We start from the raw sequence: 65,722 nt of genomic DNA, 5'->3' as shown, positions 1-65,722 counted from the left end.
CTATACCTCCTATGTACATATCTAAATCATTTATATAATGTGAAAAGCAAAGGTCCCAGCATTGATCCTTGTGGCCCATCACTGATCACAAGCCTCCTGTCTGAAAAGCAACCCTCCACCTCCTTTGAGCCAGTACTGTATCCAAATGGCTGGTGTTCCCTGAATTCCATGAGATCTAACCTTGCTAACCAGTCCACCGTGAGGAACCTTGTTGAACGCCTTACTGAATTTCATGTAGATCCCACCCACTGCTCTGCCCTCATCAATCCTCTTCATACGCACAAAGCCATGCTGACTGTCCCTAAACAGTCCTTGCCTTTCCAAATACATGCAAATCCTGTCCCTCAGGATTCTCTCCAACAACCTGCCCACCATTGATCATGCTCACCGGGCTATAGTTCCCTGGCTTTTCCTTATTCCTTTCTTTAGGAGTGCCACTACATTAGCCCATCCTCAGCCTTCTGGCACCTCACCTGTGACTATCAATGATACAAATATCTCAGCACGGGGCCCAGCAATCACTTCACTAGCTTCCCACAGAGATCTCGGGTACACCTGATCGCATCCTGGGGATTTATCCACCTTTATGCATTTTAAGACGTCCAGTTCCTCCTCCTCTGTAACTGGAATCTTTTTCAAGATGACACCATCTCTTTCCCCACATTCTATACCTTCCATGTCCTTCTCCACAGTAAACACTGATGTAAAATATTTGTTTAGTATCTCCCCAATCTCCTGTGGGTGCACATAGGCTGCTTTGCTGATCTTTGAGGGGCCTGATTCTCCACCAGTTACTCTTTTGTCCTTAATGTATTTATAGAATCACTTTGGATTCTCCTTAACCTTATATGCCAATGCTGTCTCATGTTCCCTTTTGACCCTCCTGATGTCCCTCTTAAGTATATGCCTCCTGCATTTACTCACGATTCACTCACTCTCTGCTCTCCAAACCTGACATATGGTTCCTTTGTTTCCTTAACCAAAGCCTCAATGTCTCTGGTCATCCCCCATTCCCTCCACCTACCAGCCTTGCCTTTCACCCTAACAGGAACACATTCTCTCTGGACTCTCATCTCATGTTTGAAGGCTTCCCATTGTCCAGCCCTGTGTAGTTTTGAGTGTGAGTTCAGAGATAGAGACTTGATGGAGTGAAGGGCCATCTCTGTCCTGGATGATGCCATCATTCTATGATTCTGAACTGAAGGGTCTGATTATTTTGACGTTGTTTTGAGAAAATTTGACCGAGTGGAAGTTCCAGCTGTAGGTGTGGTCGGTATCAGCTTCAGGTTCTGTGTTAGAGTGCTCATTCACAGAGAGAATTTCCCAAATCTGTCGTATAACTGGATTAACAAGGAAAGCTGTGGGATAACAGTGTGCAGTGGAACAGCTCTCAAGGTGCTTGCCAACATGAGATATTGAACAACTGAACAACTCAGCCAAACGAAAGTCATCACTGAAAGGAATATCAAAGATATTTAGATATTGATGGGACTGGTCGTGGGTGAAATTTACAAGGACTGTTGCTTGAAGCCAAATTAAATCCCTGAGACTTAACAAGATCAGATTAATCCAGTCTTTGGGGAATTCAAATACAGACGTAAATCTCAATGCTATCACATCATTAAAATAAACCTGTTGTCATAATTTGTATGTTCAAAATGATATTAAAAAGTTTGAAGATGTAATCACGGTTTCCCAGTGGAGATACCACACAATATAAAACTCTGTCAGCTCCATCTCTGAGAGAATTCTCCAATTCCAACAGATTGCTAGCAGCAGGAAGGGAAAGGTTGTGTCACAAACAACGAAATGCATCTTCTCAGGGAAAGGATCGAGAGAGTACGAGACCATTCTGGCTGTTGTTGGTGTTCCTGGTAAAGATTTTAAGAAACTTAACTTATATAACCCTCTGCATTAGATTAGACTAGATTAGATTACTTTACAGTGTGGAAACAGGCCCTTCGGCCCAACAAGTCCACACCGCCCCGCTGAAGCGCAACCCACCCATACCCCTACATTTACCCCTTACCTAACACTACGGGCAATTTAGCATGGCCAATTCACTTGACCTGCACATCTTTGGAATGTGGGAGGAAACCGGAGCACCTGGAGGTAACCCACGCAGACACGGGGAGAATGTGCAAACTCCACACAGAGAGTCGCCTGAGGCAGGAATTGAACCCGGATCTCTGGCGCTGTGAGGCAGCAGTGCTAACCACTGTGCCACCATGCCGCCCATTGAATCATCCTTATTTCTACTGACAACTGATAATTATTATATTTCCATTTAGCAAGGCAAATCCCACTGTCAGATAATAGTGTCCTCACTGACTGAGTTTAAAGTGAATAGTTTGTCAGTTCGGAGGCTCCTCAGTAATGTACAGCATTGTGTGTTTCCCTATACTGTGCAGAATGGGTTGACACTGAGGCCACGTTGATGGAGTTTGGCTGAGCACTGGCCCTGGCTGGTTTAGAAATGGTTTCGGAAGACCACCCTCTCTCTGTGATAGTTCACAGCCTGTTATCGGTCAGATGGGTTTTGTAACAACCCACCTCGCAGTGACACCTGGTGTTTCCCATTCCTTGATGGAAAGGGATTTTGTTGGTGGATCTTGTTCAGGCAGCTCGCTCCAAATGGGAGCTCAGATACAACAGGGCAATGGGTGGGTTCAACAGGTCATTAGGAATGAGGAGATAATGGGGACTGCAGATAGAGCGTGGTGCTGGAAAAGACACAGCAGGTCAGGGAGCATCTCAGGAGGAAGGGAGTCAAGGTTTCAGGCAGGATTCTTCTTCAGGACAGTTACAGTGACCAATAGATGGATTCAGATTTTATTTACATGAAGGCTGTGCTGTACCATCGTGGACAGTTTGGGGGGGGGGGAGGCGTCGTGCCCAAAATATGGATTTTCTTGCTCCTGGGATGCTGCCTGACCTGCTGTACCTTTTCCAGCACCAAGCTCTGTCAACTCAGGTCATCAGGAGTGATAAGTGATGGTCAGCACGGATGAGTTAGACCATCAGTCTGTGAATGTGTGACAGCATCGTATTTGTGAGGACAGATCACTGAGAGGGGGTGTTAAGCACAGGGGTCGAATTATGATATGTATTGTTGAATTCTTTGATTGTCAAAAAGACGTGTGAGTGTACTATTTGTAAAATGATGCCCAGTGCCACGGTGCAGTGTCTAATAGGAAAAGCACTGAGATCTGGAGAGTTGTGGCAGCTGCTCTCCCACAGAGGTTTAAACAACTTTGTCCAACAGAATATTTCCCATGTTGCCCTTTGTTGCTCTTATCCTTTGATGTTCACCAAACAATAACGGTCTACGTGAAGGTGTTTTCATTTGGGATTGTTATTTTGTTTTCGGCTATCAATTTTGATAAATATTTATTCAGCTGTAATACCAAGCTGTGGTACAATTCTATTGATTTCCGTGAAGAATGCTGGGTAAACTGTGGGGTTTTCCAGCCCCAGTGCGAGCTACAAATCTGAGAGGGGGGGATCTCTATTCACAAGGAGAGGTGCTTGGGACCATGAGCCTGGACATCAGGCAGCAAGCTTTGCTTCATCCCAGATAAAGTGTCTGCTTTCTAAACCAAAGCGTTACCTTAACCAGTGTTGTGGGGATTCAGATTTTATTTGCATGAGGGCTGTGCTGTACTATCTTGGACAGATGAGGGAAGTCGGGTCAAATGTTGAAGTTTTTCTGATTAAAGTGGATATCCAATCTGGGCCATGGTGATTGGATTCATTGCTGAATATCTTCATGAGAAAGGGACTCAATGCCCGATCATTTGTTCATCCATATTGTGGAGGCCATCCATTCCTGGGCACTGTGGAGTGATTGAATACCCTGTACTGTAGTTCATACAGTGTGGGAAAAGAAGTCTGGAGACAAGCTGAACTGTGGAGACTCCAAATCCAAATACAGAAATTTTGCGATCAATGTCCATGTTTGGTGTGCCCTATTCTTTGTTTCCCTGATCCCAGGTGTCTTTGTGTGGATGCTGTGGGCTTATGGGTAATGCCAGCCAGTCAGAGTGACCTGGTGAAATCGACTGCTGTTGACCCAAAACCACCTTGAGTATATGACCGTGTTTCTGTGAGTAATCTGCTGCTCATGTTCTTCCCTATGTCCTTTAAATGTGCAAATGATTCATTTAGAGAGAGTTTGCCGACGTGGTTCAGATTCTTTAAACGTCATATAACATGGAACAACAATTATCTTTGTGTCATCACTGACAGTCTGGGCTCAGGCACAGAGAATGTTTGAGTAATAACTTCAAGTCTCTTTTTTTCCTTTCTCTTACAGTAAGTCTAGCAGTGATTACAATCTTAGCTCAGGGCAAATGTGGCCTTTCTCTATGCAGCACTCGCTATCTGGTGGCCATGACAGTCTCAGATCTACTGTTCATCGTTTTTTATATCTCATCCTTCATTGATTTCAACATTATCATCATCCACTGTGTTTCCTACAATCCCTCCTGTTTGTGGTGTTATCTATGCCCTCAGCCACTTGACCATTGATTGTTCTGTGTGGTTCACCATTGCTTTTTCCTTTGATTGATTTGTCGCCATTTGTTTACATGAGATGAAAACTAAGTATTGCACAGGGAAAACTGCAACCAGGGTTCTAGCAACAATCTGCATCTTCTTTTGTTTAAAGAACATTCCCAACTCCTTTGTGTATTACCCTGGAAAGATGATCAACAATGTTCCATGGTACTGTCATGTCACATATAGTTATCTTTATGACCCTCTTTATCAACATTCTGACTGTCAGACATATCTTCGAGGCCATTAAGGTGCGGAAGGAACTGAGAGGTCAGAGTAAAACAGAGAATGATCCAGAGGGAGAGAGCAGGAAGAATTCTGTGATTTTACTCTTTGCCATATCTGCCAGCTTCATACTTCTCTGGTTGTTCCATATTTTATATTTCTTTAATGCCGGTTATTCCTTGGATTCTGTTTCTTTTGGTCTCTTTGTTCTGATTGGATAGATGCTGAGGAACTTCAGTTGCTGCACAAATGCCCTTATTTATGTGGTGACACAGAAACATTTCAGAGACCAGTTAAAGTATGCCATGACATATCCAGTGAGAACAATAATTCAATTGGTGAATCAATCCAAGTAACTGAGAGCCAACATTAGGTGCAGCAGAGAACGGAACGAGGAGTCCACGTGAGGAATGGACTGAAAGGAGAAGGAGGAGCAGCAACATGATAACACTCCTTTCCTCATGGGCAAGGAATGGCTCCATCTGAGGGGCAAAATGAAAGAGCCTGGAGGTGGAAAGCCAGTGTAAAGTGCGGTTAGTCATCAGCAACAATTAGTAGGAAGTGGAGGAACAAAAGCAAAACCAAATATACAAAAAAGCTACATTTATTCCAAGTGATCTGTTCTCAGTGAGTGAAGTGGGTAGAAAAATAAATGATGTGGAGGAAGGTGTAATCGCTCCCTGCAGGCCAGAGAGGGAAATGCAACGACAGGCTCCTGTCCACTCTTCCTCACTGAATTCTCTGAGCCACACGTGTGGACAACTTTTTTAAAAAACGAGAAGTTTCCTGTTGAAAAAGGAAATAAAATATTGTAAAGATTCTGTGTCTTTATTTGCACCTTTACTTTCAACAATAATGTACTTTGTTTCCATTCAATTCCTCGTGTTGGTTCCTGGCAATCGCACTTTTAGGACAGGAAAACCCAAAGAGCAAAGGAATTTGATCAGTTTGTGAATACATGTGGCTTTCATTCTAAAAGAATAAAATGCAAAGCAGGAGGAGACAAAGGCAATCTGGACTGAACCAGTTCTCCGACATCATCCCGTTTCTTTATTTGTTCCTTTCCATGAACCAGCTGATGCATTGCCGGGGAATCCAAGCCCAACCAGAGGGATTTCTGGACTCCCTCTCTGCACCCACCCAATGACCCAACTCCCTCTCCGATTTCAGATGCTCCTTCAAATCTACCTCTTCATATAAGCTATCGTCACCTGACTGAATATCACTTTCAGTGAATCAACATGAACTCTGTTTAATTTGTCATGATAAAGGTCTTTTTAACTATGTTTGGGGACTGTGTTGTGTTAAAGTGCACAGTAATGGTGCTATCGTGGTTAGTGTCGCTGTCTTCCAAACAGGTGACCTGGGTTAGATTCCTGACAATTGCAAGTTGAGATTTGTCACATTGATCAATAGGAAATCACAAAGACAAAAGGAATTTGATCAATTTGAAAATACATTTGGTTTTTATTCCAAGACAATAAAACGCAAAGCAGGAGTAGACAAAGGCAGACTGGATGAAACTGTTTACCTGCTGCATTCTCTCACACCTCCTCGTTCCCTCACTCCCTCCCCCCTCTAATCCCACTGAGATGACTCTGGCTATACTCCATCCCTGAGGGAGGTATGCCCTGGGTAGAGGGAGCTGGGAACTGACTGAACATAGAACATAGAACATACAACTATACAGCACAGAACAGGCCCTTCGGCCCACAATGTTGTGCCGAACTTCTATCCTAGATTAAGCACCCATCCATGTACCTATCCAAATGCCGCTTAAAGGTCGCCAATGAATCTGACTCTACCACTCCCACGGGCAGCGCAATTCCATGCCCCCACCACTCTCTGGGTAAAGAACCCACCCCTGACATCTCCCCTATACCTTCCACCCTTCACCTTAAATTTATGTCCCCTTGTAACACTCTGTTGTACCCGGGGAAAAAGTTTCTGACTGTCTACTCTATCTATTCCTCTGATCATCTTATAAACCTCGATCAAGTCACCCCTCATCCTTCGCCGTTCCAACGAGAAAAGGCCGAGAACTCTCAACCTATCCTCGTACGACCTACTCTCCATTCCAGGCAACATCCTGGTAAATCTTCTCTGCACCCTCTCCAAAGCTTCCACATCTTTCCTAAAGTGAGGCGACCAGAACTGCACACAGTACTCCAAATGTGGCCTAACCAAAGTCCTGTACAGCTGCAACATCACCTCACGACTCTTGAATTCAACCCCTCTGCTAATGAATGATAATACTCCATAGGCCTTCTTACAAACTCTATCCACCTGAGTGGCAACCTTCAAAGATCTATGTACATAGACCCCAAGATCCCTCTGTTCCTCCACCTGACCAAGAACCCTACCATTAACCCTGTATTCCGCATTCTTATTTGTCCTTCCAAAATGGACAACCTCACACTTGGCAGGGTTGAACTCCATCTGCCACTCCTCAGCCCAGCTCTGCATCATATCTAAGTCCCTCTGGATGAGCTGGGACTTGGGCAGAGAGGGTGCTTTCAGTGAGAGACTTGGGGATATTTCAAACAGGTTCTGGCAGCCATTTTCCCTTCAAAGAACAAAGAACAAAAACATTTACAACCCAGGAACAGGCCCTTCGGCCCTCCAAGCTTGAACCAATCCAAAGCCTCTGTCTAAACCTGTCGCCCATTTCCTAAGCATCTCTCTCCCTCTACTCCCCACCTACTCATGTATCTGTCCAGACGCATCTTCAATGAATCTACCGTGCCTGCCTCTACTCCCTCTGTGTTCCAGACACCCACCACTCTCTGTGTGAAGTCCTTGCTGCGTGTATCCCCATTTAACTTTTCACCTCTCACCTTGAAAGCGTGACTTCTCGTTATTGAATCCTTCATTCTGGGAAAAAAGCTTATCTCTGTCTACCCTGTCTGTTCCCTTCATAATTTTGTAGACCTCAATCAGGTCCCCACTCAATCTCCTTTTTTCGAATGAAAACTATCCTAACCTACTCAACTTTCACTGTGTGCACTGAGCAGGGGGTGAGTATTTGTGGGTTTCTGTCTGTCACTGTGTGTGAGAGTGTGGGGAATGGTTGAATCTCAAAAACAAGCCCCTGGAGCAGAGTTTGTCTTAAATGGGAGAGAAAGAGTTTGAGAAACCATCGCGAGAGCTGAGACCAACCGGAATGGTGAATATCAATTGTTAAATCTCACCATATCTTTCCTTAGCACATGCTGATATCTGTCTGATTTTTCCTCTTTTCTCTCTCTGTCTCTCTCTTTGCCTCTGTCTCTCACCCTCTGTCTCTATCACACTACATCTCTCTCTCTCTCTCTCTCAACCTTTCTCTCTCTCTCTCTCTCTTACTGATAGCCTTTTCTTTTGTAGTTTTCTCTCCTGCCTCTTCTTCCCACCTTTATCTGTGTTCGTTCCCATTCTCTTGCTCTTTCTTCTTCTCTCATTTTTCTCTCTCTTTCCTTCTCTTCCTTTCCTTCCCTATTTCTGTTGTTCAATCCTGAGATGGAATCTGCATCCCCCCTTCAATATTGGACAACCTCCCACCCACTGCAAATTTACCCCCTGTCCCCCTCCATGTCCCCTGTCTAATTGCCCTCCCTTGTGCAGCTTCATCAATCCTGATCTGTCCCTCTGTAGTTCCTCCATTATACACCCACTGTATATAGAAGCCCCTCGGTATCTCCATCCATCAACAATACCCTTCCCCGTGCTGTGTCCCAGCCCCTGGGCTGGAGGGCAAAGTGAGCATGTGCAGAGACTATCATATCTTTTGACTGCGTACCATAATGTCATAGAGTCATAGAGTCATACAGCACCGAGACAGACCCTTCGGACCAACCAGACCACACCAACCATGTTCCAAAATGAAACTATTCCCACCTCCTGCACTTGGCCCATATCCCTCTAAACCTTTCCTATTCATGAACTTGTCCAAATGTATTTTAAACATTGTAACTGTACCTGCATCCACCACTTCCTCTGATAGTTTATTCCACATCCAAAATTCTAAAAACATTGCCCCTCATGTCCTTTTTCAATCTTTCTCCTCTCACCTTAAAAATATACCTCCAGGTTTGAACTCTCCACGCGAGGGAAAAGACCCTTATCATTCATCTTATCTGTGCCCCACATAATTGTTTAAACATCAATAAAGTCACACCTCACCCTCCAATGCAACAGCCCATTTTTATATCTCAAACCCTTTATTCCAGGCAACATCTCGGTAAATCTTTACTGAATCCTCTCCACTTTAATAATATCCTTCCTATAACAGGGCGATGAGAATTGCACACATTAATCCAGAAGAGGCCTCATCACTGTCCTGTACAAGTTCAATATGATGTCAGAACTCCTATACTCAAAGGCCTGAGCAATGAAGGCAAGCATGCTAAACACCTTCTTAAGTACCCTGTCTAACTGGGATGCAAATTTCAAAGGATTATATCCCTGAACCCTGAGGTCTCTCTCTGCTCTCCCACACTATCCAACACCCTATTGTTAACTCCTGACCTTGTTTGTATTACCACAATGCAATATCTCATGTTTATCCAAATTAAACTCCATCTGCCACTCCTCAGCCCATTGACCCAATTGATCAAGATCTCTTTGTAATCTTGGGTCACATTCTTCACTGTCTATTTACCATTTTGGTGTCATCCACAAACTTACTAAGCATGCCTCCTACATTCTCATCCAAATCCTTTGTATAAATGACAAACAGAAGTAGAGCCAGTCCCGATCCCTGTGGGACACCGCTGGTCACAGGCCTCCAGTCTGAAAAACAATGATCCACCATCATCTGCCAAAAAGCCAATTATGTATTCAGTTGGCAAGCCCACCCTGAATCCTATGTGATCTAACTTTACCCAATTAGTCGATCATGCAGAGCCTCATCAAAGGCTTTACTAAAGGCCAAGCAAACAACATCTACCACTCTGTCCTCATCAATCATTTTGGTTACTTCCAAAACCAAACCCAATCAAAGGTGAGATATGATTTTGCTCCCACTAAATCAGACTGACCATCTCTAATCAATCCTTTCCTCTCCAACCTCTGTAAATCCTATCTTTCAGGATCATCTCTAAAAACCTACCCACCACCGAGGACAGACTCACAGGTTGATTGTTCCCAGACTTCTCACATCCCTTCTTAAATGATCACTGGTCCAAAAGTGTTCCCTGACTAACACTTCAGTCACTTGCCATGCCTTATTTCCCAAGAGAAGGTCAAGTTTTGATCCGTCTCTCAGAGGAAGATTTATACATTTATAGCTAAATTTTTCTTGCAATTGAACAAGTTCTTCACCATCAAAAACTTTCACACCATGGCAGTCTGAGTCAATGTTTGGAAAATTAAAATCCCCTACTATTACAAACTTATTATTCTTCAATATATTTGAGAGATCTCTACGTATTTGCTTCTCAATTGCCCCCTGACTATTAGGGAGCCGATTAGGGAGCCCACCAAGGTGATCGTCCCTTTCTTATTTCTAACTTCCACCTATATGTTTTCACTAAATGATCCCTCAGAAATACCTTCTCTAATTACAGGAGTAATATTTTCCTTAATCAAAAATGCCAGCCCTTCTCCCACCTTGCCTCTTTCTGTCCTTCCTGTACCATCTAAAACCCAGAACACTGAGCTGCCAGTCTTTTCCAGTCCTCAGCCATGTTTCTGGAAGAGCAATGACATCCCAGGCCCATGTTCCCTTACATGCCCTGAGTTCATCAGCCTTATCCATGAGACCTCGTGTATTGAAATAAATGCAGTTTAAGTGTTCAGTGTCCCTTTGTTCTCTGACTTGTTCTTGTTTGTCTTTTCTCAATAACGTGCTGTTTTCTGATTCAGAATCATTGTCATCTTTCTTTCTATTTTCACTGTTGTTTAGAACGTCCCCGCCCCACCCCTCTCAAATCTTACAATCTCCTGAAATAGAACGAGCAAATCTCCCCACCAGGATATTGGTCTAGTTCAGGTGAAACTCATCCTTTTAAACAGGTCTTTTCTGTCCCAGAAGAGATCTCAATGCTCCAAGAAAGTGAATCCCTGCACAGTGCAGCACCTCGTCAACCATTGAGTTATCTGGGTAAAAACAATGACTGCAGATGCTGAAAACCAAATACTGGATTAGTGGTGCTGGAAGAGCACAGCAGTTCAGGCAGCATTCAACGAGCAGCGAAATCGATGTTTTGGGCAAAAGCCCTTCATCAGGAATAAAGGCAGTGAGCCTGAAGCGTGGAGAGATAAGCTAGAGGAGGGTGGGGGTAGGGAGAGAGTAGCATAGAGTGAGCAATGGGTGAGTGGGGGAGGGGATGAAGGTGATAGGTCAAGGAGGAGAGGGTGGAGTGGATAGGTGGAAAAGGAGATAGGCAGGTAGGAAAAGTCCGGACAGGTCAAGAGGACAGTGCTGAGCTGGAAGTTTGAAACTAGGATGAGGTGGGGGAAGGGAAATGAGGAAGCTGTTGAAGTCCCCACATTGATGCCCTGGGGTTGAAGTGTTCCGAGGCGGAAGATGAGGCGTTCTTCCTCCAGGCGTCTGGTGGTGAGGGAGCGGTGGTGAAGGAGGCCCAGGACCTCCATGTCCTCAGCAGAGTGGGAGGGGGAGTTGAAATGTTGGGCCACGGGGCGGTTTGGTTGATTGGTGCGGGTGTCTCGGAGATGTTCCCTAAAGCGCTCTGCTAGGAGGCGCCCAGTCTCCCCAATGTAGAGGAGACCACATCGGGAGCAACGGATACAATAAATGATATTAGTGCATATACAGGTGAAACTTTGATGGATGTGGAAGGCTCCTTTAGGGCCTTGGATACAGGTGAGGGAGGAGGAGTGGGCACAGGTTTTACAGTTCCTGTGGTGGCAGGGGAAAGTGCCAGAACGGGAGGGTGGGTCGTAGGGGGGTGTGGACCTGACCAGGTAGTCACGGAGGGAACGGTCTTTGCGGAAGGCGGAAAGGGGTGGGGAGGGAAATATATCCCTGGTGGTGGGGTCTTTTTGGAGGTGGCAGAAATGTCGTTGGATGATTTGGTTTATGCGAAGGTTTGTAGGGTGGAAGGTGAGCACCAGGGGCGTTCTGTCCTTATTACGGTTGGAGGGGTGGGGTCTGAGGGCGGAGGTGCGGGATGTGGACGAGATGCGTTGGAGGGCATCTTGAACCACGTGGGAAGGGAAATCTCTGATTAGAACTTGGCACCAGAAGTAAACCAGAGATTACTACTTTTCACATTCTCTACCGAACCTATTACATGCACTTTGTAAAGCTTTAACCTTTTCTCTAACTATGTCATTCCTATCGATGTGTACAATAATTTCCAGCTTCTCACTCTCCCCTTTGACAATCTGCTTCAAACATTTTGAGACGTCCTTCACCCTGGCACCAGAAAAGCAACGTACTCTCCTCGATTCACACTCACTACCACAGAATCTCCTGCCTGTGCCCCGACAGGAGAGTTCCCAAAAATAATTAGTTGTTTAAATCCTAACAAGTCCGTTTAACATAAAATTCATTGTTAGTGCCCAAGATCTGATGACCACTTACCCAAATTGGAGCATCTGTTTAAAAGAGGAATAGCCACAGGAGACTTCGAAACCACCTTCAAACCTTTTCCGACAGACAGTTATCGATCTGAATGACCTTGCTGTGTAATCACTTCAGTAAATCTATTTGTCATCGCACTTAATATCTCTTGCAGGCCATCAGTAACATTCATCCTACAAAGAAGAAACTTTCAATAGCACATTATATATTAAATTAAACAATCAGATTTATTATGAAGCCTGCAAAAAAATTTAACATAGATATTAAAAAGAAACCAAACACCTAACTGAACAAATGATAAAATAACAACTCCACCTCAAATGATCCAACATTCAGTTTTCACTGTCCAGATACAAAACCCTCTCCTGAGCCGTCCCTATACAGACCTCTCCTCAAGCTCCATATACAAACGATCGGTCCTTCTTCATCTACTTTTTCAATTTAATATTGTTTTCTCAAAACTCACCCACCACTGACCGCAGACTCACCAGTCTATAATTCCCTGGCTTTTCCTTACCACCTGTTTTAAATAATGGCACCGTGTCAGGAAGGGACCTTTCCCCTTTCTCCTTCCTTTCTCCTCCTCTCCATCTCCATTTCTGGTGACAGGGTCAACATGGGCATCTACTTCATACTGACTGACTCCCACAGTTACCTGGTCTACACCTCTTCCAACCTCCCACTCCTGTAAAAATGCCTTCCCTTATTCCCAATTCCTCTGCCTCCGCCACATCTGCTCCCAGGAGGACCAATTCCACCATCGAACATCCCAGATGGCCTCCTCTTCAAGGACTGCATGGTTCCCCTGCCACATGGTCGGTGATACCCTCCAGTGCATCTCCTCCACTTCCCGCACCTCCGCCCTTGAAGCCCACCTCTCCAATCGCAGCAAGGAGAGAACACCCCAGTCCTCACCTCCAACTCCACCACCGTTCGGATAAAACAAGTCATCCTCTGCCATTTCTGCCCCCTACAAACAGACCCCACTACCAGGGATATATTTCCCTCCCCATCCCTATCAGTGTTCTGCAGAGACCATTCCCTCTGCGAATCCCTTGTTAGGGCCACACCCACCCACCAAGCCACCCTCCACTCCTGGCACCTTCCCCTGCCATCGCAAGAGGTGCAAACCTGTCCCCACACCACCCTCTCACTTCCATCCAAGGCCCCAAAGGATCCTTGCACATCTGGCAGAGATTTACCTGTGCTTCCACACACACCATCTACTCTGTCCGTTGCTCTCGGTGTAGTCTCCTCTACATTGGGGACAAGACACCTATTTGCGGAATGTTGCAGAGAACATTTTTAGATTAGATTACTGACAGTGTGAAAACAGGCCCTTTGGCCCAACAAGTCCACACCAACCCTCCAAAGTGTAACCCACCCAGACCCCTTTTCTTCAAAGACTCTGTTTGTCTTCAGTTTCCTTCTGGGACACAGTCACTAAACAGCCCCACCACTCTGTGGCCGAACACTTTAACTCTCCCTCCCATTCCACCAAGGACATTCAAGTCCTGGGCCTCCTCCACCTCCAAACTCTAACCACCTGATGCCTGGAGGAAGAATGCCTCATTATCCACATTGGACCCTCCAACCACACGGGATCGATGTGGATTTCACGAGTTTCCTCATTTCCCTTCCCCCACCTGATCTCAGATCCAACCATCCAACTCAGCACAGCCCTCTTGAACTGCCCTACCTGTCCATCTTCCTTCCCACCTGTCTGCTTCACCCTCCTTTCTGACCTATCATCATCACCGCCACCTCCATCGACCTATTACATTCCCAGCTACCTCCCCCCCAGGCTGAGCCCCTCCCATTTATCTCTCAGCCCCCTTGGGCCCTCCCCCATTCCTGATGAAGAGCTTATGCTTGAAACATCGACTGTCCAGCCCCTCGGATGCTGCCTGACTGGCTGTGCTTTTCCAGCACCATGACTTTCAACTCTGATCTCCAGCATCTGCAATCCTCACTTTCTCCAAGAGCATGACCCTGCCCAGCAGCATGTCCAAATGGAAACATCATCACCACCATTGACAAGTGGAAGGGGGAAGGAGAGCACTGGGTCTCTGTCACTGACCCAGGGGAGAGCAGAGTGACCCCACTGTGTCTCTGTCACTGACCCAGGGGAGAGCAGACTGACCCCACTGTGTCTGTCACTGACCCAGGGGAGAGCAGACTGACCCCACTGTGTCTCTGTCACTGACCCAGGGGAGAGCAGACTGACCCCACTGTGTCTCTGTCACTGACCCAGGGGAGAGCAGACTGACCCCACTGTGTCTCTGTCACTGACCCAGGGGAGAGCAGACTGACCCCACTGTGTATCTGTCACTGACCCAGGGGAGAGCAGACTGACCCCACTGTGTCTCTGTCACTGACCCAGGAGAGAGCAGCCTGACCCCACTGTGTATCTGTCACTGACCCAGGGGAGAGCAGACTGACCCCACTGTGTATCTGTCACTGACCCAGCGGAGAGCAGATTGACCCCACTGTGTCTCTGTCACTGACCCAGGGGAGAGCAGACTGACCCCACTGTGTATCTGTCACTGACCCAGCGGAGAGCAGATTGACCCCACTGTGTCTCTGTCACTGACCCAGGGGAGAGCAGACTGACCCCACTGTGTATCTGTCACTGACCCAGGGGAGAGCAGACTGACCCCACTGGGTCTCTGTCACTGACCCAGCGGAGAGCAGATTGACTTCACTGTGTCTCTGTCACTGACCCAGGGGAGAGCAGACTGACCTCACTGTGTCATGTCCAGTGCACATGTAGGAGACACGTCACGTGCACAAAGATTGCTCGTCATTGACAGACTCTTTGTTTCATGCATAGTTGTCAGGATCTGAGAGGAAAGGTCCATCACACCAACAGCCAGAGGACATTTCCCTGTGTCTTCCCACTGAAACTGAGTTGGAACAGAATTTCTGTAAATCCAATGAATTGGTTGCTTGACTCCAGGTCCATTTGCTGAAACAAGGTCCTTTAAAACTGGCAATGTGAGAGTTAATAATGAGAAAACAGACAGAATTCATTCAGAATCTGAGAGTAAATGTGCATCCTGTAAACAGTGAAGGGGGACATGACAGAGTACCTCACTTTCTTATCTCTGTCACCATTTTCTTTTGTTTTGTTTGTTTTTAGATGACAGTTAGTGAGGATCATTTACACCCCAATCTTTTGTTTCTTCTCTTCTCCCATTCTCCCGCCTCGCCTCCACCAAGTTCCTTGCACCATTTTGGTCAATATTGTTACTCTGTCATTTCAGCCTGTCCTGCCCTCCAGCCCATCACAGCCTTTCCCTTCTGCTCTTCTTCCCACCTTCCAGCTGAGACACAAGTAACAATGCAGGTAGGTCCCTCTCACACACACTCACATTATCACTGACAGAGATACAGAGACACAGAAGGGTCATCACTCCCACAGGCTCAGACAGAGACACTGTTCAGTCCCACTCTGATCCCACCTTCCAGTGACATTTTTATTCGAACACTCAAACAGAACAAGAGAGAAAGAAATGATTTATATTTCTCTCCAAACTCGTCTATAAACAAATCCCAGTCTCCAAATGACATTGACTATCAGATTGCAAAAGACTGTGTTAATCTCTCAATAGTAACCCACAGCAATCAACTGAATAGTACGTTATGGAGATTTATAATTTGAAAATCTGTATACTCCAGATACTGTGAACATTAAATAAATACAGAGACTGCTGGAAATATTCAGTCACTTTCTCTGATGAAAGGTCATTGACCAGAAACGCTCATTCTGTTTCTCTCTCTACAAATGCTCTCTGACCTACAGAGTATTTGCAGCACTTTCTGTTTTACATCATGTAGGTTCACTCCATGCTCAGAAGGCACACAAGTTATTTAACTCAAATGGATATTCCCATTAGAGGCCAGGTTCTTTATAATTGATATACCACATCGAAAATTATTTGTACACTGCAATATTAGAGATACAATTACAATCACAAATAGGGATAAGCATTAAATATATGAACATAATCCATCAGGCTTGTAAAGAATAACAGAGACCTGAATGCAGAGTGAATCTCACTCTCATTTACAATATCAAAGACTCAGAAAAAGATTCTACACATCACACTTACAGATTGTAATGTCCAAAGACCCCGCTGTCAGCTCCATACACTTTAACTTGTCTATTTTAAAACTAATCGAATAGCAGTTCGTGTTCCCCCACTAATACCTCAGTCACTTGCCCTGCCTTATTTTCTGAGAGAAGATTGGGTTTTGCCCCTTGTCATGGAGGGCCATCTTCATATTAATTGAGAAAGTTTTCCTGAATATACCTAGTAAGTTCTCCAATTCATTCCCAGTCTATATTTGGAAGGTTAAAATCCCCTTTTCTTGTAACCCTATCATTCTTACTGCCTTTGGCGAGCTCCCTACATATTTTCCCCCCAATTTCCAGCTGATTATTGGGGGATGCAGAGCGTGGCGGGAGTATAATCCCAACAATGTGATCACACCCTTCATTTTTCTCAGTTCCATCCATGCAACTTCACTGGATGATCCATCAGGAATATCCTCTCTAAGTGCTGCCATGACGTTTTCCCTTATCAAAAACACCACTTCCCTCTTCTCTTGCCTCTACTTCCTATAAACACACCTTCAGTGCAGGTTTGCATTTAAACACAGACCTTGTGGTTCAGAGGTAGGGACACTGCCACTGCCACTACACCACAAAAGCCCTCACAAATCAGAATTAAACTACAGAGAACCTTCATACCCCCTGACATCGATGTTCGAGTGTCTGTATAATGGCGATCACTGGACCACAACGTAACATCTTCCATCACAAAGTGCAGGGAGCAACTCTCACCCAGATTTACAAAGCTTCAATAGTTTGAATCACTTATCAGGAATACTAACATGGCAAGAATCATTTTGAATAATTTATTGATAATTCCAAATGTTTTCAGCATTGAGGTAATCTGTGTTTTCATGCTGCAGTCAATCTCTCTCCATCAAACACTGATGTCCCCCATTTCCCAGCCATGGAGGGTCCCCAGGGGATTGTGAGGTGCCCCCACGCTTCACATTAGTGTTTCATTCAAATGTGAACAAACAGATCATGACAAGACGCATTAAGTGCTCACATAAATCTACATGTATTTCTAAAATTAAGTTTTAAAGACTGGACAATTCTGATCAGATTAATTAATGAAATGAGAACTTTCATTCTGTGAGCAATATTGTTTTCCAATCAAACACTCCCATCTCTAAATCTCATTGTGTTCCAAAGGAATCCTTCTCTCAAGAATGCCCACTCAGTAACTCGTTCCCTCAGTGAGCTGGCTAGCTGGTTTACAATGGAGAGGCACACCAACTGCATTGGCCCTATTCCCACATTAGCTGATGTTACCATGAAGGACTCTTCTTCTTACCCTGGCCTGAGCCATGGTGACCCCGAGGTTACACTCAGCACCAGTTGCCCCTCTCCGATGAGGGAGTGGTGTGTGACCATGGCCTTGGAGAAAAAGAGATGATACCAGAGAGTGGTGTGAGTATGACTGGGTTTAATGTTAAAGCTGTGTTTGACTGAGTGTGACATCAAGGAGCCTGAGCAAATCTGGAGCCAATGGAAATTGAGGAAAACTCTCTGCTGGTTGGAGTTGGACCTGGCACAAAGGAAGAAGGTTGTGATTGTTGGTGGTAAGTCATCACAACGAAAGAACATTTCTTTTGGAGTTCCTCAGGAGAATGTCCTCAGCCCAACAATCTTCAATAGTTTATAAATGTACATCCCTCCATCTTAAGGATGTTAGCCAATGTTTACACAATGTTCAACAGCATGTGTGACTACTCAGATACTGAAGCAGCCCTTGGCAAGTGCAGTAAAACCTGGATAATATCCAGGACTAGGAAGAAAAGTGACAAAGAATATTTGTGCCACATAAATTCCAGACACTGATCATCTCCAACAACAGAGAATCAAACCACCATCCTTTGATATTCAATGGGGTTACCGTTGCTGAATCCTCTCCTGTCAACATCTTGGGGTTACCATTGACCAGAAGCTGAATTGTACCAGTGATATCAATACAGTAACAACAGAGCAGGTCAGAGGCTCGGAATACTGCAGTGAATGACTCACCTCCTGATCCCCCACAGACCGTCCACCATCTACAATACACCAGTCAGGATTATGATGGAATACTCCCCACAGGCCTGGACGGGGGCAGCTCCAACAGTATTTCAGAAGCTTGGCACCAGCCGGGATAAAAGACCCCACTTGATTGCCACGACATCCACAAACATCCATGTTATTTTCCCCACTGACCCACAGGAGCAGCAATGTGCACCAGCGACAAGGTGCCCTGCAGAAATTCACAGAAGCTCCTTAGACAGCACTTTCCAAACCCACAACACATTCTCAACAACCACTAGGGATGAGCAATAATTGCCGGCCCAACCAGCGATGCCCAGGAATGGATTAGAACTCATTTAAAATGTTACCCAATCACAACCAATGAGGGGCACTGGGTTTGAGGTTTTGTGAGTGTCAGCTGGTTGGGTCCAGGCAGTAACCTGTTTGTTGTGAAGACCTGAAGAGAAATGCTGTTTAGAACAATCTATCAGTCTTTCAGAGACATGGCCTACATACATAGTACCACACAGACACTGACATTCATATACCAGATTACTCACACGGGAGAGAGGTGGAAGCAATTTAAAATATATTTGTATATGGACTGAAGAATATTTGGAAACACAATTAAAAATATTATCATGAAAATAATTTGGTAAGGAAGTTATTTCCAAATTGGATATTTTCAAAGTGCTTGAACTTCATGATAATTTGATCTGGGTGTGATAACCAGGCACGTTTGTGCACTTTGTGTTCAACAGATTTCAGTCTGAAAATTAAACCAAACAAATGGATGGACCTGTGTTTATTGGACAATTAAAGTGGACACCGTTAGTATTGAACCACAATCACTGGACACGAAAGGTTAACTCTGATTTCTCTTCACAGATGCTGCTGAGCTTTTCCAGCAAGTTTTGCTTTTGTTTCTGTTTTAAAGCATCTGCAGTTTTTTTTAGATATGGTCAAATGATTTATGACTTTCAATAATTAGATTTTGCTGTTGAATTTCAGGACAATCTTGAAATCAGTGACATTCTGACTTGAGTCACACACAACGATGTTGGTTGGGATTCGGCCGGATATCAATGTCGATGCACAATTCTGTTTGATTTGGAGATGCCGGTGTTGGACTGGGGTGTACAAAGTTAAAAATCACACAACACCAGGTTATAGTCCAACAGGTTTAATTGGAAGCACACTAGCTTTCGGAGTGATGCTCCTTCATCAGGTGATTGTGGAGGGCTCGATCGTAACACAGAATTTATAGCAAAAATTTGCAGTGTGATGTAACTGAAATTATACATTGAAAAATTGATTGTCTGTTAAGCCTTTCATCTGTTAGAATACAGTGAACTATCACTAGTGTGCTAGTGTGCTTCCAATTAAACCTGTTGGACTATAACCTGGTGTTGTGTGATTTTTAACTCAATTCTGTTTGGTCACTGAAATTGTGGAGCTGACATACACTGGATATGGTTAATGAGGGATTCAATGTAAGCCCCATGTGCTGCAGGATTCCATCACCTTTGTTATACCTTCATTAAGGAGCTGGTCCAGGGGGCAGAATTACAAAGGCTTTATTGGTCAGTACATTGAGTGTAGGAGTGTGGCTGTACATGACATTAGTTAGACCACTTTGGGAATACTATATTCAATTCTGGTCTCCCTGCTATAGGAAAGATGTTGTTAAATTTGAAATGTTGCGGATGAAATGTATAAGCATGTCACTGGGGCTCAAAGGTTTGAGCTATTGGAGGTTGAGAAGTGACCTGTTGCTGAACAAAGAGACCTTGGAGTGCAGGTTCATCACCCTCTGAAAGTGGAGTCCACAGGTAGATAGGATAGTGAGGAAAGCTTTCCTTTATTGGTCAGAGTGTTGAGTACATGAGTTGGGAGGTCAATTTGCAGCTGTACAGGACATTGGTGAGGCCACTGTTGGAATACTATGTGCAGTTCTGGTCTCCTTCCTATCGGAAAGATGTTGTGAAACTTGAAAGGGTTCAGAAAAAATTTACAAGGATATTGCCAGCTTTGGAAGATTGGAGCTATAGGGAAAGGCTGAACAGGCTGGGGCTGTTTTCCCTGGAGTATTGGAGGCTGAGGTGTGAGCTTCTAGAGACTTATAAAATCATGAGAGGCATGGATAGGATAAATAGACAAAGTTTTTTCCCTGAGGTGGGGGAGTCCAGAACTAGAGGTTATAGGTTTAGGGTGAGAGGGGAAAGATATAAAAGAGACCGAAGGGGCAATGTTTTCATGCAGAGCTGGATTGAGCTGCCAGGGAAAATGGTGGAGACTAGCACAATTGCAACTTTTAAGAGGCATCTGGATGGGTACATGTAAGTGAAGGGTTTTGAAGGATATGGGCTGGGTGCTGGCAGGTGGGTCGAGATTGGGTTGGGATATCTGGTCGGCATGGACAAGTTGGACCGAAGGGTCTGTTTCCGTGCTGTACAGCTTTATGACTCTCTGACTCTATGACCTCAGAGAGGTTTGCTAAATCATGAAGAGCATGGATAGGGTGAAGAGCCAAGATCTTTTCTACGGGGAAGAGGTGTTCATACTGGTGCACATAGGGTTAAGTTGAGATGGGAAAATTTAAGATGGACCCAAGGGGCAACTTTTCTCAAATAGAAGTCAGTGCATGCATGGAGTGAGCTGCCAGAGGAAGTGGTGGAAGCTGGTACAATGACAGCATTTGAAAGGCATCCGGATGGTTATATGAATAGGAAGGGTTCAGAGGGATTGGGGCCATGTGCTGGCAAATGAGAATGGATCTGTTCAGGGTGAATGGGTCTAACGGAGCGGTCTGTGTCCATGCTATGACAATTTAACTCTCAGTCATCAGCATAGAGAAAACTGTGAGACATGGCTGTTGGTAGATCATTTGTCTAAATGTTGAAAAGTGTTTAGATCAACCCTGTGCCAATGCTTGGACAGTCTGCACCATGCACATTCTACCTTTAATAGAGTCATAGCATCATAGAGATGGACAACACAGAAACAGACCGTTGGTTCAACCCTTCCATGTTGGCCAGATACCCAAAATTAATCTAATCCCATTCACCAGCACTTGCCCCACATCCCTCTGAACTCTTCCTATTATTTATATGTTGTAAGTGTACCAGTCTCCACCACTTCCTCTGGCAGTTCATTCCATACACACATCGATCTCTGCAAGAAATAAACTTCCCTAAACTCCCTTTTAAGTCTTTCCCCTCTCACCTTGTACCCACAACTTCTCGTCTTGGAAATGGATATTTCCCCTATCCATGTCCCTCATGGTTTTATAAATCTCTGCAAGGTCACCCCTCAACCTCCAACGTTCCAGAGAAAATAGCCCCAGCCTATTCAGTCTCTTCCTATAGCTCAAATCCTTCAATCCAACAACATCATTGTAAAGCTCTTCTGAACCCTTTCAAGTTTTATAACCTTCATCCTATAGCAGGAAGTGAATACAGTATGTCACTAGTGACCTAACCAATGTCCTTGACAGCCACAACATGATCTCCTATATTCAATGCACTGATTAAAAATCAAGCAACCCCAGCATTGCAAAGTAGAGAGAGTGGAAACCGGCAGTGTGAGGGAGAGAGAGAGTGGGATCAGGCAGTGTGAGGGAGAGAGAGTGGGATCAGGCAGTGTGAGGGAGAGAGAGAGTGGGATCAGGCAGTGTGAGGGAGAGAGAAAGTGGGATCAGGCAGTGTGAGGGAGAGAGAAAGTGGGATCAGGCAGGGTGAGGGAGAGAGAAAGTGGGAGAAGGCAGTGTGAGGAAGAGAGAAAGTGGGATCAGGCAGTGTGAGGGAGAGAGAGTGGGAGCAGGCAGTGTGAGGGAGAGAGAAAGTGGGATCAGGCAGTGTGAGGGAGAGAGAGAGTGGGATCAGGCAGTGTGAGGGAGAGAGAAAGTGGGATCAGGCAGTGTGAGGGAGAGAGAAAGTGGGATCAGGCAGTGTGAGGGAGAGAGAAAGTGGGATCAGGCAGTGTGAGGGAGAGGGAGAGTGGGAGCAGGCAGTGTGAGGGAGAGAGGGAGTGGGAGCGGGCAGTGTGAGGGAGGGAGAGAGTGGGAGCGGGCAGTGTGAGGGAGAGAGAAAGAGGGAGCGGGCAGTGTGAGGGAGAGAGAGAGTGGGAGCGGGCAGTGTGAGGGAGGGAGAGAGAGGGAGCAGGCAGTGTGAGGGAGAGAGAAAGTGGGAGCGGGCAGTGTGAGGGAGAGAGAGTGGGAGCGGGCAGTGTGAGGGAGAGAGAGAGAGTGGGAGCGGGCAGTGTGAGGGAGAGAGAAAGTGGGAGCGGGCAGTGTGAGGGAGAGAGAGTGGGAGCGGGCAGTGTGAGGGAGAGAGAAAGTGGGAGCGGGCAGTGTGAGGGAGAGAGAGTGGGAGCGGGCAGTGTGAGGGAGAGAGAGAGAGTGGGAGCGGGCAGTGTGAGGGAGAGAGAGTGGGAGCGGGCAGTGTGAGGGAGAGAGAGAGAGTGGGAGCGGGCAGTGTGAGGGAGAGAGAGAGAGTGGGAGCGGGCAGTGTGAGGGAGAGAGAGAGAGTGGGAGCGGGCAGTGTTAGGGGGAGAGAAAGTGGGAGCAGGCAGTGTGAGGGAGAGAGAAAGTGGGAGCGGGCAGTGTGTGTGTGAGAGAGAGAGAGAGGGAGTCGGCAGTGTGAGGGGGAGATTGAGCAAGACTGTGGAACAGGCACATTCGGCCCATCTGGTCCAGGTTGGCCATATTCCTTTCCTTCTCTCTCCTTCTAGTTTATATTCTCCTTCCCTTCTGGAGTTCTGTCGAGAGGCAGCAGTGGTGATGCATTGTGGGAAGTGTGCTGTTGGATGACCATTTGGGGCGTGGATGTGGGCCCGAGCCTAACATAGTCAGAGCAAGCCCAAAGTGTCGATGAGGGAGCTACATAAATGATGAGAAGAGGTGGACCAAGCACCAATCAACGTGTCACACCGCTGGTCACAGGTCTCACAGGTTTCCATCACCACCCTCTGTCTCCAACCTTCTGTATCCAAATGGCTAGTATTCTACTTGCATTCCACGTGACCTCATGTTTCTAAACAACGACCATGCAGAGCTTTGTTTTATGCCTTACTGAAGTCCACATAGATCACATTCACCACTCTGCCTTCATCAATCCTCTTCATTACATCTTTAAAAAACTCAATTCAGTTAATGAGACACGATTTCCCACCATGTTGACAAACTCTAATCCATCCTTGCCTTTCCAAATTTATGTAAATCCTCAGGATCCCTCAGGATCTCCCCTCAACATATTGCCCACCACCAATGTCAGGCTCACCGATCTGTAGTTCCCTGGCTTCTCCTTCCCACATTTCCTAAACAATAGCACCACGTTCCCCAACCTCCAGCCTTCTGGCACCTTATCAGTGACTATTGATGATATAAATATCTCAGTAAGGGGCCCAATAATCATTCCCCAAGTTTCTCACAGAGTTCTCGGGTACACATGGACAGGTCCTGGGGATATATCAACCTTTATGTGTTTAAAGATGTCCAGCACCTCTTCCTCTGTAATATGGACATTTCGAAGATGTCCTTATTACAAATATTTACTTCCCCAAGTTCTCTAGCTTCCATATCCTTCTTCACAATAAACACCATTGCAAGATGCGCGTTTAGTATCTCCCACATCTGCTGCAGTTCCACAGGTGGGCTTGTTGATCTTTCAGGGGCCATATTCTCTCCATAATTACCCTTTTGTCTTTAATGTATTTATAAAAATTCCTTTGGATTCCCCTTAGCCCTATTTGCCAAAGCCATCTCATGTCCAATTTTTACCGTCCTGATTTCCCTCTTATGTATACTTCTCCTGACTTTATTCTCTTCTTGAGATTCTCCCAATCCCTGCTGTCTATACCTGACATATGCTTCCTTCTTCTTCTTGAACAAAGCCCCATTTTCTCTGGTCATCTATCATTCCCTACACCTACCAGCCTTGCCCTTCACCCTAACAGGAACATACTGTCTCTGGATTCTCATTATCTCATTGTTGAAGGCTTCCAACTTTCCAGCCGGCCTTTACCTGTGAATACCCACCTCCAATCAACTTTTGAAAGTTCTTGCCTAATATCATCAAAATTGGCCTTCCAATAAATTAAAATCTTTAACTTTTAGACCTGCTCTGTCCTTTTCAATCACTATTTTAAATCTAATAGGATTAGGGTCACTAGCCCTGGAGCGCTGCCCCACTGATATCTCACGAGGTAAAAACAATGACTGCAGATGTTGGAAACCAGATTCTGGATTAGTGGTGCTAGAAGAGCACAACAGTTCCGGCAGCATCCAAGGGGCTTCAAAATCAATGTTTCGGACAAAAGCCCTTCTTCAGTAATAAAGGCAGTGAGCCTGAAGCGTGGAGAGATAAGCTAGAGGAGGGTGGGGGTGGGGAGAAAGTGCATAGAGTACAATGGGTGAGTGGGGGGGGGATGAAGGTGATCGGTCAGGGAGGAGAGGGTGGAGTGGATAGGTGGAAAAGGAGATAGGCGGGTAGGACAAGTCCAGACAAGTCATGGGGACAGTGCTGAGCTGGAAGTTTGGAACTAGGGTGAGGTGGGGGAAGGGGAAATGAGGAAACTGTTGAAGTCCACATTGATGCCCTGGGGTTGAAGTGTTCCGAGGCGAAAGATGAGGCGTTCTTCCTCCAGGCGTCTGGTGGTGAGGGAGCGGCGGTGAAGGAGGCCCAGGACCTCCATGTCCTCGGCAGAGTGGGAGGGGGAGTTGAAATGTTGGGCCACGGGGCGGTTTGGTTGATTGGTGCGGGTGTCTCGGAGATGTTCCCTAAAGCGCTCTGCTAGGAGGCGCCCAGTCTCCCCAATGTAGAGGAGACTGCATCGGGAGCAATGGATACAATAAACGATATTGGTGGATGTGCAGGTAAAACTTTGATTGATGTGGAAGGCTCCTTTAGGGCCTTGGATAGAGGTGAGGGAGGAGGTGTGGGCGCAGGTTTTACAGTTCCTGCGGTGGCAGGGGAAAGTGCCAGGATGGGTGGGTGGGTTGTAGGGGGGCGTGGACCTGACCAGGTAGTCACGGAGGGAACGGTTGATGTGGTCTCCTCTAAACTGGGGAGACTGGGCACCTCCTCGCAGAGCGCTTTCGGGAACATCTCTGGGACACCCGCACCAATCAACCACACCGCCCCATGGCTCAACATCTCAACTCCCCCTCCCACTCTGCCGAGGACATGAAGGTCCTGGGCCTCCTTCACCACCGCTCCCTCACCACCAGACGCCTGGAGGAAGAGCGCCTCATCTTCCGCCTCGGAACACTTCAACCCCAGGGCATTAATGTGGACTTCAACAGTTTCCTCATTTCCCCTTCCCCCACCTCACCCTAGTTCCAAACTTCCAGCTCAGCACTGTCCCCATCACTTGTCCGGACTTGTCCTACCTGCCTATCTCCTTTTCCACTCCACCCTCTCCTCCCTGACCTATCATCTTCATCCCCTCCCCCATTCACCCATTGTACTCTATGCTACTTTCTCCCCACCCCCACCCTCCTCTTGCTTATCTAGAACATAGAACATAGAAAAATACAGCGCAGTACAGGCCCTTCGGCCCTTGATGTTGCGCCGACCGAAGCCTACCTAACCTACACTAGCCCACTATCCTCCGTATGCTTGTCCAATGCCCGCTTAAATTACCATAAAGAGGGAGAGTCCACCACTGCTACTGGCAGGGCATTCCATGAACTCACAACCCGCTGAGTAAAAAATCTACTCCTTTTCGCAGCAGAGAGCGGCGGGAGCTGGGCGGAAGTTCAGACGGAGCGCAAAGCCGGTCGGGAAGGTAAGTGATTGTTATTAGAGTGGGTGTGTTCTAAACCCCAGGTCCTACAAAGTAGGGTCTCCCTCCCTCCCTCCTCCTCTAACCTTAATTAAGAGTCCACAGACTTGCCATAGGAAGAGGGTCTAAGGAAGTTTAGATCGAAGAGTGAGGCTTCAGCTCAGGAATCTTGATAAGGAGGTTGAGTAAAGAGATTACGCCACAGTTGAAGAGGGTGAAGACATGACTGCTCAGCTGGTTCAGTGCGCTACGTGTTTGATGTGGCAGGTCAACGACTCTGGTGTGTCTGGCTCGTATATGTGTGGAAAGTGTGTGCACATTCAGCAATTGACCGAGCATATTGCAGCACTGACGAAAGAACTCGAAGACCTTAGGCTCATCCGAGAGAACGAGATCTTTCTGGACAAGACCTTCAGTGATGTTATTACACCAATCATGCCAGAAGAGAGCAGAAGAGTGCAGACGATGAGGAAGGCAGAGAGGAGACAGGTGCAAGAGACGCCGGGAGAAGTACCTGTCAGGAACAAGTTGAAGCTTTTGGAAACAGTAGAGTCTGATGACACTGCCAGTTCGCAAGGCGGCCATGTTTGTCAATCAAAAGTTGCCGCAGAAGCAGAGCGGAAGAGTCGGACATCGCACAGAGCCGTGGTAATAGGGGACTCCATCGTGAGAGAAACTGACTGGGGGTTTTGTGGCAGCAGACGGGATTTAAGGATGGTGTGTTGCCTTCCTGGTGCTAGAGTGAAAGACATCGCGGACAGAGTGCAGGACATCCTCAAGGACGAGGGTGAAGAGTCCGAGGTGGTGGTACACGTTGGCACAAATGATGTCGGGAAGAAGAGGAGGAACATACTACAGCGAGACTTCGGAGAACTAGGAAGAAGGCTAAAAAGCAGGACGTCCAAGGTGGTTATCTCCAGTTTGCTTCCAGTTCCTCGGGCTAGTGTGGCCAGAAACCGGGAGATAATGGACTTGAACGTGTGGTTGGGGAACTGGTGCAGGAAGCAAGGTTTCAAGTTCTTGGATCACTGGGGTATATTTTATGGTAACCATAAATTCTACAAGAGAGACGGCTTGCACCTTAATAGATCAGGGATCAGCATTCTGGCAGGCAGGTTTTCTGCTGCAACACCGCTACATTTAAACTAAGTAGCGGGGGGGAGGGGACAAGCTGGATGTTTAAAAAGGAAATTGAAGGGGTAGTTAGAACAAGAGAAGTCAAGAAAGACAACTGTATCAAGGAGGCAGAAAACTGGAAAAGGCATCATGCTGTAAAGTTGAGTGAAATAAGGGTTGAGGGGAAGGGTGAGAGCAGTAACAAATTAAAAATTCTATATATGAATGCACGAAGCATTAGATATAAGATGGATGAGCTTAAGACTCTTTTGGAAATTGGCAGATACGATATTGTGGGGATAACTGAGACGTGGCTTCAAGTGGACAGGGCCTGGGAAATGAATATTCAAGGCTACACGTGCTATCGTAAGGACAGACTGACGGGCAGAGGGGGTGGGGTGGCCTTGTTGGTAAGGGAGGATATTCAGTCCCTTGCGCGGGGGGACCTTGAGTCAGGGGATGTAGAGTCAGTGTGGATAGAGCTTCGAAACACTAAGGGTAAAAAGACCCTCATGGGAGTCATCTACAGGCCCCCAAACAGTAGTCTGGATGTCGGATGTAAGTTGAATCAGGAGCTGAAATTGGCTTGTCGCAAAGATGTTACTACAGTTGTTATGGGGGATTTTAACATGCAGGTAGACTGGGAGAATCAGGATGGTATCGGGCCTCAAGAAAGAGACTTTGTGGAGTGCCTCAGAGATGGATTTTTAGAGCAGCTGGTGCTGGAGCCGACCAGGGATAAGGCGATTCTGGATCTGGTATTGTGTAACGAACCAGAATTGGTCAGTGACCTCGAAATGAAGGAGCCATTGGGAAGTAGTGACCATAATACAATAAGCTTCAATCTGCAATTTGAGAGGGAGTGGGTACAATCGGAAGTGACAATATTTCAGTTGAATAAAGGGAAATATGGAGCTATGAGGGAGCAACTGGCCAAAGTTCAATGGTGCAATACCTTAACAGGGAAGACCGTGGAGGAACAATGGCGGATATTTCTGTGTATAATGCAGAAGTTGCAGGATCAGTTCATTCCTAAAAGGAAGAAAGATCCCAGGAGGAGACATGGGCGGCCGTGGCTGACGAGGGAAGTAAAGAAACATATAAAGTTAAAAGAGAAAAAGTATAACTTAGCGAAGATAAGTGGGAAAACTGAGAACTGGGAAGCTTTTAAAGAACAACAGAGGATTAGTAAGAAGGAAATACGCAGAGAAAAAATGAGGTACGAAGGTAAACTGGCCAAGAATATAAAGGAGGATAGTAAAAGCTTTTTTAGGTATGTTCAAGGCAAAAAAATGGTTAGGACAAAAATTGGGCCCTTGAAGACAGAAACAGGGGAATATATTACTGGGAACAAAGAAATGGCAGAGGAATTAAATGGGTACTTCAGATCTGTGTTCACTGGGGAAGACACAAGCAATCTCCCTGAGGTAACAGTGGCTGAAGGACCTGAACTTAAGGGAATTTATATTTGCCAGGATTTGGTGTTGGAGAGACTGTTAGGTCTGAAGGTTGATAAGTCTCCGGGACCTGATGGCCTGCATCCCAGGGTACTGAAGGAGGTGGCTCGGGAAATCGTGGATGCGCTGGTGATTATTTTCCAGAGTTCAATAGAATTGGGGTCAGTTCCTGAGGATTGGAGGGCGGCTAATGTTGTGCCACTTTTTAAGAAGGGTGGGCGGGAGAAAGCAGGAAATTATAGACCAGTTAGTCTGACCTCAGTGGTGGGAAAGATGCTGGAGTCTATTATAAAGGATGAAATTACGGCACATCTCGATAATAGTAACAGGATAGGACAGAGTCAGCATAGATTTATGAAGGGGAAATCATGCTTGACTAATCTTCTTGAATTTTTTGAGGATGTAACTCAGAAGATGGACGAGGGAGATCCAGTGGATGTAGTGTACCTGGACTTTCAGAAAGCTTTTGATAAAGTCCCACACAAGAGGTTAGTGAGTAAAATTAGGGCGCACGGTATTGGGGGCAAAGTACTAGATTGGATAGAGAATTGGTTGGCTAATAGGAAACAAAGGGTAGTGATTAATGGCTCCATTTCGGAATGGCAGGCAGTGACCAGTGGGGTACCACAGGGATCCGTGCTGGGACCGCAGCTTTTTACAATATATGTAAATGATATAGAAGATGGTATTAGGTAATAATAGAGGTTCATTAAATGGTGAAAGGCATAGATAGGGTGAATAGCAAGGGTATTTTCCCAGGGGTGGGTGAGTTCAAAACTAGGGGGCATACTTTAAAGGTGAGAAGAGAAAAATTTGAAAAGGACGAGGGGCAACCTTTTTGTGGGCGGCACGGTGGCACAGTGGTTAGCACTGCTGCCTCACAGCGCCGGAGACCCGGGTTCAATTCCCGCCTCAGGCGACTGACTGCGTGGAGTTTGCACGTTCTCCCCGTGTCTGCCTGGGTTTCCTCCGGGTGCTCCGGTTTCCTCCCACAGTCCAAAGATGTGCAGGTCAGGTGAATTGGCCATGCTAAATTGCCCGTAGTGTTAGGTAAGTGGTCGATGTAGATGTAGGGGTATGGGTGGGTATGCTTCGGCGGGGCGGTGTGGACTTGTTGGGCCGAAGGGCCTGTTTTCACACTGTAAGTAATCTAATCTCATCTAATTAGTAAATTTGCTGATGATACAAAGCTGGGTGGTAGGGCGAAATGTGATGAGGATGTTAGGAGATTACAGGATGACCTGGACAAGTTAGGTGAGTGGGCAGATGCATGGCAGATGCAGTTTAATGTGGATAAATGTCTGGTTATCCACTTTGGTGGCAAGACCAGGAAGGCAGATTACTACCTCAATGGTATCAAATTAGGTAAAGGGGCTGTTCAGAGAGATCTGGGTGTTCTTGTCCACCAGTCAATGAAGGCAAGCATGCAGGTACAGCAGGTCGTGAAGAAGGCTAATAGCATGCTGGCCTTCATAACAAGAGGAATTGAGTATAGAAGCAAAGAGGTGCTTCTGCAGCTGTACAGGGCCCTGGTGAGACCACACCTGGAGTACTGTGTACAGTTCTGGTCTCCAAATTTGAGGAAAGACATTCTGGCTATTGAGGGAGTGCAGCGTAGGTTCACGAGGTCAATTCCTGGAATGGCAGGATTGCCTTACACGGAAAGACTGAAGCAACTGGGCTTGTATACCCTTGAGTTTAGAAGACTGAGAGGGGATCTGATTGAAACGTATAGGATTATGAAAGGACTGGACACTCTGGCAGGAGGAAACATATTTCCGCTGATGGGGGAGTGCCGAACCAGGGGACACAACTTAAAAATACGGGGTAGACCATTTAGGGCAGAGATGAGGAGAAACTACTTCACCCAGAGAGCGGTGGCTGTATGGAATGCTCTGCCCCAGAGGGCAGTGGAGGCCCAGTCTCTGGATTCATTTAAGAAAGAATTGGATAGAGCTCTTAAAGATAGTGGAGTCAAGGGTTATGGAGATAAGGCTGGAACAGGATACTGGTTGGGAATGATCAGCCATGATCATATTGAATGGCGGTGCAGGCTCGAAGGGCTGAATGGCCTACTCCTGCATCTATTGTCTATTGTCTATTGTCTATTGTCTAACATCTGTCCTATACCTACTAGCCCTTAATTTAAAGCTGTGTCCCCTAGTAACAGCTGACTCCATACGTGGAAAAAGGTTCTCACTGTCAATCCTATCTAAACCCCTAATCGTCTTGTACACCTCTATCAAGTCACCCCTAAACCTTCTTTTCTCCAATGAAAACAACCCCAAGTGCCTCAGCCTTTCCTCATACGATCTTCCTACCATACCAGGCAACATCCTGGTAAACCTCCTCTGCACTCGTTCCAGTGCCTCCACATCCTTCCTATAGTATGGCGACCAAAACTGCACACAATATTCCAGATGAGGCCGCACCAGAATCTTATACAACTGCAACATGACCTCACGACTCCGGAACTCAATTCCTCTACCAATAAAGCCCAGTTCACCATATGCCTTCTTCACAGCACTATTTACCTGGGTGGCAACTTTCAAAGATCTGTGTACATGGACACCAAGATCCCTCTGCTCATCCACACTACCAAGTAGTCTACCATTAGCCCAGTAATCCATCTTCTTGTTACTCCTACCAAAGTGAATGACTTCACACTTAGCTACATTGAATTCCATTTGCCACCTTACTGCCCAGCTCTGCAACTTATCTATATCCCGCTGTAACCTGCCACATCCTTCTTCGCTATCCACAACTCCACCGACTTTCGTGTCATCCGCAAACTTGCTCACCCAGCCTTCAAGCCCCTCCTCCAGGTCATTTATAAAAATGACAAACAGCAATGGTCCCAAAACAGATCCTTGTGGAATACTGCTAGTAACTGCGCTCCAAGATGAACCTATACCATCAACTACTACCCTCTGTCTCCTTCCAGCCAGCCAATTCCTAATCCAAACCTCTAATGCACCCTCAATGCCATACCTCCGTAGTTTTTGCATTAGCCTGCCATGGGGTACCTTATCGAACGCCTTGCTAAAATCCATATACACCACATCTACTGCTTTACCCTCGTCCACTTCCTTGGTCACCTTCTCAAAGAATTCAATAAGGTTTGTGAGGCACGACCTGCCCTTCACAAAACCATGCTAACTATCCTTGATCACATTATTCCTATCCAGATGTTCATAAATCCTATCCCTTACAATTCTCTCTAAGACTTTGCCCACAACAGAAGTGAGACTCACCGGCCTATAGTTACTCGGGCTATCCCTGCTCCCCTTCTTGAACAAGGGACCACATTCGCTATCCTCCAGTCTTCTGGCACTATTCCCGTAGACAACGACGACATAAAAATCAAGGCCAATGGCTCCGCTATCTCCTCCCTAGCTTCCCAGAGGATCCTGGGATAAATGCCATCAGGCCCAGGGGACTTATCTATTTTCATCCTTTCCAGTATTCCCCAAACCTCTTCCCTACGTACCTCAAGGTCATCCATTCTAATCACTTGTGACTCAATATTCACATCAGCAACAGTGTCCTGTTCCTGAGTGAATACTGACTAAAAGTATTGATTTAGTGTCTCACCAATCTCCTCCGCCTCCACACACAACTTCCCACAACTATCCTTAACTGGACCGATACCTACCCTAGTCATCTCTCCACGCTTCAGGCTCACTGCCTTTATTCCTGATTGAGGGCTTTTGCCCGAAACGTTGATTTCGAAGCTCCTTGGATGCTGCCTGAACTGTTATGCTCTTCCAGCACCACTAACCCAGAATCCACTGATATCTCAGTCACCTGTCCTGCTTTATTTCCCAAGGGCAGGTCAAGTTTTGCTCCTTCTTTCGTAAGTGCATCCACACACTGAATCAGAACATTTGCTTGTGCACAGTGGTGGGCGGCACGGTGGCACAGCGGTTAGCACTGCTGCCTCACAGCACCAGAGACTCGCGTTCAATTCCCACCTCAGGCGACTGACCGTGTCTGCGTGGGTTTCCTCCGGGTGTTCCGGTTTCCTCCCACAGTCCAAAGATGGGCAGGTCAGGTGAATTGGTCACGTTAAATTGCCGATAGTCTTAGGTAAGAGGTAAATGTAAATGTAGGGGTAGGGGTATGGGTCGGGTTGCGCTTCGGCGGGTCGGTGTGGACTTGTTGGGCCGAAGGGCCTGTTTTCACACTGTAAGTAATCTAACTTCACAAATTCTTCTCCATCCAAACCCTTAACAATATGGCAGTCCCAAGTCTCTGCTTTGGAAGAGATTCCAATGAGCCAAAAATATGAATCCTTTTCCCCTCCACCAGCTCCTCAGCGACACATTCATCTGCTCCACCCTCCTGTTCCTACTCCCACTGGGACACGGCACCGGGAGTTATCCAGATATTACTGCTGTAGGAGTGACCGCTGTCTCTGAGGCAAGAAGACTCTGAAGGCCTGGGCAATTCAGCAGGAACAGCAGTTTATTCCAGCGGGAATCGATTACAGCCAGGAGAGGAACTCAAGACCGTCACACAGGACAATCGAGCTCTCTCTGTCAGACACCCGCACAATACCAATCTTACACTTTCTGACATCAAAGTTATGTCAGGCTGTAAATTAACTGTTCGTGTGCAGTTGGTCACATCAAGTCCACAAGTCAATCAACTGGGCGATGATTCCATCAGGTCTGTAAATCAGTTGACGAGGCAGTTAATTCCATCAGGTCTGTAAATTCATTACATCAAATTTACAATCCAATTAACTCGGCATTTTGATTACATCAGGTCATTGTGAGTTCCATATCTCCCAGTCAGATTCAAACACACGGGGCCTGTTCGCTGATGTGGTCACTTGTTTATCTTGTAACCTTTGTCCCTGAATACCCTGTGATCTGCTGAGGTTCTGCCCTGCTCACCCATATCAGTTAATCATTACCAATGTCTCCCTGGGCTAGCTGGCGTGTCTTTACTGATGCAGAAAGTCAATCACCTTCAAACATCTTATTCTATGGGTTTGTGAGATATTGTACGATATGTTTCTTTATTTTTATATTAAGGCCCTTTATTTGCCAACCCACTCACAATCGCTCGGTATTTCCTCCTTCCGCATTTCATCAAACTGTGGTCTCCCCACTCCCCAGCGCACTATCTCACCCGAAACTATGAAAAGATGAGAATACTAATCCCCCTCAGAACCATCTACCGGGACTTGAACAGCTTGCAGGACATCAAACAAGTTGTCTCCATCAGCACGGACCTGTTAGATACAGATTGAATGGGGTCCCTGTCCCCTTTAAGAAAGTTACTGTCAAATCGCGCTTCCGTGAAATGGAATGAATGAGGGAATAAACCAGCAATAGGGAGTGAAATCTCAAAACCCAGCCGCGGGAATCCGTTTACTAACCCCTCTGCTTTTATTAAGTACCTATATAATTTCTGATTTGGTTAAATCATATAACCCTGATATTCTTTCCCGTACTCTCTACCCTAAAAGGACTCACTCCCTCATCCCCCTCCTACAACTACCCTCCGGGATCGACTTTTTAAGTTCCTGCCTAAATTCCTATTTTCTCCCCTCAGAACCTCGTCCTTTTCCCATCCTGTATCATGGTTTCCAATGTGTACAGCAACATCCTGCTGGTCCCTCTCCCCTTTGGGAATATTCTGCACCCTCTCTGAGATAGTTCTGAATTGTCTGTAGTGAGGGGGTATTTGAATAATTGTCTGGATCCAGTTTGGAAGCTCTCTGGACAGATTTCAGATCCCATCATTGACTCACTCTTTATTGGAGGGACAGTGAGGTGCAGCAGCACTATATTTGAATTCAGGCCTTTCCGAAGCTGTTTTCAATGTATTAGGTCGGGCAGTATGTCGGGAGATGACTCAGTTGGTGACTTCTGTTACTGAATTGAGAAATAATCGGGTGTGTACTCTGATTATTGAGGCAAACGAGAACTAAATTTAGTTCCGCATGATTTTAAAATTGAAAGAAATCAAGAGGTGTTAACTCTTTCTTGTATAACACTTAAAACTGCCCTGCAGTATATTCCTCACAGACTAATCCAGCAACAATTGAACATGGTCACACTCACAGAATCCCACTTTACAGACAATGTCCCAGACAACACAATGACTATCTCAGGGCAGGTCCTGTCCCACTGGCAGGACAGAGCCAGCAGAGGGAACAGCTTCCTGGGATACAGTCAAGAGGGCTGTGCTCTGGAAGGGCTCAGCATTAATGTCAGACCCCATGAAGCCTCAGGACATCAGGTTAAACACGGACACGGAAACATTGTGTGTGTTTTAAAAAGTATTAAGGTAAATAAGTCCCTGGGTCCTGATGGGATCGGTCCCAGAATATTGAGGGAGACAAGAGAACAAATTGCTGCAGCATTGACAGACATCTTTGTATTCTCTCTGGTCACAGGTGAGGTCCCAGAGGACTGGAGAATAGCTGATGTTGTCCCATTGTTTAAGAAGGGTAGCAGGGATAATCCTGGGAATTACAGACCTGTGAGCCTTATGTCAGTGTAGGGAAATGATTGGAAAAGATTCAGACGGACAAGATCTATATGGATTTAGAAGAAAGTGGATTTATTCGTGACAGACAGCATGGTTTTGTGCGGGAGAGGTCGTGCCTTCCTAACTTGACCATGTTTTTTAAGGAGATGATGAAGATGATTGATGAGGGAAAACCAGTTGATGTTGTCTACATGGACTTCAGTAAAACCTTTGACAAGGCCCCTCATGGCAGACTGGTACAAAAGGTGAAGTCACATGGTATTGGGGTGAGCTGGCAAGATGGATTTTCCTATTTAGAACTGACTCAATCATAGGAGAGAGAGGGGAGTGGTGGAGGATGCTTTTCAGAATGGAGGGCTGTAACTAATGGTGTTCCACAAGGATCAGAGCTGGGACCTCTACTGTTCATGGTCTTTATCAATAATTTGGAGGAATACGTGGCTGGTTTAAGTTTACAGACAATAAAATGATTGGGATGATACAAAGATTGATGGAGTTGTAGATATTGAGGAGGATTGTCAGAGGATACAACAGTATGTAGATCAGTTGGAGGCATGGGCAGAAAAATGGCAGATGGAGCTTAATCCAGACAAATGTGAGGTGATACATTTGGGAAGGTCAAGTACAGTTGGAAATTATACAGTGAATGGCAGAACCCTTCGGAGCATTAACATGCAGAGGGATCTGGGTGTGCAGGTCCACAGATCACTGAAGGTGCCAGTGCTGGTAGATAAGGGGGTAAAAAAAGCCTATGACAAGTTTGCCTTCATTGGAAGGGGCATTGAGTATATGGATAGTACAAAGATGTGCAGGTTAGGTGACGTGGCCAAGCTAAATTGCCCATGGTGTTCAGGGATGTGTAGGTAAGGTGCATTAGTCAGGGGAAATATAGAGTAATAGGGGAGGGGAGTGGGTCAGGGTGGGATACTCTTCACAGGATCGGTGTGGACTTGTTGGGCCAAATGGCCTGTTTCCACACTGTAGGCATTCTATGATTTCTATGTCAGGAAAGTTATGCTACGGATTTATAGAACTTTAGTTAGACTGCACTTAGAATATTGTGTCCAATTCTGATCACCACACTACTAGAAGGATGTTGATGCTTTGGAGGGGGTACAGAATAGGTTTCCCAGGGTGTTACATTGGTAGAGGGGATTTTAAAGTAAGGTTAGATAGACTGGATTTGTTTTCACTGGAACGCAGGGCATTGAGGGCTGACCCAGTAGAAGTTTATAAGATTGTGAATGGCATCGGGTGAAATGGAAATATGAGGCTTTTTCCCAGGGTGGAGGGGTCAGTTACGAGGGACACAGGTTCAAACCACATGGAGGGAAGTTTAAAAGAGATGTTCAAGGCCCGTTTTTCACACAAAGGGTGGTGAGTGCCTGGAATGTCCTGCCAGAGGAAGTGATAGAAGCAGACACATTAGCAGCATTCAAGGGAATACCTGGACAAATACACAAATAGGAAGGGAATAGAGGGATACGGATCCTGGAAATGAAGACTGTTTTAGTATGGAAGGGTAACATGTGTCAGTGCAGGCTTGGAGGGCCGAAGGGCCTGTTCCTGTGCTCTGTTGTTTTTTGTTCTTCTTTGTTCAGTGAGACCTTCCTGCATTTAAAACACTGCAACAGGGATGCTTTGAAAAGGCAGTAACCAGGAAACAACTCCAGGTCACTGAGATACAGACCCACCTTGGAGGGTACAGTCCCAGATGTGGCTTTCCCAGACTAGTGCACATGAAAGTTTGAGTATTGAGTTTACTTTTAAAAAGTCCCCTCCCCTGGATACTATTGAGAATAAAATGTCTATGCAATCACATCTTCAGAATTCCAGTGTCTTTCCAGTCAGATCACTACTCCAAACCTCTTGATTAGATTCCAGTCTGTAACTCACTCCAGGATATTTACTCTTCCATATAGAAACTTGTTGGAAAACACAAGAAAGAAATCACTGGAGAAACGCAGCAGGTCAGGCAGCATCTATGGAGGGATAAGAGAGTCAACGTTTCTAATCCAGTGTCACTGGGTATTTGAAACAAGGATCCCTTCCTCCGAGGAAGTGAGACTTCTCTGAACTGCTTCCAATACAAGTATATGCTTTTATTAAAGGAAACCAAAACTGAACTCAATACTCAATGTGTGGTCTGAACAGTGACTGTGCGGTTGTAAGACCTCCCTCCTTTTATACATTACTCCCTTACATTAAAATTCAATATTCCATCTGACTACCGAATTCTTTGATGTACCTGTATACTACTCTTTTAGATTCTTGTACAAGAACAGGCTGATCCTCCCCCCCCCTACAGAATTCTGTAGTCTGTCTCCTTTTAAATAATGTTCTGCTCTCTGTTATTCCTGTCAATCAAACAACCCCATGCCACAGCCACATTATACTCCAGGTTCCCTTTCCTTCCCAATTACTCAACCCAGTAGTTTAATGGGATTATAAATAGTTGAGGTCACAGCATTGATCCCTGTGACCCTCCATTAGTTACCAGTGTGAAACTGAAACATTTATTCTGATTCTCTGTTTCCTGGTAATCAGGCTTTCATCTTCTACCCTGCTTATATATCATCACTGGCAAAATGCAACAATATCTTATGCAGCATCTTTTACACAGCTTCTTGTACAGAGCTTTATAAAATCACGAGGGGCCAGAGACAAGATGAATAGCCAAGGTCTTTTCCCCAGGGCAGGGGAGTCCAAAACCAGATGGCACAGGTTTAAGGTGAGAGGGGAAAGATTTAAAAGGGACCTGAGGGGCAACATTTTCATGAAGAGGGGGTGTGTATATGGAATGGGCTGCCAGTGAAAGTGGTCCAGGCAGGTATAATTACAACATTTCGGAGACATTTGGACAGGGACATGAATAGGAAAGATTTAAAGGGATAAATAAATATTGTCCTGTTTCCAGAACACTGAAAGGAAATGTAATCTTGAACAACGCCATAACAATCCTTGTCCTGAATTGCATGTGAGACAATCTATTTTACTGAATTTGCCTGTGCCAAGGATGTGTTTATGGGATGTTACGCTATTGGAGCAGTTGCTGTTTATGAGTTAAATAACCCATTATCCTGCTAAGTTTTCCAATAGTTATTCCAACTCTTCTTTCTTTTGTCTGTAATTTGATTTTGATTTTATTGTCAGATGTACTCAGTACAAAGGGACAGGAACACAGTGAGAATTGTATAATGTCACCACACAATGCACTATCTTAGGGACAGATACCTCGGCACAGAATCTTACGAAGAAGGTAGAAAGAAAAGAAAGAACAAACTTAAAAATTAATTTTTTTTTGCAGTAATAATAGTACTGCATAAAATATATGATGTCAGGAGTGTGATGGAATCCTTCCCACTTGCCTGGATGGGTGCAGCTCCAACAACACTCAAGAAGCTTGACACCATCCAGGACCAAGCAACCCGCTTGATTGGCACCACATCTACAAATACTCAATCCCTCCACCACCGGTGCTCAGGAGCAGCAGTGTATCTATCGACAAGATGCACTGCAGAAATTCACCGAAGATCTTTCGACAGCACCTTCCAAACCCACGATTGCTTCCATCTGGAAGGACAAGGGCAGCAAGTACCTGGGAACATCACCAGCAAGTTCCCCTCCAAGCCACTCACCATCCTGACTTGGAAATATATCGCCATTCCTTCAGAGTCATTGGGTCAGAATCCTGGAATTCCCTCCCTCCCAGCATTGTGGGTCAACCCACAGCATGTGGACTGCAGCGATTCAAGAAGGCAGCTCACCACCACCTTCTCAAGGGACAAATAGGGATGGGCTATCAATGCTGGACAGCCAGTGATGCTCAAGTCCCACAAAATAAATTTTTAAAAAGTGAAGTGAGTTTAAAAGCTACATGTTGCAGACCCTCTAAGTTTTAAAAGGAAAATAAATAATTAAGTGCAAGTTCAAACATTACAGCCTTTCTTAAGTGCTTAGCCTCAGTGAGATCAGAGGCCCACGCTAAGGCCACAGCTGGCCAAGAGACTGCACATGCTGGGCCGAGAGATCACCACACCGAGCTGAGAGATCATCGTACCGGGCTGAGAGATCATCGTGCCAGGCTGGGAGATCATTGCGCCAGGCTGGGAGATCATTGCGGTGGTAACAACAATGACTGCAGATGCTGAAAACCAAATACTAGATTAGTGGTGCTGGAAGAGCACAGCAGTTCAGGCAGCATCCAACGAGCAGCGAAATCGACGTTTCGGGCAAAAGCCCTTCATCAGGAATAAAGGCAGTGAGCCTGAAGCGTGGAGAGATAAGCTAGAGGAGGGTGGGGGTGGGGAGAGAGTAGCATAGAGTACAATGGGTGAGTGGGGGAGGAGGTGAAGGTGATAGGTCAAGGAGGAGAGGGTGGAGTGGATAGGTGGAAAAGGAGATAGGCAGGTCGGACAAGTCAAGGAGACAGTAACTGAGCTGGAAGTTTGAAACTAGGATGAGGTGGGGGAAGGGGAAATGAGGAAGCTGTTGAAGTCCACATTGATGCCCTGGGGTTGAAGTGTTCGCTGCTTGTTGCTCGTTGGATGATGCCTGATCTGCTGTTCTCTTCCAGCACCACTAATCCAGTACTTGGGAGATCATTGCACCAGGCTGAGAGATCACCACACCAGGCTGAGAGATCACCACACCAGGCTGAGAGATCACCACACCAGGCTGAGAGATCACCTCGCCAGGCTGAGAGATCACCACACCAGGCTGAGAGATCACCTCGCCAGGCTGAGAGATCACCACACCAGGCTGAGAGATCACCACACCAGGCTGAGAGATCACCTCGCCAGGCTGAGAGATATACACCAGGCTGAGAGATCACCACACAAGGCTGAGAGATCACCACACCAGGCTGAGAGATCACCACACCAGGCTGAGAAATCACCACACCAGGCTGAGAGATATACACCAGGCTGAGAGATCACCACACCAGGCTGAGAGATCACCACACCAGGCTGAGAGATCACCTCGCCAGGCTGAGAGATATACACCAGGCTGAGAGATCACCTCGCCAGGCTGAGAGATCACCACACCAGGCTGAGAGATCACCACACCAGGCTGAGAGATCACCACACCAGGCTGAGAGATCACCTCGCCAGGCTGAGAGATCACCACACCAGGCTGAGAGATCACCACACCAGGCTGAGAGATGGCTATGCCAGACTGAGAGATCATGTGCTGAGCTAAGAGATCCCTAGGCTGGGCTAACAGATCACCTCACTGGGCTGAGAGATCACCGCACTGGACTGAGAGATTTCCACGCCAGCCTGAAAGAGCACCACGCAGAGAGATTGCCATGCCCAGGCTGAGTGATGCCACGGCAGGACGAGAGATTATAATGTCAGGCCGAGAGATCGCCGTACCAGTCTGAGAGATCCCCATGCTGGGCTGACAGATTACCACACTGGGCTGAGAGATCACCGTTCTGGGCTGAGAGATCATCATGCCAGTCTGAGGGATGTCCATGCTGGGTTGAGTGATTACCACGCCGGGTTGTGAGAACTCCGTGCTGGGTTGAGAGATGGGTGGGCGGCACGGTGGCACAGTGGTTAGCACTGCTGCCTCACAGTGCCAGAGACCCAGGTTCGATTCCGATCTCAGGTGATTGCGTGGAGTTTGCACATTCTCTCCATGTCTGCGTGGGTATCCTCTCGGTGTTCCGGTTTCCTCCCACAGTCCAAAAATGTGCAGGTTAGGTGACTTAGCCAAGCTAAATTGCCCGTAGTGTTAGTTGTAGGGGAATGGGTCTGGGTGGGTTGCACTTCGACAAGTTGGTGTGGACTTGTTGGGCCGAACGGCCTGTTTCAACACTGTAAGTAATCTTAAAAAAATGCCGGGCTGAGATGTCGCCACACTTGAATAGTTAAAAAAATGCAGCATGTTGCTGTGCATAGGGATCTGGGTGTCCTTGTGCATGAATCACAGAAGATTCATCTGCAGGCGGAACATGTTATTAATAAGGCAAATGGAATTTTGTCCTTCATTGCTAAAGGGATTGAGTTTAAAAGCAGTGAGATTCTATTGCAGCTGTATAGAATGCTGGTGAGGACACAGTTGGCGTACTGTGTGTAGTTATGGTCTCCTTGTGAAAGGATGGACTGGCACTGGAGGAGGTGCAGAGGAGGTTCATTCGGTTGAAATCAGAGTTGAGGGGTTTGGCTTCTGAGGAGAGACTGAGTAGACTGGGATTATATTCACTGGCCCCATAACGTCTTCTCTCACCTCTTGCAGTGCTCTTGGATATATTGGTCAGGATCAGGAGATTTATCCACCATACATTCTAACACCCAACACCTCCTCTACTGTGAAACAGACTATCCCAAAGATATCACCACTAACGTCCCCAAGTTCCCAATCTTCATGTCTTTCTCCACGGTAAACACAGAGGAGAAATATTCATTGAGAACCTCACCCATCTCCTGTTGTTCTGCACATACATGTCTCCAGTTATTGAGCATCATGTCCCATTCTTATGAGCGCATCCTTGAATTCAGGTTTGAACAAGACTTCTCTACCTAGGACCTCCAACCAACACTATACAGCAGGTATATTGCCGACATTTCCTTCCACTGCCCCCATGGTGAAGAGTCACTGAAACAATTACACTGTGATATCAATGATTTCATCCCATTATCAAACTCACCACAGACTACTCTTTAGTATCTGTCTCATTCTTGGACACAGGATCTCCATCAAGGATAGACACCTCAGCACCTCACTGAACTGCAAACCCATGGATAACCTCCAAATGCTACATTTCGCCAGCTTCCACCCGAAACATGTTAAAACAGCCATCCCCTCTGGAGAAACCCTACATGCACACACAGGATCTGTTCAGATGAGGAGGAATGTGACAGACACTTGGAAGTACTCAAGGATGCCCTCATAAAAGGATACGAAGCTCTACTCATCGAACACCAGTTCCGACGTGCCACAGTGAGAAACTGTAATGATCTCCTCAGGAGACAGACATGAGCTATAACCGACAGGGTCCCCTTCATTGTCCAGTACTTCGCAGGAGTTGAAAGACTACACCATGTTCTTCACAGCCTGTAACACATTATCAATGGGGATGAGCACCTCATCAAGACCTTCCCTTCACCTCCACTTCTCACCTTTAAACAACCATCAAACCTCAAACAAATCATTGTTTGCAGCAAACTGCCCGACTTTCAGGACAACACCATACAATCTTGTCACAGTGAACGCTGTAAGACGTATCAGAGTGTTGAAACGGATACCACCATTACCTGTGGGACACCACCCACCAGGTACATGGCAGGTAATCATGTGACTCGGCCAACGTGGTCTATCTCCTCCGCTGCAGGCAAAGATGCCCCGAGGCATGGTACATTGGCAAGACCGAGCAGAGGCTATAGCAATGGATGAATAGACACCACACAACAATCAACAGACAGGAGTGTTCCTTCCTTCCCAGTCGGAGAACACTTCAGCGGTCCAGGACATTTGACCCTCAGACCTTTGGGTGACCATCCTCCAAGTTGGACTTCGGGACAGGCTACAACACAAAGTGGGTGAGCAGAGGCTGGTAGCCAAGTTTGGTACTCATGGGGATGGCCTCAGCTGAGACTTTGGGGTCATGTCACACTCCAGGTGACCCCACTGCACTCCACACACTCTCTCACAAACACACACACTCCTATAGACCCATAGACTCACGCAGACCCTCTCTCACACACAAGCTCTCTCTCATATGCTCATACATACAACCCACACTCACACACACACGCACCCTCTCATAGACTTACACAGCTTTAACACTCACACTCACACATACGCGCACACTCTCTCACAGACACTCAAACACCCCCTCCCTCCCACCACGCACACACATACATGTGTATACACACACACCCACACACACACACACACACACAAGTTTGTCGGGGCAATTTGTACTTGCAGAATTACATTTTATTTTGCTCAAAATCCATGTGAGATTCTGAAAATCCTTTTTTTTCAGAAAAAGAATCAGTCTGAGCATCGGGGCACAGACAGCCTCCCACAGGGTACCTCACACCTTCAATACATTACCTGAGCTGACATGACATCTACTGATAAAGTTCACTTGAGAATGTAACTTTAAAAAAAAGTGCTGGGGGGATTTTCATATGAAACAAGTGAAAACAACATGGTCATTCTAAAAGATGAGAAACATAACAAACAATCCAGGTCTTTTTCAATATATAATTTCAGTTGCATCACACTGTAAACTTTTGCAATAAATTCTGTGTCTTATGGTCTTATATTCCATAACCACCTGATGAAGGAGCAGCGCTCCAAAAGCGAGTGCTTCCAAATAAACCTGTTGGACTATCACCTGGTGCTGTGTGATTTTTAACGTTGTTCACCCCAGTCCAACACCGGCATCTCCAAATCAGGATTGATGAAGGCAGTGTGGTGAAAGTGATCGATATGTACTTCAGTAAGGCATTCAATAAAGTTCGACATGATAGATTGGTGAGCAAGATGAGGTCACATGGACCACAAGGAGAACGAGCCATTTGGAGATAGAAGGAAGGAGGCAGAGGGTGGAGATGGAGGTTGCTTTCCAGACTGGAGACCTGTGACCAACAGTGGGACACGGTGATCGATGCTGGGTCATCGCTTTTTGTCATTCATATAAACAATTTGAACGTGAACATTGGAGGTCGAGTCAGTAGTTTTGCAGACGACACCAAAATTGGATATGTAGTGGACAGCAAAAATTCCCACAGAGTACCACGGGACCTTAGATGGGTTACTGGGCTGAGGAATGGTAGATGGAGTTTAATTTAGATAAATGTGAGGTGCTGCATTTTGGAAAGGCAACTTAGGGTGGGACATATGCACTTAACGGTAAGGTCCTGGGGAGTGTTACTAAACAAAGAGACCTTGGAGTGCTGGTTCATAGATGTTTCATAGTGGAGTTAAAGGTAGACAGGGGAGTGAAGAAGGTGTTTGGTATTTATATTCAGATGTAAACTTTATTATTACATGCTCTCAAGTGCAAGAGTACAGTGATATGTGTACAATGTCATCAAACATGGTACACGTAGTAGCACAAAGTCTAAGTTAGAGGGAAAGCATGACTGTGTTTCTTATTAGAAGTAGAAAAATCAAGAAATAAAGTTAAATGTTATTTAACTTTAAATGAAATAAAGTCCTTCGTCATGTTAAGTGGAACAATAAAGTAATAACAGTAAAAGTTGCCCAGGGTTTCTGATGTGCACTCCCTGTGAAGGCTCGATCCCCTTTGCTTGGGCCCGCTGTTTGGGAAACCTCCATCTCTCTGCTCTCGATGCTGCAGATGCTGGAGGTAGGGGTGGGGGTATCTCCCCCATCGACACTTTGGGCTTGCTCTGACCATGTTAGGCTCGGGACCACATCTACACCCCAGATGGTCATCCGACAACACTCAGGACCCATGGCCACTGGCACACTTCCCACAATGCATCACCACTGCTGCCTCTCGACAGAACTCCAGAAGGGAAGGAAAACATATACTAGAAGGAGAGAGAAGGAAAAGGGATATGGCCAACCTGGACCAGATGGGCCGAATGTGCCTGTTCCACAATCTTGGAAAACTTGCTCACTCTCTCCCTCACACTGCTGGCCCCCACTCTCTCTCTCTCTCCCTCACACTGCCGGTCCCCACTCTCTCTCTCTCTCACTCTGCCCACTCCCTCTCTCTCTCTCCCTCACACGGCCCGCTCCCTCTCTCTCTCCCTCACACTGCCCGCTCCTACTCTCTCTCTCTCCCTCACACTGCCGGTCCCATTCTCCCTCTCCCTCACGCTGCCCTCTCCCACTCTCTCTCTCCCTCACACTGCCTGCTCCCACTCTCTCTCTCCCTCACACTGCCCACTCCCACTCTCTCTCTCTCCCTCACATTACTGAGTCCCACTCTCTCTCTCCCTCACACTGCCTGCTCCCACTCTCTCTCTCCCTCACACTGCCTGCTCCCACTCTCTCTCTCTCCCTCACACTGCCTGCTCCCACTCTCTCTCTCTCCCTCACACTGCCTGCTCCCACTCTCTCTCTCCCTCACACTGCCTGCTCCCACTCTCTCTCTCTCCCTCACACTGCCTGCTCCCACTCTCTCTCTCCCTCACACTGCCTGCTCCCACTCTCTCTCTCTCCCTCACATTACTGAGTCCCACTCTCTCTCTCCCTGACACTCCCACTTCCTTTCTCTCTCTCCTCTGCACAACTGGGTCTCACTCTCTTGCTTTTCTTGGTCAGTGCATTGAGTATAGGAGTTGGGAGGCCATGTTGTTTCTGTGAAAGACATTGGTTAGCCCACTATTGGAAGACTGCATTCAATTCTGCTCTCCCCCCTATCGGAAGGACGTTGTGAAACTTGAAAGGGTTCAGAAAAGGTTTTCAAGAATGTTGCCAGGGTTGAAGGGACTGAGCTATTGGGAGAGGCTGAATAGGCTGGACCTATTTTCCCTGGAGTGTTGGAGGCTGTGGGGTGACCGGATAGAGATTTATAAAATTATGAGGGGCAGGGATAGGGTAAGTAGCCAATGTCTATTTCCCAGGCGAGAGGAGTCAAAAGGTAGAGGTCAGAGGTTAAGTTTGGAGGGGAAAGATTTAAAAGGGGCCGAAGGGGCAGTTTTCTTCTTGCAGAGAGTGATGTGTGTATGGAATGAGCTTCCAGAGTAAGTGGTAAAAGCGGGCACAATTATAACATTGAAAAGGCATCTGGATGGGTATATTAATAGGAAGGGTTGAGAGGGATGTGGGCTAAGTGCTGGAGAATGGGACTAGATTAATTGCGGATATCTGGTCAGTATGGATGGGTTGATCCGAAGGGTCTGTTTCCGTGCTGTACATCTCCATGACACTATGTCTCTATTAAAGCTCGGAAGTGCATGGAGCAGGTGAACGAAGCATTGGCACAGGGCTGATCGAAACACTGTTCAACATTTAGACCAATGATCTGCTAAAACCAGGTCTCCCGGTTTTCTCTGTGCTGATGACATAGGGTTAAATTGTCATAGACTTGTACAGCACAGAAACTGACCCTTTCATTCAACCCATTCACTGTGAACAGATTTAGTCCTATTTGCCAGCATTTGGCCCATGTCCCTCTAAACCCTTCCTATTCCTAGACCCATCCAGATACCTTTGCAAATGCTGTCATTGTACCAGCCTCCACCACTTCCTCTGGCAGCTCATCCCATGCACGCACCAACTTCTGTCCAAGAAAAGTTGCTACTTACGACCTCTTAAATTTTCCCCTCTCAACTGAAACTGATGTGCTCTAGTTTTGAACTCCTCTTCCCTGGAGAAAAGACCTTGCCAATCACCCTCTCCATGCCCTTGATGATCTTACAAACCTCTATGAGGTCACCCCTCAGCCTCCGATACCTTAAACCCTTGAGCCTCAGTAACATCCTTATAAGTCTTTTCTGCAACATTTTAACTTTAACAACATCTTTCCTATAGCAGGGAGACCAGAACTGAATGTAGTATTTCAAAAGTGGTTTAATCAATGTCATGTACAGCCACACTCCGACACTCAATGCACTGACCAAGTCAGGCTCTGTCATTCTGCCCCATGGACCAGATCCTTAATTTGGGGGTTTGTACATTAGGTTTACCTGACGTGAGGATCAATGGTCGGCACAACATGGTGGGCTGAAGGGCCTGTTCTGTGCTGTACTGTTCTATGTTCTATGTTCTATGTTCTATGTTCTATGAAGGTGTTACAAAGGTGATGGAATACTGCAGCACGGGGGTCTCACATTGAATCCCTCATTAACCATATCCATCACATGTCAGCAGATGTTTTAAATCAGAAACAAAAGCAATACTTGCTGGAAAAGCTCAGCAGCATCTGTGAAGAGAAATCAGAGTTAACCTTTCGTGTCCAATGATTGTTCTTCAATACTAACGGTGTCCACTTTAATTGTCCAATAAACACAAGTCCACCCATTTGTTTGGTTTAACTTTCAGACTGAAATCTGTTGAACACAAAGTGCACAAACGTGCCTGGTTATCACACCCAGATCAAATTATCATGAAGTTCAAGCACTTTGAAAATATCCAATTTGGATACTAACTTCCTTACCAAATTATTTTCATGATAATATTTTTAACTGTGTTTCCAAATATTCTTCAGTCCAGATACAAATATATTTTAAATTGCTTCCACCTCTCTCCCGTGTGAGTAATCTGGTATATGAATGTCAGTGTCTGTGTGGTACTATGTATGTAGGCCATGCCTCTGAAAGACTGACAGATTGTTCCAGACAGCATTTCTCTTCAGGTCTTCACAACAAACAGGTTACTGCCTGGACCCAACCAGCTTACACTCACAAAACCTAAAACCCAGTGCCCACCATTGGTTGTGATTGGGTAACATTTTAAATGAACTCTAATCCATTCCTGGGCATCGCTGGTTGGGCCGGCAATTATTGCTCATCCCTAGTGGTTGTTGAGAATGTGCTGTGGGTTTGGAAAGTGCTGTCTAAGGAGCTTCTGTGAATTTCTGCAGGGCACCTTGTCGCTGGTGCACATTGCTGCTCCTGTGGGTCAGTGGGGAAAATAACATGGATGTTTGTGGATGTCGTGGCAATCAAGTGGGGTCTTTTATCACGGCTGGTGCCAAGCTTCTGAAATACTGTTGGAGCTGCCCCCGTCCAGGCCTGTGGGGAGTATTCCATCATAATCCTGACTGGTGTATTCTAGATGGTGGACGGTCTGTGGGGGATCAGGAGGTGAGTCATTCACTGCAGTATTCCGAGCCTCTGACCTGCTCTGTTGTTACTGTATTTATATCACTGGTACAATTCAGTTTCTAGTCAATGGTAACCCCAAGATGTTGACAGTAGAGGATTCAGCAATGGTAACCCCATTGAACATCAAAGGATGATGGTTTGATTCTCTGTTGTTGGAGATGATCTGGGAGAAGGTGGGGGAGGGCAAATGAAGAAACTGGTAAAATGTACATTGATCCGATGTGGTTGGAGGGTCCCAAGGTGGAAGATGAGGCGTTCTTCCTCCAGGTATAATTTGGCTCTAGTTTCACAGTGGAGCAGGCCCATGGCTTGCATATCCTTGGCAGAGTGGGAGGGGAGTTAAAGTGTTCAGCCACAGAGTGGGGGCACTGTTTAGTGCATGTATCCCAGAGGTGTTCTCTGCAATATTTCACAACTAGGTGCCCTGTCTCCCTAATATAGAGGAGACCACACCGAGAGCAATGGACACAGTGGATGATGTGTGTGGAAGTACAGGTAAATCTCGGCTGGATTTGGAAGGATCCTTGGGGGCCGAGGACGTAGGTGAGGGGGGAAGTGTGAGTGCAGGTTTTGCACTTCTTGCAGTGGCCAGGGAAGGTGCCAGAAGGGGAGGGTATGTTGTTGGGGGGTGTGGATCTGACAAGGGAGTCACGGAGGGAATGGTCTCTGCGGAACGAAGATAGGGGTGGGGAGGGAAATATATCCCTGGTAGTGGGGTCTGTTTGTAGGAGGCAGTAATGGCAGAGGATGATGCGTTGTACACGGAGGATGTTGGAGTAGAAGGTGAGAACATGGGGGTTCTGTCCTTGGTGTGATTGGAGAGATGGGGTTCAAGGGCAGAGGTGCAGGAAGTGGAGGAGATGTCAACCACTTGGGAGGGGAAACTGTGGTCATTGAAGAAGGAGGCCACCTGGGATGCTCAATGGTGGAATTGGTCCACCTGGGAGCAAATGCGGCAGAGGCGGAGGAACTGGGGAGCAGGGAAGTGGGGGTGGGAGGAGGTGTAATCCAGGTAGCTTTGGGAGTCTGTGGGTTTGAGGTAGATGTCCGTGTTAAGTCTGTCGCCGGAAATGGAGATGGAGAGGCCCAGGAAGGAGAAAGGGGAAAGATCCCTTCCGAACATGGTGCCATTATTTAAGAAGGTGGTAAGGAAAAGCCAGGGAACTATAGACTGGTGAACCTGCGGTGAGTGATAGGTGAGTTTTGAGAAAAAATAATCAAGTTAAAAAAGTACATGAAGAAGGACAGATTGTTTATACACGGAGCTTGTAGAGAGGCCTGTGAAGGGACGGCTCGGGAGAGGATTTTGTATCCGGACAGTGAAAGCTGAATGTTGGATTATTTGAGCAGGAATTGTTTTCTCTTTTTTTTCAGTTAAGTGTTTGATTTCTTTTTAATATTTATATTGCTAATTTTTCTTTCTATGCTTCATATTAAATCTGTGGGTAAGGAAAAGTAGTTTAATTTAACAATTAATGTGCTATTGAGAGTTTCTTCTTTTTCGGATTAATGTTACTGATGGCCTGTAAGAAATATTGAGTGTGATGACAAATAGACTTAGTGAAGTGATTACACAGCAAGATCATTCAGATAGATAACATCAGGAAGGGTTTGAAGGTGGTTTCGAAGTCTCCTGTGGCTATTCCTCTCTCAGACAGATATTCCATTTTGAATATTGTTGAATGAGAAAAATAGAAATGGTCATCAGATCTTGGGCACCATATTCAATTTGTTTGTCAAGATTTAAAAGAATAATTGTTTTCAGGAATTCTCCTGTGAGGGGCACAGGCAGGAGATTCTGCGGGAGTGAGTGTAAATCCTGGATAGTACATTGCTTTCCCACTGCCAGGGTGAAGGATGTCTCAAAATGTTTGAAGCAGATTGTCAAGTGGATGAGTGAGAAACCGGAAGTTGTTGGACACATTGATAGGAATGACATAGTTCGAGATAGAGTTAAGGGGTTACAGAGTGGCATGGGGGCAGCACGGTGGCTCAGGGGTTAGCACTGCTGCCTCACAGCACCAGGGTACCAGGTTTGATTCCAGCTTCGGGTGACTGACTGTGTGGAGTTTGCACGTTCTCCCCGTGTCTGCGTGGGTTTCCTCCGGATGCTCCGGTCTCCTCCCACAGTCCAAAGATGTGCAGGTCAGGTAAATTGGCCATGCTAAATTGCCCATAATGTTAGGTGCATTAGTCAGAGCAAAATGGGTCTGGGTGGGTTACTCTTTGGAGGGTCAGTATGGACTTGTTGGGCCGAAGGGCCTGTTTCCACTCTGGAGGGAATCTAATCTAATCAGTGAGTATAACTGGTTTGGTAGAAGGTTAAAAAAAAATTTAAAAAGTATTCTCTGGTTTACTTCTGGTGCCAAGTTCTAATGAGGGAAGGAATAAAAGGACAGGGCAGATAACTCAATGGTTGACGAGGTGCTGCACTGTGCAGGGAGTCACTTTCTTGGAGCATTGGGATCTCTTCTGGGACAGAAAAGACCTGTTTAAAAGGATGGGTTTCACCTGAACTAGACCAATATCCTGGTGGGGAGATTTGCTCGTTCTATTTCAGGAGTTTGTAAGATTTGAGAGGGGTGGGGCAGGGCATTCTAAACAACAGTGAAAATAGAAAGAAAGATGACAATGATTCTGAATCAGAAAACAGCATGTTCTTTAGAAATGGCAGTCAAGAACAAGTCAGAGAACAAAGGGACACTGAACACTTAAACTGCATTTATTTCAATGCAAGAGGTCTCATGGATAAGGCTGATGAACTCAGGGCATGTAAGGGAACATGGGCCTGGGATGTCATTGCTATTACAGAAACATGGCTGAGGACTGGAAAAGACTGGCAGCTCAGTGTTCTGGGTTTTAGATGGTACAGGAAGGACAGAAAGAGGCAAGGTGGGAGAAGGGCTGGCATTTTTGATTCAGGAAAATATTACTCCTGTAATTAGAGAAGGTATTTCTGAGGGATCATTTAGTGAAAATATATGGGTTCAAATTAGAAATAAGAAAGAGATGATCACCTTGATGGGATTTCGCTATCAATGCCCCAATAGTCAGAGGGCAATTGAGAAGCAAATATGTCGAGAGATCTCAAATGTATGTAAGAATAATAAGGTTGCAATAACAGGGGATTTTAATTTTCCAAACATTAACTCAGACTGCCATGGTGTTAAAGGATTTGATGGTGAAGAATTTGTTCAATTGCAAGAAAATTTTCTTTATCAGTATATAAATGTTCCCACTAGAGACAGATCAAAACTTGAACTTCTCTTGGGAAATAAGGCAGGGCAAGTGACTGATGTGTTAGTCAGGGAAGATTAGAGTGGTGCTGGAAAAGCACAGCAGATCAGGCAGCATCCGAGGAGCAGGAAAATCAATGCTTCGGGCAAAAGCTCTTCATCAGGAATTTCGGGCAAAAGCCCTTCTGATGAAGAGCTTTTGCCCGAAATTCCTAATGAAGGATTTTGCCTGAAGCATTGATTTACCTGCTCCTCGGATGCTGCCTGATCTGCTGTGCTTTTCCAGCACCACTTTAATCTTGACTCTAATCTCCAGCATCTATAGTACCCACTTCCACCTGTTAGTCAGGGAACACTTCTGGACCAATGATCATAATGTGAATAATTTTTAAATAGTTATGTAAAAGGATAAGTCTTCCATAAAAGTTAAAGTTCCGAATTGGAATACGCAAATTTTCAGGATATGAAACAAGATCTTTCAAACGTTGATTGGAGTAGACTAATCGCTGGGAAAAGGATGACTGACAAGTGGGAGGTCTTCCAAAGTGTGACAACAAGAGTTCAAAAACATTCTGTTCCTGTTAGGGTGAAAGGCAAGGCTGGTAAGATTAGAGAACAATGGATGAATAAAGATGTTGAAGTTCAAGTCAAGAATAAAAAATGATCATCTATTAGAGAAACAATTGGGATCAACTGAATGTCTTGAAGAGTATAAAGAGTGTAGGGATATTCTCAGAAGGAAATGAGGAAGGCAACGAGGGGACAGGGGTTAGTCTTGGTAGGTAAGGTAAAGATAATCCAAAGATTCTGTGACTATATTAAGAGTGAGAGAACAACTGGAGAGAGAATAAGATCCCTTAAAGACCAACGAGGTTGTCTTTGTGTTGAATCTCAAGAGATGGGAGTGATCTCAATGAGTATTTCGAATCAGTTTTGACTGTTGAGAAAGAACTGGAGGCTGGAGAAATCAGGGATATAAATATTAATGTTTTGAGAATAGTTCACAGAAAATAGAAGAGGAAGTGCTGAAGATCCTAAAAAACATAAAGATATATAAACCTCCAGGACCTGATCAAGTGTGTCCCAGGACGTTGTGGGAAGTTAGAGAGAAGATTGCAGGGGCCTGACCAGAAATATTTGTATCATCTAAAAACACATATGAAGAACTGGAGGACTGGGGTGTGGTTAGTATGTTTAAGAAGGGCTGTGAGGAGAAGCTTGGGAACTATTGACCTGCGAGTCTGACTTCGGTGGTGGATACGTTTTTAGAGATGATCCTGAAAGGCAGGATTTACACAGGGTGGAGAGGAAAGGATTGATTAGAGATAGTCAGTATAGTTTAGTGGGAGGAAAGTCATGTCTCACATACTTGATTGGTTAAAAATCACACAACACCAGGTTATAGTCCAACAGGTTTAATTGGAAGCACACTAGCTTTCGGAGCGATGCTCCTTCATCAGGTGATTGTCTCCTGATGAAGGAGGTCACTCCGAAAGCTAGTGTGCTTCCAATTAAACCTGTTGGACTATAACCTGGTGTGGTGTGATTTTTAACTTTGTACACCCCAGTCCAACACCGGCATCTCCAAATCATGAATACTTGATTGGGTTTGTTTTTAGAAGTAACCAAAATGATTGATGAGGACAGAGTGGGAGGTGTTGTTTGCTTGGCCTTTAATAAAGCCTTTGACAAGGTTCTGCGTGGGAGACAGGTTAGTAAAGTTAGATCACATGGGATTCAGGGTGGGCTTGCCAATTGGATGTAATTGGCTTGGTGGTAGAAGACAGCAGGTGATGATGGATCATTGTTTTTCAGACTGGAGGCCTGTGACCAGCGGTGTCCCACAGGGAGCGGGACTGGCTCCACTTCTGGTAGTCATTTATACAAAGGATTTAGGTGAGAATGTAGGAGACATGTTTAGTAAGTTTGTGGATGACATCAAAATAGACAGTGAAGAATGTGACCCAAGATTACAAAGAGATCTTGATCAATTGGGTCAATGGGCTGAGGAGTGGCAGATGGAGTTTAATTTGGATAAACGTGAGGTATTGCATTGTGGTAATACAAACAAGGTCAGGACTTAACGGTAGGGCCCTGGGTAGTGTGGGAGAGCAGAGAGAGACCTCAGGGTTCAGGGACATAATTCTTTGAAATTTGCCTCAGTTAGACAGGGTAGTTAAGAAGGCGTTTAGCATGCTTGCCTTCATTGCTCAGACCTTTGAGTATAGGAGTTCTGACATCATATTGAACTTGTACAGGACAGTGATGAGGCCTCTTCTGGATTAATGTGTGCAATTCTCATCGCCCTGTTATAGGAAGGATATTATTAAACTGGAGAGGGTTCAGTAAAGATTTACCAAGATGTTGCCATGAATGGAGGGTTAGATTCCCTCTATTAGACTCCCTACAGTATGGAAACAGGCCCTTCGGCCCAGCAAGTCCATACTGACCCTCTGAAGAGTAACACACCCAGACCCATTTCTGACTAATGTACCGAACACTATGGACAATTTAACATGGCCAATTCCCCAGAGCTGCACATCAGTTTGAGATATCACAATGGGCTGTTGCATTGGAGGGTGAGGGGTGAACTTATTGAAGTTTATAAAATTCTGAGGGGCAGAGATAAGGTGAATGACAGGGGTCTTTTCCCTCGGGTGAGGGAATTCAAACCTGCGGGGTATATTTTTAAGGTGAGAGGAGAAAGATTGAAAAAGGACATGAGGGGCAGCATTTTTAGTAGTTCGTGTGTGGAATGCACTACCATCGGGAGTGGTGGATGCAAGTACAGTTATAGTGTTTAAAATACATTTGGATAAGTTCATGAATAGGAAAGGTTTGGAGGGATATGGGCCAAGCGCAGGCAGGTGGGAATAGTTTAGTTTTGGAACATGGTCGGTGTGGCCTGGTTGGTCCGAAGGGTCTGTCTCCGTGCTGCATGAGTGTATGACTCCATGACATTATGGTATGCAGTCAAAAGACACGTTAGTCTCTTCACACGCTCACTTTTTCTTCCAGACCAGGACCTGGGACACAGCAGGGGGGAAGGGTATTGTTGATGGATGGAGATACTGAGGGGCTTTTATATGCAGTAGGTGTGAAACAGAGAAACTACAGAGGGGCAATTCAGGGGAGATGAAGCAGCACAGGGAAGGGCAAATGGACAGGGGTCATAGAGGGGGACAGGGGCTAAATGTGCTGTAGGAGGGGGAGAGTGTCCAAAATTGAAGGGAAGGGTGCTGTTTCAGGATTGAAAGACAGAAATAGGGAAGAAAAGGAAGAGAAGGAAAGATAGAGGGAAAATGAGAGAAGAAGAAAGAGCAAAAGAGTGATAAAGAACATAGATAAAGGTAGAAAGAAGAGGCAGGAGAGAAAAATACAAAGTAAGAGGCTGTCAGTAAGAGAAAGAGAGAGAAAGAAAGATAGTGTGAGAGAGAAAGGTTGAGAAGGAGAGAGAGACGCAGAGTGATACAGAGAGTGAGAGATAGAGACAAAATGAAAGACTAAGAGAGAGAAAAGAGGAAAAATCAGAGAGATACAAACAGGTGATAAGGAAAGATATGGCCACATTAAAGAGGTGATATTTACCAGATCAGTTGGTCCGAGCTCAGATGGAGTCATTCCTTGTCCATGAGGAAAGGAGTGTTATCATGTTGCTGCTCCTCCTTCTCCTTTCAGTCCATTCCTCACGTGGACTCCTCGTTCCATTCTCTGCTGCACCTAATGTTGACTCTCAGTTACTTGGATTGATTCATCAATTGAATTATTGTTCTCACTGGATATGTCATGGCATACTTTAACTGGTCTCTGAAATGTTTCTGTGTCACCACATAAATAAGGGCATTTGTGCAGCAACTGAAGTTCCTCAGCATCTATCCAATCAGAACAAAGAGACCAAAAGAAACAGAATCCAAGGAATAACCAAGATTAAAGAAATATAAAATATGCAACAACCAGAGAAGTATGAAGCTGGCAGATATGGCAAAGAGTAAAATCACAGAATGCTTCCTGCTCTCTCCCTCTGGATCATTCTCTGTTTTTCTCTGACCTCTCAGTTCCTTCCGCACCTTAACGGCCTCGAAGATATGTCTGACAGTCAGAATGTTGAAAAAGAGAATAAAAGTGATTGGGAACATTGGTGTTAAAAAAGTCTCAAATTATCTAAAACCTATCCACCGAGGGTCATTATAATAACCAGACCTGATATAACAGTACCATGGAACATTGTTGATCATCTTTCCAGCGTAATACACAAAGGAGTTAGGAATGTTTTTTAACCAAAAGAAGGTGCAGATTGTTGCTAGAACCCTGGTTGCAGTTTTCCCTGTGCAATACTTAGTTTTCATCTCATGTAAACAAATGTCAACAAATCAATCAAAGGTAAAAGCAATGGTGAACCACGCAGAACAATCAATGCTCAAGCGGTTGAGGGCATAGATAACACCACAAACAGGAGTCATTTACAGGAAACTCAGTGGATAATAATACTGTCGAAATCGGTGAAGCATGATATAAAAAACAGTAAACAGTAGATCTGACGTTGTCATGGCCACAAGATAGCGAGTGCTGCACGTAGAAAGACCAAATTTGCCCCAAGCTAAGATTACAATCACCACAAAACTAACTGTAAGAGAAAGGAAAAATAGATTTGAAGTTATTAATGAAACATTCTCTGTGCCTGAGCCCAGATTGTAATGACACAAAGGTAATTGTTGTTCCATGTTATATGAAGTTTAAAGAATCTCTCTCAACGAATCATTTGCTCTTTTAAAGGACATAGGGAAGAACATGAGCAGCAGATTACTCATAGAAACATGGTCATATACCCAAGGTGTCGTATATGGCTCGACGGCAGTTGATTCCTACTGCTCCTCGGATGCTGCCTGTCCTGCTGTGCCTTTTCTAGCACAGCACTCTATCTGCAAACACCATTGTTTCCTAATCCCCAATGACCTGCTGAACCCACCCATTGCCCTGCTGTATCTGGGCTCCCATTTGAAGTGAGCTGCCTGAGCAAGATGCACCGACACAATCTCTTTTCCATCAAGGAATGGGAAACACCAGGTGTTACTGAGAGGTGGGTTGTTACAAAACCCATATCAGGCTGTGAACTACCACAGAGAGAGGTAGTCTTGTTAAAGTCTTCTTAAACACTGTGGCCTTAATGTAAACCCACTCTGCACAGTATGGGGAAACAAACATTACCGAGGAGCCTCCGAACTACAAACTATTCACTTTAACTCAGTAAGTGAGGACACTATCAACTGGCTTCAGTATTTGCTTTGCTAAATGGGAATATACCTATTAGCTGTCGGGAGAAATGGGGATGATTCAATGCAGAGGTTTATATAAGTTAAGTTGTTACAAAACTTACCAGGAACACCAACAACAGCCAGAATGGTCTCGTACACTCTCTCGATCCTTTCCCTGAGAAGATGCATTTCGTTGTTTGTGACACAACCTTTCCCTTCCTGCTGCTGGCAATCTGTCGGAATTGGAGAATTCTCTCGGAGATGGAGCTGACACAGTTCCAGAGACTTTGTTTTATATTGTGTGGTATCTCCACTGGGAAACAGTGATTACATCTTCAAACTTTTTAATATCATTTTGAATAAACAAGTTACAACAGCAGGTTTATTTTAATGATGTGATAGCATTGAGATTTGCGTCTCGATTTGAATAACCCAAAGACTGGATTAATCGGATCCTGTTAGGTCTCAAACATTCATTTCCATTTGATTTCAAGCAACAATACTTGCAATATTTCACTCTCTATCAATCCCATAAATATCGAAATACCTTTTGATTTTCTTTTCAGTGATGACTGTCATTGTGCTGAGGTTATTCATTCATTCGTTATACAGCTTTTTGAGAGCGGTTGTACTGCTCACTGTTATCCCACTGCTTTCCTTGTTGTACAACTGATTTCAGAAAATTCTCTCCGTGAATGAGCACTCTAATACAGAACCTGAAGCTGATACAGCAACAGCTGGAACTTCCAACTTGGTTACATTTTCTCAAAACAAAGACAAAAATACTCAGACCCTTCAGTTCAAAACCATAGAATGATGGCATCATCCAGGACAGAGATGGCCCTTCACTCCATCGAGTCTGTATCTCTAAACTCACACTCAAAGCTACACAGGGCTGGACAATGGGAAGCCTTCAAAAATGAGATATTGATAGTCCAGAGAGAATGTATTCCATTTAGGCTGAAAGGCAAGGCTGGTAGGTGTAGGGAATGGGGGATGACTAGAGACATTGAGGCTTTGGTTAAGGAAACAAAGGAACCATATGCCAGTTACAGACAGCAGAGAGTGAGTGAACCATGAGAAGAGCATAGATGCAGTAGGAGTAGACTTAAAAGGGAAATCAGGAGGGCCGAAAGGGGACATGAGGTAACACTGGCAAATAAGGTTAGGGAGAATCCAAAGGGATTTTATAAATACATTAAGGACAAAAGGGTAACTGGGGAGAGAAAAGGGCCCCTCAAAGATCACTCAAGGCAGCCTATGTTTAAAACCACAGGAGATTGGGGAGGTACTAAATGAAGATTTTGCATCAATGTTTACTGTGGAGAAGGACATAAAGATAATACAACGTGGGGAAAGAAATAGTGACATCTTAAAAATACTCGTATTACAGAGGAGGAGGAGCTGGACTTAAAATGCATAAAAGTGGATAAATGCCCAGGACGTGATCAGGTGTACCCTAGAACTCTGTGGGAAACCTGGGAAGTGATGCTGGGCCCCGTGCTGAGATATTTGTGTCATTGATAGTCACAGGTGAAGTGCTGGAAGACTGAGGGTTGGCTAATGTAGTGGCACTATTTAAGAAAGATGGTAAGGAAAAGCCAGGGAACTATAGACCCGTGAGCCTGACATCGATGGTGGGCAGGTTGTTGGAGGGAATATATTTGAAAAGACAAGGATTGTATAGGGATAGTCAGCATGACTTTGTGCTTATGAAGAAGATTGATGAGGGCAGAGTAGTGGGTGTGATCTACATGAACTTCAGTAAGGTGTTCAACAAGGTTCCTCATGGTGGAATGGTTAGCAAGGTTAGATCTCGTGGAATTCTAGGAAAACCAGCCACTTGGATACATTATTGGCTCAAAAGGTCCTCAAGTTGGCGTTTGGCTTCAGTGGTGTTGAGGTCAGTGCGCCAGGCTACCACTGCACCCCCTTTATCCGCTGGCTTGATGGTGAGGTTGGGATTGGAGCAGAGGGAGTGGAGGGCAGCATTTTGTGAGGGTGAGAGGTTGGAGGCTCAGTGACTTCTGCCCCCCCCCCACCACTGCCATGGTCACCACCACTTCCACCCCCACCAACACCACTCACCTGCATTCTGCTGACACACCACCCTCCACAGATCCTACTGTCACCATCCCCACCCCCCAGAACCCCGAGGGGAACACCACCCCTGCTCATGACTCTACCGCCATTACCCCCAACACCACACCCACTCCAGTTACAGGTTCCGCCCCCACTCCCAGCTCTACACCCACACCAGATCCCAGCTCCCAGACCTGCCGAGTTTTCACCATCCCCCCAGACCTCCCCCTCACTGAGGAAGAACGATCAGTCCTCAGCAAAGGACTCACCTTCATCCCCCTCCACACACGCGTCAATGAATTTAATACACGCCGTGACGTCGAACACTTCTTCCGCGGCCTCCGCCTCTGAGCTTACTTTTACAGTCGGACTCCTGCCCACCTTCTGAGGACCCCTTCGCCCACCTCCAACACACTGCATCCACCTGGACACCCCGCGCTGGCCTATTACCCACCCTCGACCTATTCATTTCCGACTGGCGTCGAGACATTAACCGCCTCAACTTGTCTACCTCCCTCCCCCACTCCAACCTCTCACCCTCACAACGAGCAGCCCTCCACTCCCTCCGCTCTGATCCCGACCTCACCATTCAGCCAGAGGATAAAGGGGGTGCAGTGGTAGTCTGGCTCATTGACCTCTACACCGCTGAAGCCAACTCGAGGACACCTCCTCCTCCTGCCCCCCTGACCATGACCCCACCCCCCCATCACCAAACCATCATCTCCCAGACCATACAGAACCTCATCACCTCAGGAGATCTCACACCCACAGCTTCCAACCTCATAGTCCGGGAACCCCGCACTGCCCGGTTCTACCTCCTTCCCAAGATCCACAAGCCTGACCACCCTGGCTGATCCATTGTCTCAGCATGCTCCTGCCCCAATGAACTTATTTCTACTTACCTCGACACTGTCCTATCCCCCCTAGTCCAGGAACTCCCCACATACGTTCAAGACACCACCCACACCCTCCACCTCCTCCAAGACTTCCATTTCCCCGGCCCCCAACGCCTCATCTTCACCATGGATATCCAATCCCTCTACACCTCCATCCGCCATGACCAGGGCCTCCAAGCCCTCTGTTTCTTCCTCTCCTGACGTCCCCAACACTACCATTCCACTGACACTCTCATTCGTTTGGCTGAACTGGTCCTCACCCTTAACAATTTCTCCTTCAAATCCTCCCACTTCCTCCAGACCAAAGGCGTAGCCATGGGCACACGTATGGGCCCCAGCTATGCCTGTCTCTTTGTTGGCTATGTAGAACAGTTGATCTTCCGTAATTACACCGGCACCACTCCCCACCTCTTCCTCCGCTACATTGATGACTGCATTGGCACCACCTCGTGCTCTTGCGAGGAAGTTGAGCAATTCATCAACTTCACCAACACATTCCACCCTGACCTTAAATTTACCTGGACCATCTCTACACCTCCCTGCCCCTCCTGGACCTCTCTGTCTCCATTAATGACGACCGACTTGATACCGAAATTTTTTACAAACCCACCAACTCCCACAGCTACCTGGATTACACCTCTTCCCACCCTACCTCTTGCAAAAATGCCATCCCATATTCCCAATTCCTCCGCCTCCGCCGTATCTGCTCCCAGGAGGACCAGTTCCACCACAGAACACACCAGATGGCCTCCTCTTTAGAGACCGCAATTTCCCTTCCCATGTGGTTAAAAAGATGCCCTCCAACGCATCTCGTCCACATCCTGCACCTCCACCCTCAGACCCCACCCCTCCAACTGTAACAAGGATAGAACGTCCCTGGTGGTCACCTTCCACCCTACAAACCTTCGCATAAACCAAATCATCCGCCAACATTTCCGCCACCTCCAAAAAGACCACACCACCGGGGATATATTTCCCTCCCCACCCCTTTCCACTTTCTGCAAAGATTGTTCCCTCCGTGACTGTCTGTTCAGGTCCACACCCCGTTTCAACCCACCCTCCCATCCTGGCACCTTCTCCTGCCACCGCAGGAATTGCAAAACCTGCACCTACACCTCCTCCCACACCTCCATCCAAGACCCTAAAGGAGCCTTCCACATCCATCAAAGGTGCCTGCACATCCACCAATATCATTTATTGTATCCGTTGCTCCCGATGCGGTCTCCTCTACATTGGAGAGACTGGACGCCTCCTGGCAGAGCGCTTTAGGGAACATCTCCGGGACACCCACACCAATCAACCACACCGTCCTGTGGCCCAACATTTCAACTCCCCCTCCCACTCTGCCAAGGACATTGAGGTCCTGGGCCTCCTTCACCGCCGCTCCCTCACCACCAGACGCCTGGAGGAAGAACGCCTCATCTTCCACCTCAGAACACTTCAACCCCAGGGCATCAATGTGGACTTCAACAATTTCCTCATTTCCCCTTCCCCTACCTTACCCCAGTTCCAAACTTCCAGCTCAGCACTGTCCCCATCACTTGTCCTGCCTGCCTATCTTCTTTTCCACCTATCCACTCCACCCTCTCCCCCCCGACCTATCACCTTCATCCCCTCCCCAAATCACCTATTGTACCCTCTGCTACTTTCTCCCCACCCCCACCTTCCTCTCACTTATCTCTCCACCCTTCAGGCTCTCTGCCTGTATTCCTGATGAAGGGCTTTTGCCTGAATCGTCGATTTTACTGCTCCTTGGATGCTGCCTGAACTGCTGTGCTCTTCCAGCACCACTAATCCAGACTTTGGTGATAGTGACCACAATTCGGTTACATTCTCTTCAGTGATGGAAATGGAAAAGTATATCCTGCAGGGCTAGAGATATAGTTGGGGGAAAGGCAATTATGATGCGATTAGGCAAGAGTTAAGATGCATAGGATGGGAAGGAAACTGCAGGGAATGGGCATAATTGAAATGTGGAGCTTGTTCAAGGAATAGCTACTGTATGTCCTTGATAAATATGTACGTGTCAGGCAGGGAGGGAAGGGAACCGTGGTTTACTAAAGAAGTTGTGTCTCTTGTCCAGAACAAGAAGAACGCTTAAAATGAGATGTGAAGGTTCAGTTGGGGTGCTTGAGATTTACAAATTAGCCAATAAATATCTAAAGAGAAAGCTAAGAAGAGCCAGGAGGGGACACGAGAAGGCTCCCCCAATTAAATGCTCTCTTATACCATCTGCTCCCATCCCTCTCCATGAGTATTGTCAAGCTGGGGGAGTTGTGATCACTCTCACCTAAATGCTCTCCCACCGAGAGATCTGACACCTGATCTGGTTCGTTGCCAAGCACCAAATCCAATATAGGATGTTGGTGTCACTCTCCATCACAAACCAGCCGTCCAGCCCCCTCTGTCGCAGGGGTTAAGTTAGCACAGGTGGCTGGATGGCTGGTGTGAGATGTAGAGAGGCGAAGTGATACTTTGGTTAAATTCACCATCAGTTGTCTCTCTACCTCTCTCCAAGATAGAATAACCATTTGAATAGGGCAATTCCTTCGGTGTCCCTCTGTCACAATCCTGGAACATCCCTCTCCCCCCATTCCCTCCACACCACTGACCAATTGTTCCCACATCATCAGGACTGTAGTGGCACAAGAAAGCAGCTACCGCCATAATCTCAAGGGCAGTAAATTCTGACCCAGCCATTGGTGTCAAAGTCCCCTTGATTAATTCTGAAACACATCTGAACAAAACATGTTGACAGACAAGCTTTTGGCTGCCAGAAAGTTCAGACAGTTTATTTCGGATTGTGTGTGTGTTTGTGTGTGTATTGCATAGAGTTCTGGTCGCCATATTTCAGAAAGGATGTGGAAGCATTGGAAAAGATGCAGAGGCGATTTACCAGGATGTTGCCTGGTCTGGAGGGATGGTCTTATGAGGAAAGGCAGAGAGACTTGAGTCTATTTTCATTGGAAAGAAGAAGGCTAAGAGGGGATTTGAAAGAGACATTCAAGATGATGAGAGGATTAGATAGGGTAGACAGTGAAAGTCTTTTTCCTAGAATGGTGTCATCAGCTTGTATGAGGGGGCATAACTACAAATTGAGGGGTGATAGATTTAAGACAGGTGTCAGAGGCAGGTTCTTGATTCAGAGAGTGGTAAGGGTGTGGAATGTTCTGCCTGCCAATGGAGTTAACTCAGCCATATTAGGGAGATTTAAACAATCCTTGGATAAGCACATGGATGATGATGGGATAGTGTAGGGGACGAGCTGAGAATAGTTCACAGGTCTGTGCAACATCGAGGGCCGAAGGGCCTGTTCTGCGCTGTATTGTTCGATGTTCTAACTATTTAGTTAACCGAATTGATTCCCTGGGGTTTGAGTTTAGAACTAGAACTAAATTCTATTGTCACATGTGTTCACGTATAGGAATACATGAGGACAGTGAAAAGTGCACAGAGAGACCATTCTCCACCACCATCTGCAACAAGATAGATTCACTGTCATTACCTTGGCCATACAGCGGTCAGAATCTGTCAGCTCCGAAGGAAATCATCCACTCTGATGGAGAATGGGGCGAACCAGCAAGAGAGAGCTTTACTATCCCATTCTTGAAACTGTTGCTGTTCCTGGTGATTCATGTTCAGCCCCAGTGTATTGGAAGGTAGCGGGTGGAAGCCCTGCATTAAAAAAGGGAGACAGAAAGCACGAAGCACAGGCCGGTTAGCTTAACATATCACAGGGAAACTTCTGGAAGGTATTATTCAACCACATACAGCAGGTCACATTGATCAGTTGAAGATAATCTGGCAGAGTCGACATTGTTGTGTGTGTCCATTGAATTTCTTTGAGGATGTAACATGTGTCATTGATAAAGGGGACTGCCCTGAGCTTAGCTTTTGTCCCATAAAATGACCCAGCAACTGTCATGGCAGGGGGTAAAGGCTCACAGTGTTGTGGGGTAATGATTACAAGGGAGCACTGTGGTTTATTGAAATGGAAAGCAATTGGAAGCCGTACTTACAAAAGACAATAGACAATAGACAATAGACAATAGACAATAGGTGCAGGAGTAGGCCATTCGGTCCTTCGAGTCAGCACCTCCATTCATTATGATCATGGCTGATCATCCACAGTCAGTATCCTGTTCCTGCCTTATCCCCATAACCCTTGATTCCACTGTCTTTAAGAGCTCTATCCATCTCTTTCTTGAAAGTATCCAGAGACTTGGCCTCCACTGCCTTCTGGGGCAGAACATTCCATATATCCACCACTCTCTGGGTGAAAAAGTTTCTCCTCAACTCTGTTCTCAATGGCCTACTCTTTATTTTTAAACTGTGTCCTCTGGATCTGTACAAACCCATCAGCAGAAACTTGCTTCCTGCCTCCAGAGTGTCCAATCCTTTAATAATCTTATACTTCTCAATCAGATCCCTTCTCAACTGTCTCAACTCATGTATAAAAGCCCAGTGTCTCCAATTTTTCAACATATGATAGTCCCGCCATTCCACAAATTGACCTCGTGAACCTACACTGCACTCCCTCAATAGCCAGAATGTCCTTCCTCAAACTTGGAGACCAAAACTGCACACAATATTCCAGGTGTGGTCTCACCAGGGCCCTGTACAGCTGCAGAAGGACTTCTTTGCTCCAATACTCAATTCCTCTTGTTATGAAGACCAGTATGCTATTCGCTTTCTTCACTGCTTGCTGTACCTGCATGCTTGCTTTCATTGACTAATGTACAAGAACTTGTGGGCGGCACGGTGGCACAGTGGTTAGCACTGCTGCCTCACAGCGCCAGAGACCCGGGTTCAATTCCCGCCTCAGGCGACTGACTGTGTGGAGTTTGACTGTGGTTTCCTCCAGGTGCTCTGGTTTCCTCCCACAGTCCAAAGATGTGCAGGTCAGGTGAATTGGCCATGCTAAATTGCCCATAGTGTTAGGTAAGGGGTAGATGTAGATGTAGGGGTATGGGTGGGTTACGCTTCGGCGGGGCGGTGTGGACTTGTTGGGCCGAAGAGCCTGTTTCCACACTGTAAGTAATCTAATCTATAGAACATTAGAAAATGGTTACCAATGCATCCATGATTTCTACAGCCATCTGCTTAAGACCATCAGGTCCCAGGGACTGAACAGACTTCAGACCTAACAGTCTATCCAACACCATTTCCTGTCGAATATAAATTCCCTTCAGTTCATCCATTACCCCAGGTCCTTCAGCCACTATTACATCTGGGAGATTGCTTGTGTCTTCCCAGTGAAGACAGATCCAAAGTACCTATTCAACTCTTCTGCTCTTTCCTTGTTCCCCATAATAAATTCACCTGTTTCTGTCTTCAAGGACCCAATTTTAGTTTTAACCTTTTTTTTCTTTTCACATACCTAAAAACGCTTTTACTATTCTCCTTTATATTTTTGGCCAGTTTGCCTTTGGACCTCATTTTTTTGTCTGCCTATTGCCTTTTTAGTTATCCTCTGTTGCTCTTTAAAAGTTTCCCGGTCCTGCAGCTTCCCATTCATCTTTGCTGTGCTACATTTCTTTTCTTTCTTTTTTCCAGTCCTTAACTTCCCTCATCAGCCACGGCTGCCCCTGCCTCCTGTCAGGATCTTTCTTCCTCTTTGGAATGAACTGATCCTGGACCTCCCGCATTATATCCAGAAATACCTGCCATTGTTGTTCCACTGCCATCCCTGGTCGGGTATTGAACCATTGAACTCCTCCCTCATAGCTCCATAGTTCCCTTTGTTCAACTGCAATACTGACACTTCTGATTCTCCCTTCTCCCTTTCAAATTGCAGATTAAAACTTATCATATTATGGTCACTATCTCCCAATGGCTCCTTTACTTTGAGGTCCCTGATCAAATCCAGTTTGTTGCACAACACCAGATCCAGAATTACCTTCTCCCTGGTAGGCTCCAATACAAGCTGTTTTAAGATTCTACCTTGGAGGCACTCCACAAGCTCCCTTTCTTGGTGTCCAGTACCATCCTGATTCTCCCAGACAACCGGCATGTCGAAATCCCCCACATAACTTTGCAACAGGCCAATCTGTTTGGGGGCCTGCAGCTAACTTCCATTAGGGTCTTTCTACCCTGACAATTTCTCAGCTCTATCCAGACTGACTCTACAACTCTTTATTCTATACCCCCCTCGCAAGGGGCTGAATATCATTCCTCACCAATGGGGCCACCCCACCCC

At 46.1% G+C, this 65,722-nt stretch overlaps 1 long non-coding RNA gene across 1 annotated transcript; it reads right to left on the bottom strand.

Annotated features, from left to right (window-relative positions):
• Window positions 1-5,385: 5,385 nt before the first annotated feature.
• Window positions 5,386-33,576, bottom strand: LOC140491228 (uncharacterized). Its single transcript, XR_011963238.1, has 3 exons — window positions 32,775-33,576; window positions 12,311-12,483; window positions 5,386-5,568 (listed from the first exon to the last, which is right to left on the bottom strand). It is a non-coding gene; the product is annotated as an uncharacterized lncRNA (long non-coding RNA).
• Between the last annotated feature and the right edge of the window lie 32,146 nt (window positions 33,577-65,722).

This window comes from Chiloscyllium punctatum, chromosome 19 (assembly GCF_047496795.1).
Source record: "Chiloscyllium punctatum isolate Juve2018m chromosome 19, sChiPun1.3, whole genome shotgun sequence".
Taxonomy (NCBI): domain Eukaryota; kingdom Metazoa; phylum Chordata; class Chondrichthyes; order Orectolobiformes; family Hemiscylliidae; genus Chiloscyllium; species Chiloscyllium punctatum.
Note: the sequence above shows the minus strand (reverse complement) of the source record. Positions and strands in the feature narration are given on the sequence as shown.